The sequence below is a fragment of the Panthera pardus genome, unplaced genomic scaffold (genome assembly GCF_024362965.1).
Source record: "Panthera pardus isolate Hobbes unplaced genomic scaffold, ASM2436296v1 HiC_scaffold_8, whole genome shotgun sequence".
Classification (NCBI taxonomy): Eukaryota; Metazoa; Chordata; class Mammalia; order Carnivora; family Felidae; genus Panthera; species Panthera pardus.
In genome coordinates this window covers 37,463,258-37,534,566 of record NW_026527013.1, presented here as the reverse complement: position 1 = coordinate 37,534,566, position 71,309 = coordinate 37,463,258, and the positions used below count along the sequence as shown (strand labels likewise).

The 71,309-nt window shown below is 42.9% G+C and overlaps 2 protein-coding genes and 1 long non-coding RNA gene across 3 annotated transcripts; 2 read left to right on the top strand and 1 right to left on the bottom strand.

Annotated features, from left to right (window-relative positions):
* Positions 1-4,307: 4,307 nt before the first annotated feature.
* LOC128772504 (transport and Golgi organization protein 1 homolog) lies at positions 4,308-8,545 on the bottom strand. The gene is made up of 6 exons (XM_053896713.1): positions 7,834-8,545; positions 5,740-5,840; positions 4,861-4,896; positions 4,712-4,779; positions 4,490-4,583; positions 4,308-4,331 (listed from the first exon to the last, which is right to left on the bottom strand). The coding sequence occupies exons 2-6, from the start codon at positions 5,818-5,820 to the stop codon at positions 4,308-4,310; spliced, it is 303 nt and encodes a 100-aa protein (XP_053752688.1). The 5' UTR covers positions 5,821-5,840; positions 7,834-8,545.
* Positions 8,546-33,258: 24,713 nt separating this feature from the next.
* On the top strand, positions 33,259-41,870 carry LOC128775648 (uncharacterized). Its single transcript, XR_008420550.1, has 3 exons — positions 33,259-33,728; positions 36,415-36,546; positions 40,146-41,870. It is a non-coding gene; the product is annotated as an uncharacterized LOC128775648 (long non-coding RNA).
* A 375-nt stretch (positions 41,871-42,245) lies between these two features.
* On the top strand, positions 42,246-57,948 carry LOC128775457 (transport and Golgi organization protein 1 homolog). The gene is made up of 15 exons (XM_053896712.1): positions 42,246-42,345; positions 42,530-42,668; positions 44,424-44,525; positions 45,212-45,272; positions 45,379-45,414; positions 45,497-45,564; positions 45,689-45,783; positions 46,792-46,868; positions 48,321-48,462; positions 49,344-49,420; positions 50,878-51,019; positions 51,901-51,977; positions 56,066-56,204; positions 57,178-57,280; positions 57,775-57,948. The coding sequence occupies exons 1-15, from the start codon at positions 42,246-42,248 to the stop codon at positions 57,782-57,784; spliced, it is 1,368 nt and encodes a 455-aa protein (XP_053752687.1). The 3' UTR covers positions 57,785-57,948.
* The last annotated feature ends 13,361 nt before the right edge of the window (positions 57,949-71,309 follow it).

Here is a 71,309-nt window from a genome sequence, read left to right as displayed (position 1 = left end):
TTTCACAACTTAACTTTCAGTGCGTGTTTTCTACAACAAGTATGTCACCTCTTATAGTTCAGAATGTTCATACCCAGGGCACACCTGAAGGGATTCTGGACAGCATGTTTACCACAAAAAGATCGAATGCTGATGGATATGAAAGTTATGCTGTCTAAGACCACTCTAAATGACACATACAAAAATATAAGTTGCAGTGAAGGCAGTTCGCATTTTCAAATTGTAGAGATATCCACAGATTTTCTGAACACATTAAAACCCTTGACAGAAACAGGAGAGGAAGAAACAGCAAGAGCAGTGATGCCACATTGAGGAGATCCAAGAAAAATGAGGCAAGCCAGGAGACTTCCAAGTGGAGTGTGGGATCATCCACCTTGGCTTATTTCCAGGAACACACTGGAAAAGCCCTAAGGTCCTCACCCCTAAGCACACTTAACTTGTAAACTTAGCACAAAGAGATGCCAGGTGGACAGTAGAGAAGCCCGTAGACTATTCGGTAAAGGTTGTGCGTTTGGAAAATAAAAACACAAGCAGACATATCATACGACCCAGAAACCAGAGACATTGGCAGGAGAGTGTGCTGTACAGAAAGATGTGGGTGTCAGGAGAGACTTAGAACTGAAAATGGCCAGAGCATTTCCCTCGTACTTCTCGCACTTTTGGTAGAGTCAGTATTGGTATCACTCACGGGAGTGACACCAGCTTCTGGATCTGCTAAAGGCCCTGGATGGGATGGACATTTATTCTGATTTGAGTAGACTGTTGGGGGATTCAAAACAAAACATAACAAAACAAAACAAAACAAAACAAAAAAAAACCCTCCCCACATTCCTCAAACAACTTAAACTCTTTGCTCCAGTCAGATCACAAATCACATGCAGAGGGTGTACCTCATCCCTCAGGTGATCCCCAAGAAGTGGAAGACCCATCCTGTAAACCCTGACAAAGACCTGTAAAAGCCTTGATTCAGATGTTTTCATCACTCATCAAACAATGATGGATGGCTGGGGCTCGAGTAGATGGATATATGTGAGGCTGTGCCTCATGCCTCACAGAGCCCAGCACACGGGCAGGGCATTTCTGCTGAACCGCTATGTCTGCTTTTCTGCATACAGCCCCATTCCTTCTCCACGAGAGACACCTGTACCAACACAGAGTGGAGGAAATGACAGAAAGATGATATGTCGATCATGAAACACGAGGAATGTGGTAATGGCGGCAGACACATTCCTCTTGCATCATAATGGTCTGTGGTACCACCTCTGCACCTTGGCCAAAGACCTAACACCAACAAAAATGAGTGTGCTTTACAAGTCAACTCATACCGCTCAGATCATCTTACCAAGTGTTGCTGGTGGAGGGGTCGGGGTGGCCGAATCTGCAGAATCTTGTCTGCAGAATCTTCCAGTTAATGGAGGAGGTCCCCATGGATCCACACTGTCCCGCAGAACAGAAGTGACAGCTATGTGCATATGCCAGACAAGAGAACCAATACCAAAAGCAGCTGTAACCCAGAGGAGAATGTGTCAGCACCTGCCACCTTCTCTGCCACCAGGATCCAAGAGAGTAGCATCAGTACCTGAAAACTCTGTCCCTGCCACTGGATACCACCTGCAGCTTGGGGTAGTAGATGCAAGAGGTGGAACTGCTGTCACCACACATCACTGCCCATGTCTGCGGAAGTAAAATGGCAAGGGTCCTGTCCTAGAGGGTTAACAGAAGTAATTACATAGTAATGAAGTAGCATTCTCCAGACAGGCAGGCATCTATGTCCCAGTTCACCCTGCATCCCTCCTCTGCAGTGACTCCTGATGCTCTGTTTTTGGTATATTAAGAACACAACAAATTGAGTGCAGATAAATGGCTCATATTCTGCTCGTGGAATCACAGCCTCTCCTGGCGAAAAGTTCTGCAGCCAGACCCTCGCTTAGTCTCCTCTGCTCCTCTCCCTGAAAAGAGTCTTCCCTCTTGAAGTGTTGTCAAAGGCCTCTGAGACCTCTGGGGAGTGGAGGATGCCTGGGATCTTGCAGGGGAATGAGAGTCTTCTGTGAGGAACAAGTGACTTGTGGTGAATGTCTCCAAAGCTCCGATGTGTTCATCTTAATTCATAGGGAATTTTGATTTTAAGCATACTACAGGACACAGAGTAATTAAGTCCTACAGAAAACAAGAGGTCAAAATTCACATGACAGAATTAATTCAAGTGTGCTTTGATTTCTGGTATAAAACTCCTGGGATGTGTCACGAGACTGTATCAGCTCTAACAGTGACTGGGGACACAACCAGAAACTGCTCATATGAACACAATCGAAGGACACAATGTTCAGATTATTTTTACCTAAGGTATAGCTGGAAGGATTCCAGACAACTCATTTACCAACAAAGACGGGAAGGTGATGAGTGATGATGATGACTTTGTCTAAGACCACTCTAAATTGCACAGGGCACAGGGACGCCTGGGTGGCTCAGTCGGTTGAGTGACCGACTTCAGCTCAGGTCATGATCTCACGGTTTGTGAGTTCAAGCCCCGCGTCGGGCTCTGTGCTGATAGGTTAGAGCCTGGAGCCTGCTTCTGATTCTGTGTCTCCCAATCTCTCTGCACCTTGCCCACTCATGCTCTGTCTCTCTCTGTCTCAGAAATAAATAAACATTAAAAAAAGTTTTAAATTGCACAGGGCACAAAATAAAAAGTTGGAGTAGTGGTGGGGTTTTGCATTTTTCAATTTTAAACAATATGGTAGACTTTCTAGCAGGTTAATCTCCTAGCCAGAGTCAAGAAAGGAAGACACAGCAGCCACACTGTTCCCACAGAGTTGAGGTCTGGAAGGGGTGACCCAGGCCAGGCGACGTCTGTTTGGAATATGGGGTCATCCTCCTCTCGTTATTTCCAGAAACACATGGTAAAGTCTTAAGGTACTCAGCCTCTAAGCCCTTTGGGTTTCTAAACTTACCACAAAAAGATGACAGGCTGAAGCTTGTAGAGAAGCTTGTAGGCTCCTAGATTAAGAGTGTGCATTTGGAACACAAATAACAAGCAGACATATCACACAACACACAAAACGAGACTAGGCCAGGGGAGCGTGCTGTAGAGACAGATGAGGGTTTCCCGAAAGTGTTACGACTGAGAATGGTCCCAGGATTTACCTTGTCCTTGTCTGCATTCTTTGTACAGTCAGAGCTGCTGTAACTCACAGAGGTTGCATCAGTTTCTGGATCTGCTAAGGACCCCAGAAGGGATAGAGGTTTATTCTATTTTAGTGGACCGTGTGAAATTAAAAGAAACCCTCACCTCATTCCTCCAATATCTTAAACTGTTCCCTACACAGGTCCTTGGCCAGAGGCAGAGGGTATCCCACATGCCTCAGGTAACCCCCAAGGATAAGGGGGACAATCCCATCACCTTGATAAAGACCTCACCGTGCCCTAGTTCATGTTTTTCGCAAATAATCAAATAACTGTGGACAGGTCAGGCTCAACTAGCAATCTCGAAGTCATCACTTAAACAGAGCTTTCTCAGTATACATTATGGGAAATCACCATTTCATTACAGATTCAGAATAAAAAGGAGGATGCCTGGGTGGCTCAGTCAGTTAATCATCTGACTCTTGATTTTGGCTCAGGTCATGATCTCACAGCTTGTGAGTTCGAGCCCTGCATCAGGCTCCACCCTGACAGTGTTGGGATTCTCTCTCCTCACCTCTCTCTGGTCCTCCCAGATGCGCGCACACACACACACACTCTCTCACTCTCTCTCTCTCTCTCTCTCTCTGTCTCTGTCTCTGTCTCTCAAAATAAATGAGCTTAAAAAAAGGGTAAATGGAGAATACTGATTGGGGTATATCGTCAGGGAATGCTTAACCTGGGTATGTTTCTTCAGGCTCCAGGTGGATTGTTCAGTCTTTTTGCTTATCTATAAGCTGCCTTCTGCATGGAAAGTTATTATATAACTATACCTGAATAGAAATGTACTTACACTAATATACAAACGAGAAAAGGAAAACGATGGGTATTTAGCAGTGAAGCCACAGACTTGCCCTGATAACATCAGAGGACGAAGCTATATGGAGCCTGAATTATGAACGTAGGGCTATGGTTCAAGAAGAAATAAAATAAAAATGACAACATTAAAAATAGTAATGAAATGAACTCCTGAAATAAAATTAAAATAAAGTCTTCACATTGTGTCAAGGTGGGAAGAAAGCTAAGGCCCATGTCCCGTCATCCCCTCCAGGATCCTCTCTTTAGCTAGGGGATGCTGGAGGAGGTGGGAGGGTCCACAGTCAGGGGAGGGGCCTGAGCTCCACCAGTCACAGGGACAGGTGCTCCGCTGCCTGGGGCACCAGAGGAGAATGCCATCCTGTCACCCCTTCAGACCACCTGCTGTCCTTAGGTAGTAATTGTGGTTCTGTCCAGGACACACGATGATCACCCACAGATAAAGGCTTTGCCGCAGAAATTAGGCTGCTGCACATCATCACGTGCCCCTTACCTCTCCTCCAGGGTTCTGCGTCTCTGGACTTCCAGGCATTGGTCCCTGCCTCCTGTATCCCTCAAGCAGCCTCTTTCCTTCCATCCCATCCAGTCTTGGATACAGAAAAAGAATGGACTTCTGTAAGAGTTGCAATGCCACGTCCTCTGACTAGACACTAAACAGCACAGCTGTCATCCCTCAAAACACCCATAAAAACTCATGTCACGTTCCCTCCCACACCTGTGTTTCAAGCGGGCGACCTCCCGGCTCTGCTCTGCCATTTCCCTCTCCCAGATCCGAGGCTTGATCTGGGAGAGAAAAACACATCCACCTTCAGTCGTGCCAGACTGTGCACCAAAGAGGGAAGGGAGGAGAAAGGAAACACTTACCCAGTTGTCCTGAGCATTATTCTCATGAACTGCGATCTGAAAAAGCAACAATGAAAAGTCCGTGTTTAGGAATTCCAAGGACCACTACACTCACCCACATGAGGTACTAAGGGTTCAATATGTCAGGCAGAGCTCAGGGTCCCTGGTATCTGAAGGTGAGTTCTGTCTGCTGCAGCTGTTCTTGTCTTTGTCCATTTTGTTGCCTGTGAGTTATAGTTGCTTTTGTCAGATAAGGCCCAATATTGGGTATGATTTTCAATAATCTGCCCATGTTGTCATCATCCTCCTATCTGTCCCCTAATACAATTTTACACATGAAACCCTTTCCACATGATTGTAAATGTACAATAGGATCAGAACTATTATTCCATCCTTTCCTAACTCATTCTGTGACCGTAGGGTTCAGAGTTCACATAATTCCTTCCCACTGTCAATTGTGCCCTAATTCATCATGTGACAAGTGTCTTTCATCATAAAGCTCTTTCCTCCTTTCACTTAGATCTTCACCACGTTTCCTAGGGTTGCAAAGACCAGGGCCATGAAATGGCACTATCATGTTGATGGTACGATTCATTCTAAGACAGGCTGTTTCCGACAGATTATGAGACTTGACACCACCCCCCAGGAACGTTGGCATGGATGAAGTTTCCACACAGTCTGGCCATTGCTTGAAATCTGGAAATGTTGATGAAGTTAATTGTTTTGTTCTTTCTAAATCTTACCTTTTTATCTGTTAATACTCTATGCATATGTCCTCTGAATTTTTGTTTACATTACTATGTTGAGTCTAAACATAGACTTTTAACCTTGTAAAAAGGTTAAAAACGAAAAGATGAAGAGAGGTTTCATGAGCTGCTGGTAATTAGTAGCTGAACTCACTTGTACTTGTTTATTTCTTTCATAGCTATTTTCACATTTTCCCTGCAGCTGCCAGCTGATTCTTCTTTGCCGCCAGTTCATACTGTGTCATTTTCAGCTTCCTAAGATGGGAAAGACATATACACAGTCCAGGAGCCAAGGTCCACAAATTCTGCCTTTGTACCTCCCAGCACTCTTGAAGGCCTAGATGCAAATATCCCTTCCCCCACCTTGCCCATAAATGCACAGACTGACAACACAGTCAGAGATATGAACTGAACACCCCATTTAAGTTAAAGGAAATTCAACCTCTGTCTGCTGCCATGTCTCTGCTCTCAGACCTGTTTCCTCTCCTTCATCGTAAAGTCATCAAATAACATTGCACTTTGTGCCTTCCCAGAGCTGGACTTTGGTTTGAGATGGTGAAGGCGCATTTCAGTTCAGTGTCAAAAACCTTGTGTGACCACCCATACCCATTAGGATGAAGCAAGAGATCATCACTAGTCTCACACCTCCGTGGGGAGCCCTGATTCTCAGTCCAGAAGTTGTACCCTGACACAGACAATCACCCTGAAAGACGACCTTCCAGGATATGGCTTCCCCACCATTGCAGCTCACTCCCAGACATCGCTAGCGTCAGGAGTACAACCCCTGCGTCCACCTTCACATATCCTGGTGGAGGAAAAGGCCAATCTTAGAGCAGCAACATCACCTGAGGTAGAACCTGATATGAACTGTCACACAGTCTGGGTTTATCTCCAGGAAACAGATTTCAGATGGAAAACTATCAACTTCATGGAGCCAATCTACTTGAACAAGACTCAGTTCATTGACAGTGAAGGCAGCAAAGGGAAATGCTTAGAAAGGCTGGTTTGCTGTGTTGCCCTCAGACTATTTTGTTCATGGTGTTGCTTTAAAGGGTTTCAACTTGGCACTGGGTGTATTCAAGAGTCACATGCAAAATTGAAAGACTCCTAGAAACTGACACAAAACCTCTAGACCGAGAAAGGCGCATGCATTGCCTTCCGGCATCTCAGGCAGTCCTTCAACAAATGCTTTCTGGAGTGGCTGGAATGTAGTGGTTCTGTTGTAAGGGATTGAAAATAGGAAGGTGGCCAGGGTGCTGTACGTGCTCCCCAAAAGAGCTTAGAAATGATAAAAACAAGATGCCAGTGAGACAGAGCAGGCTCCACCCCAGGTGTGGGAAGGACTAACAGAAGCTGAGTCTCCAGGGAAGAGAAGGAAGTATTTCCTTTTCAATGTGAATGAGGGACTCTAAAGGCCCTGATCTCCTGGTGAGAACAAAAGCAAATACTGTACAAAGGAGGAAACATGTGAGCGAATGCACCGAATTTCTAATGACCCCATGAAGACACATGTGACCAAGATGGAGAAGAAGGAAGCCCAGGACAAAGCCAGCCTGGCAGTGGGAACCAATCTCCCCAGGACTCATCAATGAACTTGGGGACAGACAACTGAACTGCAAAATAGCTGAACAACTTTATGGGCACAGACTTAGAAGGAAACGTGTTTAGTTCAGAGGCGGCCAGCAAAGATGAGCCCTAGTGAAGCTGCGGGCTTTGGTCAAGACTCAGAGGAGTTGCACTTAAAAAATCGGGGGACAGGAAATAACTCAGCTTCCTTAGGGATTGGCCTGCTGTGAACAATCTCACTAGCAGAACTGATGCAGGGATCCAGTACTACTGGCGCCCCTACCCACTTTCCAGAAATAAATTTCTGTGGTTTCTGCAGCAAGATCATTGATTTTTTCCCTACACATTCTTGACCCATGTGTGGTCCTGAACAAAAATGACCTAATTCGTGGATGAAAAGACAACGTGATGGGACTGAAACCCATGCGCCAATGTAAATGGATCCCAAGCAGATCCAGACATCACTGTTATTATTGCTGATACCTTCCCTCTTCCACCCCAAATACATGACACAATGTGTGACAAGCACTTAGGACAGAAAGGAAAAGGTGGGTGACAGAAAGCAAGGTAAGAAGGACAGGCACAATTCTGAATGCATTTGGCAAAAAATTCGCAAAGAATTTTAATTATCTCTACTGGCCGTCACATTCATTCATACAACAGTACTTGTGATAGTTCTCACATGAACATTTTACTCTTCTATAGCCACTTTTCTTTCTTCATAGAATTCTTCAAGGATGCCTGCTTTGTCCTTCAGCTGTTTGACTTTTGCTTCTTTGGTTGCTTTCACAGACCTCAATGCATTACACTTGTCTTCCAGGGCCTTTTTATTTTCTGTACAAACATGGATTTGCTTTCTAAGTGTGCACATGACCTGAGACTTGTTTTTGGTGAGATAGGAAAAGGGCAAGAACCGTGAAGGCAGGAAGGCACTCTTTCCCTTCCCAATGCAAAGTCCTTGTCGCCAATACGGGGATTTCTCCCCAACAGACAGCATACTTTCCAGTTGACAGTTATTGGACCTCAAGACTCTCAACTCTACATGCTCGAATTCACCATTTTCATCTTGCGTTTTTAAGTAAGACAGATATGAGAAAAACACTTTCCATAAGTAATGATCGCACACAAATTTGAGTGCACCTAACACAACAGGATTGTGCATTGCAATAAACAAAGACCTTGAGGCATAAATATAACTAGGAGAAGATAAAGATGGTGGGAAATAGTTCATGTGAGATAGCTTATAAATGGTTTTCTTGTTGGAATATATATATATTTATATACATCTATATATGTGTGTGTGTGCATACACACACACAAACACATACTTTTTCCCCATTCATGTTGAAAATTCAATGTTCAGCATTACAAGAGGAAGAGATTATGAGGCACCTGAGTGGTTCAGTCAGTTGAGTGTCAGACTCTTGATTTCGGGGCAGGTCATGATTCCAGGATCATGGGATCTAGCCCTGTGTTGGGCTCCACACTGAGTGTGGATCCATCTTAAGATTCTCTGTCTTTCCCTCTGCCTCTCTCCCCCACTTGCATGCCCTCTCTCACTAAAATAATAATAATAATCATAATAATCATAATAATAATAATAATAATAATAAAGAATAATTTAAAAATAACTTTTTTAAAAAAGGAAGGGACTATACACTTTAGATTTTCCCCATTATCTCTCAACTGTCTTTGAGAATTTTCTATATATCTTGGAGGGCAGGGCTGAATGATGTGATAATTAGTTGTGAACATAAAAGATAAACCCTAGTCCTGGAAATGGCAAAATCATCATGGTGGTCATAGTGAAATTCCAGGTCCCTGGGCAGGAGGTTGGTCTCCCAGAGGCCCGCTCTCTACTGTGGTAAATGGCAAGCTAATATGCTGTGCTTACCTCACCCAATGCCAATGAACAAAAACTCTCCAAAGCCAAATTACAGTAAAACTCAGCAGCCAAGTCTTAGCACTTCCTGATTCTTCACATTCCTCTCTCTCTCTCTGAGATAGCAAGGCAGCATGTGCACTTTGAAGGATGTCTTTTAAAATTTCATTAAAGTGCTCAACTTTCTTGATGTTCTCCTTTAACAAACCATGTTGAATGAGTAATACTAATTCATTATTTTACCTGTGTTTTTAGAATGCAATCTAGGCAAAGAAGGGATTCTTACCTTCCATTTAAGAGCTCCATCAGAGAGAAACTTCCGTTCTCCCTTAGTTTCCTGAAGACATTTCTTTAATTCATTGTTTTATAAAACATGAAAAAGGAATCAGAATTCAAAAAAAAAAAAAGCATAATGCTAGATAAACCTGTCTTCTAATGTGTGACTCCTTTCACAAATAGAGAGGTAGCTCTTTACACTTGTGAAGCTTGTCTTCATTTGGGACTGTTTATAGAACACATGAAATAAGTCAGTAGGATGCTCTCCCAGAGTGGAAGTAACCAAAATGAAATCACACAAAATATTTGAAAGGGCAGTGCTACCTTCTGTTCCCAAGTGGATATTTCTTCATCAAGTTCTTTGTTTTCTTTCTTAAAATTATTGATCTTCGTGGTCGTTTGCTGTAAACTACCTAAAAGGAGATAAAAACAATTTGTGAGGTTGTTACCAAACCGGTTATATCGAATAATCCCAGTGTTTTAGCGGCACAGACACATGATCTGACAGGTGGGTGTACCTAACAGTTTAGCTTTCCCGTGTGTCTGAAGAAATCAAGTTTCAGCAGCATTTTAAACCGAAGAAAGCCTATTTCAATGAGATTCCTATTTAAAATATTGTCCGAAATGGAGAAATGCAATAAAATATCTCCTGCTAATTTCTCTCTCATCTGGAAGCACCCTTCTTGGAAAATTCAGTCCCTTTAAATAGTCCCCACCAGAGATGAAACAGAAAAATCAAATCCTATCAACTTACATTTCTCTCCTCCAATTCTTAAGGTACATAGATAGGTCCCAGCAAATAAAGGAACAAACAAAAACAAAAAAACATCATTTAGTCTCGATTTGAGCCTCTCATACCCCCAGGTGCTGGTTGGAATTCCACACAAAGAAAGCTCAAACTGCTGCTGACTGATTGACTGCTCAAAGGCCTTGGATGACTTCCTGCTGCTCACAGATTGCCTTTCGTGAACCCTAGGCCAGGGGCCCTGGAGGACAAGGTCTTTGGAATCAAACATACGGGTACCATCTCAGCTTTACACTTAGTGGCTGGAGGATCTGGTTAATGGCAATTCCTAGAAGACAAACTTTTTTCATCCCGACATGCGAATATTACCCTCCAACCTTAAAGGAATATTATTCAACACACACGAAGCACCCAATAATTACAGGTGGATAGCACACGTAAGCTCTAGAACAGACTCCTCTAACAGGGATTAATTCTCTCATCTGACCACAGAGTGCAAACTTCTATTGGCCGGCCCACTGTGAGAGCTCTCATGCCCTGAGATCACTCTTCTCCCCACCACCACCACCACTGCATTCAAAGGGATGAACACCAGCCTTTGCGGGCTCGCTAAGTGTCAGGCAGCCACCCTGGCTCTCAACAGACAGCGCCACAGCATCACCACAGTCTATGGAGCCCATGCAGAGTACATTTCCCCCATTTGTGTCACATTCACTTCTCGTTCTCCCCTGGCATGGACGGCTCCCTGCACCTCAGACTCAAAACCTTGGTTTAAACCTCTCTTGTGACACACACCCTGCCTGGCAACATCTGGCTTCTTCTCTAAGCTCAGGCTTCTTGATAGACTCAGAAAGGGTTTTCTTATCTTCACATTTCAGCAAGAGCCGGCTCATGGCAAAGTGCTCACTCCACACCTCAGGCTCATGTCATCACTTGTTTCCTAACCATTTCTATGTAAAATTACACTCATTTCATTCCCTCTACTTTGGTGATGTGTTCCTCCTCGTGATCTCGTATCTTAAGGGATGGCAACTCCCCTCCACATTGTCACTTAGGCCCAAACAGGGAAGAGAAAGATTTTCAAGAGTTAACATGCCAATTAGACATCAGAAACCACCATATGTATCCCTAGTTGAATTAAAATGCACATCAAGGAGTGCCTGGGTGGCTCAGTTGGTTGAGTGTCCAGCTCTGGGTCAGGCCATGATCCCATGTTTTGTGGGTTCTACCCTCACATCGGGCTCTGTGGTGACAGCTGGGAGCCTGGAGCCCACCTCGGAGTCTGTGTCTCCCTCTTTCTGTCCCTCCCCCACTCGCACTTTGTCTCTCTTGCTCAAAAAGAAACAAACATTAAAAAAACCCACATCAAACACCAGTACTGAGAAAATATTCCAAAGAAAACTAAAGCTTAAATTCTTACCTTGATATTCTCGAGGTTCTAAGAGAGGAAGAAACAAAATTAAGTTTGCTGTCAAAACATATTGTTAGTAAAAAACCCAGTGTTTAAAAACCCAGTGTTTAAAAAACCCAGTGTTTAAAAAACCCAGTGTTTAAATACTAAAATAATAATCCAATGAAATTACAATAATCATTTAATTTTGCATAAGGAATTCACAGGATTAAAAAATAGGAAAAAATTAGAATTTCCTATTTAAGTCATGATACTTCACAAACATTTCCGTTAAAACGCACAATGTGTATAGCTTATTTTTGACCCCCAAATCGAATTACATATTCCTAAATGAACATTCAACCTATGCAATTTTGAAAATTGATAATGCAGACATTTTTTTTAAATGCACTAAATCGTCATTTCCCTGACTTTTTCATTTTAAACCCAGGTTCCACATTGAAGTTTAGAACTGGGATTATTTTTAAATCCTGAAATAAAGAAAAAAGGAAGGAGGAAGGAAGGAAGGAAGGTAGGAAGGTAGGCAGGCAGGCACATTCTAATATTTTTCAAGTAGTTAACATAACTTAAGAATTTATAAGCCAGGTTAAAATAGAAAAATCAATAATATTAGGCATAAGAAGTCAATGACTTCTGTTGTACATTCGTAAAGTATCTAAAGAAACTCCTTTGGAATATCTCCAAAAATATGCCCAAAATTTATGGAAGAATGGGAGAAAGTAACAATAAAAAATGTACTAGAGATACAACTGATAATGTTATATGGATAGATGTTTACAGATAGGGACTTAGAGAGAGGAGTAGTTACTATCATAAACATGGGATTGTTATTCCCCCCAAAATATACTTCTAGTTCACTTTCTAAAAACATTGGGGTTTTCTTTCAAGGTTTACTTTGATTCTGAATCACAGCTCAAAGTGTCAGATTTCTGAAGTAAATAAAGATTTGCCTAATCAGGTGTCTTCTCTATGCTGATGACATCTAAGAGATTTTAAGTTCCTTGAATACACAGCTCCAAGTAGCCAATGAAAGGAATTCACATTCCTATTTCACAGTATTGCACCTAAATCAATCAATAAGAACTATGAAAATTATTTCTAAAAGAATGCTAAAGTCCTGGATATGGTCCCCAAAAGAACACATGTCATTTTACAAAAACTAGACTAACCAGCACTGTAGGAGCCAATACACCCACAGTGCAATTCACACGAATTCACATAGGAAGCTTTAATTTTGTGCAAATGAACCTCTCTAGAGAGTAGCCTCCAAAATGTGTAACATTTGTTTCTTCAGCTCTCAGAAGCGAGGTCACTAAAATGCATGCTGGTGGGAAATGTACATGTCTTTGAGTGGCCACTGTCTGAAAGAGAGCAGGGTCTGTCAGCACAATGATCATGGGTATCGGACACACAAAAGACAAGCCATACTGGCATGAGTGTAAACATCCTCCCTCGTGGGTATTCTTGAAACATCTGGCAACTGTCTGGCTGCTGATATTCATAGTTGACTCTTTTTTTTTTTTTTGAAATTATTGTCAAGTTAGCGAACATACAGTGTATATAGTGTGCTCTTTGTTTGGGGGCAGATTCCGTGATTCATCGTTTATATACAACACCCAGTGCTCATCCCAACAAGTGCCCTCCTCGATGCCCATCACTCATTTCCCCCCACCCCCGCATCAACCCTCAGTTCTCTGCATTCAAGAGTCTCTTATACTTTGCCTTCCCTTCTATTCGAAACTACTTTTTCCCCTTCCCTCCCCCCATGGTCCTCCATTAAGTTTCTCAAGTTGCACATATGAGTGAAAACGTTTGATATCTGTCTTTTTCTGACTGACTTATTTCACTTGGCATAATACACTCCAGTTCCATCCACATTGTGACACATGGCAGGATTTTATTCTTTGTCATTGCCAACTAGTATTCCATTGTATATATATACCACATCTTCTTTATTCATCAGTTGATGGACATTTAGGCTCTTTCCATAATTTGTTGAAATTATTATTGAAAGTGCTGCTCTACAGGTGCCCCTATGAATCAGCACAGGGCGGAGAGCATTTCAAGAGAAATAGTTCATTAGCTTCTCTCCCGGGAGCCCTGGGACAACACCCAGATGGTTGACGGCCCCAGGTGTTCTGGGCAGGGAGGGCCTAGCAGGTGGCCAGGGTCACGCCAGTTATAAGTGGAGCAGAGAGCAGGGAAAGACGCAGCCTTGAACAGAGTTGGGGGCCTTGAAAAGGTGAGATGATTCATGGAGGCGAGGTAGTGTCCCCAAAGCCAGTGTCAGCTTCCCATGTGGGGAGCCCTTTGTGGCTCCTAGGGGCAGGACCAGGAGCCTAGAGTTTGAGATCCAGCTGTGCTGCTTACCAGCTGTGTGACCTAGACTGGTTTGCTTCAGTAAAATGGTGTCCTTCCATGTACATGCCTGTGTCCATAACTGTGGTGAGGACAAGAGAAAGCCATGTACTGAGTACCTGTGGGCATTAACATCACCAACTACGGGGGATGCAGGATCATCAAGCCCAATGGTCAAGAATGAATTCTTGTTACGTTTTATGGTGCGAAGAGGTGTTTTCATTTCAGCATGGGGACAGGACCGGTTGGAAGGAAGAGCTGCACTGGGAAAGTGAGGAGCAATTAACTGTATACTTTTCAGTTTGGGAGTGGAGAGGCTAGAGGTAACCTATCTCTAAAGGGATTTGTGCATGTTAAAGAAGACTCGTGGGATCCTGGAGGTCTGGCTGTTGTGAAGACAGGGTTGCTTTCAGTCTCTAGCAAATCATCAATATTTAGTGCCATTAGTGCCTTGGGCAGGGTCTCACTCCGCATGTCTCAGGGATTTTTCAGTGGGCTGCAGATTGTGAGAGAATTTAATCTTGACTATGATTCTCTTGCCTTTGTGCTCCTCCTCATTTCCCCCATGAATATTTTTTTAAGTTTCTTTACTTTGAGAGAAATATAGAGTGAGCAGGGGAGGGGCAGAGAGGGAGGGAGAGAGAGAATCCCAAGCAGCATCCACTCTCATATTGCTGAGCCCGATGTGGGGTTGAACTCACAAGCCATGAGATCATGACCTCAGCTGAGATCAAGTGTCAGAGTCTTAACTGACTGAGAGACCCAGGCACCTCGCCCCCTGCCGCCCCCTGAACAATTCTGAACCTTAAATCTTTAAGGTTGTTGAAGGCAGGGGTAAGGCCTCACCTTCTGTAACTTCTTCTTGCCGAATAGAGATGGAGAGATGTCCCTACGTCATGGGTCAACATTGATTAGTCAGGAATGTATAGGGGATTTAGGAAAAGTGGAGGCAGCTGAGTCCAATGTGGATCCCAAAGAAGTATGTGTGTGGTGGTAAGGACCATTTGTCAACCTGAAGTTATTATAGTGATGGAGTCTTGGCACCAAGCAGAGAAACTTTGGAAAAGGCAACGTATGAGTATTAATATGGCTATAAGAATGAGAAGTCCAACAAAGAGACCCTTTATAGTTGACCACAGTCGTCCTGAGCAGCAGGGCTTACCCAGTCTTTTAAAGAGAGGGAAGTATTTTTGTATAGCCTTAATTTGAGTACACATGTCAGTTGGTAACCCTGCCATAATCTGGAGTAATATTTCCAGATAACCTGGCGTGCATACATAGCACTCTGCTTTAATGAAACATAGGTGCCTCCTTGGGCTGCAGTTAAGATATCAAGGGCCATTCGGTTTTGGAGGGCCACTTTTTAAACTGAGCTGGGTCTGTTTAAAGATGACTAGTTTATGCTTGGCTAAAGCCTCTATTTGTAATTTTATATCAATAGAGCTGGCCCCTGGGGGAAATATGGCTAAGGGATCAAACCATCAAGAAGTCCTCTTTGTTTGATGTCTAACTTCAACAATATCCTAATTATGAGGAATCACGGGCAAGTGGGAGAAAACTTGTGCGAGCCAGGCCAGAAGCCAAGCCAAATACTTGCCATCAGACATGCCTCCAATACCTGTAGGTGTGGGTGAATTCCTCTTCTCAAGGTTCCCCAAATATCCTGAGGTCCCTGTACCTTCCGGGAAGTGATATTCCTGACTCTCTGGTTAAGGCTGCTGGGAAACCTGTAAGCAAGGTATCAGGCCAACTGTTCCAAAGGGCTTTCCTGGCTTACTTTTCATTTCTTTAAATGTGTGTTTATTTTGGAGAGAGAAAGAGAGAGGGGGATGAGTGGGGGAGGGTCAGAGAGAGGGTGACAAAGGATCTTAGCAGGCTTTGTGCTATCAGTGCAGAGTCTGATATGGGGCTCCAACTCACGAACTATGAGGTCAGGACCTGAGCTGAAGTCAGATGCTTAACTGACTGTGCCTTCCAGGCGTCCCCTGGCTTTATGTTTCATAAAAGAAACCTCAGTTCCTTAAAGCTGTATGGTCATATCTGAGTCTATGTATGTCCCTCTGAAATATGACATTCCAGTCAAAGCTTTGGTAAAATAACCAATACTTTCAATAGTGTCCTGTTACAAGGAGAACAGATTCTTAGTGAACTTAGGAAAACAACTGTAATTACCTTGTAAGAAAGCACTTTTGAATTTCAGAGGGTTGAGGTAGGAAAGTTAGATGCATCAATTTGTACACAAATGAATGTTTTACCATGTTTCTGTAAGTCATAGAGAGTCATGTTAAGAGAGTTTCCTTAATCTGGCAGAGCAAACATCAGAGAACAAGTATCATTTCAAACAAGAGTCACGAAAATTATAATCATTTTCTTTAGTTCATTTACTTCCATGTTACTAATTCTTGCTCAGTTTGAATGTAGCTTTCGTTCTGGAAATGCTTACCCATTGCAGCTTTATGAATTTTTAAGGTTTATTTATTTGTTTGAGAGAGACAGAGGCAGCATGAGTGGGGAAGGGACAAGGAGAAGGAGACTCCCAAGCAGGCTCCACACTGTCAGTGTAGAGCCCGACAAGGGGCTCAGTCTCATAAACCATGAGATGGTGACCTGAGCCAAAATCAAGAGTCTGATGCTTAACTGACTGAGTCACTCAGGTACCCCAGTTTTATGATTTTAAAGATATCAAAAACCTGCATTTGTTTAAAAAGAAGTCCTTTGTATGAATTTGCTTGAAGATGAAACACATTTTGCAAATGACAAAAGACCATAATACAGCTGACAAGAAAATTCAGTTATTTCTGTGACACAGAACACTTCGATAATCAGAATATCAAGGGATATTAAAACTTCAGGGATTTCATATCTATATCTGTCTCTATCTATCTTTCTCCCTATATGAACCGTTATAGCATTGATCCAAGCAATACAAGCTTAAGTTTATCATTATTTGTTTGTGCATTCCAAGCATCTTAACATACCAAATAAACAACCTAGTTGGTCAAAAAAGACTTCATTTACTATTTAAATCTTGGGAAAGTTTTAAAGTTCATGCCTAAATGGGATTATGGATCATAATAAAACTTAAAACTTATTTATTTAACTAAGGTGACAAGAGATTCCAAAGGCCAATAGATAGGGTACTATCCTTGTTAGTAAAACTTAGCTCCTTTAACATTGTGAAGTTTTAACTTTCTTAACATACCAAAGACCTGCTAAAGGCAAAACAGGGAACCTTTGGTTTTCTGGGCAAGCAAAACAAAAGAGAAAACAAGATTTATGTTTTCTTACCAAGTGCAAACTAACAATCCAAGAAAACGTTGTTTTTTTTTAGCAGAGAGAAAGCAGAATTGTAATCTTCTAACAGTGTACCTCTAGAATCCGTTCATTTTGGGGTGCCTGCGGAGTGCAGTTGCTTGAGCATCCCACTCTTGATTTTGGCTCAGGTCACGGGATCAATCCCCGAGTCAGGCTATGCACTAAGCGTGGAGCCTCCTTGAGATTCTCTCTCTCTGCCCCTCCCCCATGTGTGCACATACTGTCTCTCTCAAATACGAAATAAAGAAAGTCCATTCATTTCAATGTTAGTCTGTGCTTATGACATATAAAATTATTGTCCAAAGACTACCCTTCACAAACTTTCTACAACTTTCTTTCACACTCAGATTTTGTCCCAAGCCATTTCTTTCCAAACAACCAATCTCATTTTAGGAGAAAATTACTTTCTTTTACCTCAACAAAAATGTATTCCCATTCATCACGTCTTCCTTACACATCTCTTCATTTTTTTACATGCAGAGTTACTTTCCTTATTTCCATCAGTCTTATTTACATTTAGCAGAAGAATTTTAACTCTTAGAAACCTTAGTCTCCAGTGAAAACTAAGAAGTAACCAATTGTGAACTCTTAGACCAGAATTCTTCTAGATCTAAAATTCATAAAACTACATTTTATAATTAAAAAACATATTTTTCCATAGTACAGTCTTTTAATACAGCACAAAGCATATTTGCAACAGACCCAAATATCCTCAGCTTCTCTGTAATGAGAAGCCAAAAGTACAAATCTACATTCCATAATCAGTGCTACAGCACTCAGTCCTATTTGGAAAAGGCCTAGATGGCCAGTGGATTCAGTTCTATTTATCATTTAACCAAAACTTTCAAGTTAAAGACTTTGAAAGCTATCTTAACAATTATCCAAGAAAACTGAGACGGACAAAATTCAGAATCATTTTAAGTCCTCTTTTTGCTAACAAATTGCCACAGAAATAACACAAGCTTATTTGACTTTCTGCACACCTTGGTAGAATAAAAGTTTTATATTTGATGCTGACAACTCCAAAGACACGTCCATTTTCATTAAGCCAACAAATGTAGTTTAAATACCATGTATATTTCACCTGGGGCCACTAAAGTGTCAATCACTTTGTTCCCCATTGTCAATTTTTACCTGGGGCTGTGGCTGGAACTCTGAAGTGGGAGGTGTTAAGTCCAAGGGGGTACTCTTTGCTCCTTGACAGCAAGGGTAGGAGAAGGCGTCAGAGGTACTGAGGATGTATAGGAGTCTTTAGGGGTCTATCGAGTACCACCGCACCCCAGGTGGTACAGAAACAGGTGGAAGGGTCCTGGGGAGGCTCACCTGTCTCCCTCACTTGACCTGACCCCATGTAGCACCCCCACACTAAGTGTATCCTGTCCGTACTCTGTGCTCCTGTCCCCATGGCCACACTACCCTGGCCACTCCCTGGAATCCAGGCCTGGACACAGCCTTCCATAAGCCACTGACGCAGGGTGCCCAGCACCAGGTTGGAACTAGGAAAACACCCCCTTCCATGACAACTTAGATGGGATAGGTCATGCCAGGGTCTGTGTATTCTGTCTGCCTGTGCTGGCCTCCAGTGGAGTGCCAGAGTTATGTGGAGTGTGCTTGTGTGTGCGTGTGTGTGTCTAAATTTACGTTCTGCACCTGTTCGTGTGAGTTCTGTTTCTGTGTCTATTGACTGTGGACATGAGTTTCTTGTTATTTGGTTGTTTTCACGTTTTTCACTTGGGTTTATTTGTATGTATGTGTATCTGTGTCTGTCTCTGAATGAGTATGTATCTGCTGTGCAGACCTCTGTGTCTGTGACTGTATCATCTTTATCTTCCAGGGACACGGGTCCCTGTGGTGGGAGTGTCTGTGTGTATCTGTGTTTCATGTCTGTGCATGTATTGGTTGTGCATGTGATTCTGAGGCCCCTTTGGGTGTTCTTGATCATACGTGTGTGTGTGTGTTTTCTGTGTGTGTGTGTGTTTTCTGTGTGTGTGTGTTTGGCGTGTGTAGAGTTTGCTTTATGGGGCTGTTACACATGGCCCTGCATGTGTGTGTCTGTGTGGGTGAGTGTGCTCCCCTCAGGGTGTCACTGACTATGTCTGCAGCGTGGGTCTGTGTGTGAGCCTGTCCATGAGTCTCATACCCGAGTACCCAGATGAGGCTGCGGGTGATTCCATGCCTGTGTGTCTTTGCTTATGGTGTCTGTTTCTTTCTGTGAGTGTGTATTGGTGTACCCCTAGGAATGAGCGGCTGCAGAGGAGACCTTCAAGGATGAGTCCTGGGGTGGGTGAGCAGGAGACAATCTGTGCTGCCCTCAACCTCAGGCTCAGCTCCCTCTGTCCATTTTTCTCCTGTCCTCCAGTGTCCCCGCCTTGTGTTGCCATCTCACTCCCCAAGGATGCATGGAGTGAAAGGTCAACTCACAGGACCACAGGCCAGCGGCTGGGAGGGCTCCAGGTGGAAGGAGGGCTTATTAAGTATGGGGAGGGCTCCTAGACCCTGGTGAGGATCAGGGCTTCCTGGGCCCTGGGAGAGGTGAGTGAGCAGGGGGCCCCTAGGGAGGCCCGGGGAAACAGAGCTCTTGGGCCCCATGGAAGGAATGCAGGATTGGGCACCCCAGGAAAGAGCTGGAGGAGTCCTACAGGACTCGTGAGTCCCCAAAGGGCAGATCCCTCACTCACCTGTGCTGGTACAGGCTGGGGCCGGGAAGCAGCAGCAGCAGCATCCAGAGGCAGCAGGGGCAGCAGATTCCTGGGATGGTGGATGGAGCAGTGAGCCATGGTTTTGCAAGCAAGGAGAATCACCACGCTGGGCTGCCCTCGGCCCTTACCCCCTGCCCCAGCCACCTCACTGTCTCTTGCCCTGGCATCACCCTCCAGCAGGGCATGGGCAAGCCAGGCAGGGATGGGTACCTGGGGCCACAGGAGTGTCTCCCATGACCTCTGTGTCCTAGCTGTTGAATGGGCATAAGGAGTCACCCAGGGCCCCTGGAACCAGGAGGGAGAACCCAGCCCTGGAATCTTCTCTGATGGGACTTGGGGAGAATTATGGAGGGACAGCATTTAGGGCCAGTTCATTCACAGGATAAAAGCATAACACGAGTTCACCTTGGAGGCCGATGTCAGTGTTTTCTTACGCAGGCCACATTCACAGCGCTCACCCAGGGATTTTGAGGAAGGAGAATAACTGATATTAATTTAAAAGAACAAAAATGCTGGACCGTGGGCACTCCTGAAAGTGGGCTCTTACAAAACAAAGCCCAACCTCCGTCCTCATCCTCTCCATAGTGGGGAAACTGAGGCAGTCAGGGATTTGGTCAAGATCACAGAGTGTTTTCTGGGTGTTTGGCTGATTACATGTGACCAAACTCCTTTTTCCAAAGTTCACTACTTTAATCTTGCCAGTGATGTGTTTGGGCAACTCTGGGACAAATTTCACCTGGTTGAGGAAGAACCAAACCCATCCTGAATGAGTCCTGTTGTCATTTCCTACCAGTGACCCGTGCGTCGCCTTTGTCCCTGGCCAGTCCCCCAGACAGGTTGGTAGCATGTGGTGGCCTCACTAGGCTCCACAAAGAATGTCACATTGTCCTGTGACCCGGTAAGCTGGATGCAGCCCTGTGATGTGCTCTGACCAGTGAAACGTGAGCGGGAGCGAAGACTGCCACCTCGAACACAACAGTTGGGAACAACTGTGTCTGGCCACCTCTCTGTCCATCTCTTATGGCACCTGGTAGTTACCTATGGTGGGTGCTCTTTTATCCTGGTCCCAGGAGGACCATGGTGGACATGTGGCTTGAGCAAGGAAGAGACTTCCGTTATTATAAGCCATTATGACTTCGGGGCCATTTGTTACCCACAATAACATCTAGCCCATCCTAACTGGTATGCATCCTCCGTTCTCCTCTCTATGAGGCAGGCAGCACAGCCTAACATTGGAAGCATGATGTCTGTTGTCAGATACACGTGAATTTGAGTTCCAGCTCCATCCTTTTATTAACCCCTACCGCAGGCAATTGCTTGGAGTCTCGGAGCCTCCATTTCTGCTCCGTAAGATGGATGGTTACATGATCTGAGGTTTGAAGGGGATTAAATGAAATAATAAAACATGTAAATCTTTGAGTCCAGGGCCTGGCAATCACAGTGAATGCTCAGATCTTCTTTATCCATTCATCAGTCAGTGGATATTTGGGATCTTTTCATTCTTTGCCTATTGTTGGTAATGCTGCTATGAACATTGAGGTGCTGGTGACCCTTCGAATCACAGTCCTGTAGCCTTTGGATAAATACCTAGGAGTACAATTGCTGCGTCGTAGGGTGGTTCTGTTTTTAATTAATTTATTTTTTTAGTATCCTTCATACTGTTTTCCAGAGTGGGTGCACCAGTTTGCATCTCCACCAGCAATGCAAAAGGGTTCCTTTTCTATGCATGCTCAGCAACATCATGTGTTGCCTGAGTTGTTAATTTTAGCCGTTCTGACAGGTGTGAGGTGGTATCTCCTTGTGGTTTGGATTTGTATTTCTCTGATGATGAGTAATGTTGAGCATCTTTTTTTCTTTCTGTTAGCCATCTGGATATCTTTTTTACAAAAGCATCTATTCCTGTCTTTTGCCTATTTCTTCATTGCATTGTTTGTTTGTTAGGTGTTGCCCTTTATAAGTTTTTTATAGGTGTTGGATACTCACCTTTTTATCTGATATGTCTTTTGTAAGTATCTTTTACCATTCTGTCAGTTGCCTTTTAGTTTCGCTGATTGTTTCCCTCATAGCTCTTATCTGATACCAAGAGATTGGTCTTCAAGGGGGCATAGTTGGACACAACAAGGTCCACAAGTGGGGCCATAGCCTCCCTGACTACCATGCACTGGGACTTAGATGTGTATGATTGATAGAAAATGTCCTTGACAGTCAGCTGAAGGGTTCCAGGCATAAAGGTGATTCCTGAAAATGGCAAACGAGAAGGCTTCAATCATATCTTTAAAGGAGATACCATTACCGGAACCATCCTGGCAGGCACATGAGATCTCTTTCAATACTAGCCTTCTAGGCTATCACCTCTCCGTTGGGCCAGCAACCAAATAGCAGCTTTGGTGGAAATGGACTCTGAGCCCTCTGAGCATTGTTGCCATTACCTTTTCCTCTCAAGCAGTCAATAATTTACATGGGTAAATGGCCCAAATGGCCATTGAACAATGAATGGATAATGAAGAATCGGTGTATATGTATATAATGGAATATTACTCAGACTACAGAAAGAATGAAATCTTGCCATTTGCACAGACATGGATGGACCTAGTTTATGAACTAGTTCATAAGTGAAATAAGTAAAATAAGTCAGTCAGAGAAAGGCAAATATATGATTTCACTCACATGTGGAATATAAGAAATGAAACAGATGAACGTAGGGGAAGGGAAGGAAAACTAAGATAAAAACAGCGAGGGAGGCAAACCCTGAGAGACTTCTAACTATAGAGAACAAACTGAGTATTGGTGGATGGGAAGTGGTTGGGGGGATGGGCTAAATGGCTGATGGGCATTAAGGAGCCCACTTGTGATGACCGCTGGGTGTTATGTGTAAGTGATGAATCACTAAATTCTACTCCTGCAAGCAGTCGTACACTACATGTTAACTAAGTTGGATTTAAATAAAATCTTGGAAGGAGGGGCGCCTGGTGGCTCAATCGGTTGAGCGTCCGACTTTGGCTCAGGTCACGAACTCGCGGTCTGTGAGTTCGAGCCCCGCGTCAGGCTCTGTGCTGACAGCTCAGAGCCTGGAGCCTGCTTGGGATTCTGTGTCTCCCTCTCTCTCTGCCCCTCCCCCGCTCATGCTCTGTCTCTCTCTTCTCTCTCTCTCTCTCTCTCTCTCTCTCTCTCTCTCTCTCTCTGTATCAAAAATAAATAAACATTAAACGAATTTTAAATAAAATCTTGGAAGGAAAAAAATCAACGTTGGCAAAGATGTAGAGAAATCAGAACTTTCAAACACTGCTTGTGGAAATGTGAAATGGTACAGCTACTCTGGAAAACAGTTTGGCAATTTCGTAATAAGTTAAAAATGGAGTTGCCATATGGCACAGCAATTTCATTCCAAGGTATAAACCCAAGAGAATTGAAGACATATATTCCCACAAAAACCTGTACATAAATGTTCATAGGAGCACTATTCACAATTCCTGAAATGTGGAAACAACCCAGTTGTTCATCAACTGGTGACCAGATACATCAAAGGTGGTAAAACTGTACAAGGGGATATTGTCTAGTCATCAAAAGGCATGCAGTACTGTCACATGTGTAGATGAACTTCAAGAACATTGTGCTAAGTGAAAGAAGCAAAAGTCCATGTCTTGTATAATTGCATTTATATGAAATCTCCAGAACAGGCAGAACCAAGAGACATAAGTAGACTAGTGGTTGCCAGGGAATTGGCGTGGCAGGAATTGAGATATGGGATTTCTTCTCAGAATGATAATAATATTTTAGACTTAGTGGTAATAGTTGTGCAACATCAGGACTATAGTAAAAGCCACTGGATTGTCCATTTTCAAATGGTCAGAATGACGGCTTTTAAGTGTTGTCAATTTCACCTTTTTTTAATATTTTTTTTCATTTTTTAGTATGTTTTAAATATGAAATTTATTGTCAAATTGGTTTCCCTACAACACCCAGTGCTCATCTCAACAGGTGCCCTCCTCAATGCCCACCACCCTCTTTCCCCTCCCTCCCTTGCCCCATTGACCCTCAGTTTTTTCTCAGTTTTTAAGAGTCTCTTACGGTTTGGCTCCCTCCTTCTCTAACATTTTTTTTAAAAAATAAAAAATTGAAAGCTTCAAAAAATAAAAATAAAAATAACCAAAAAGGAGCATTTCAAACATAAAGAACAAGAAAAACATGTCCCTGGTTTCCATAAGATTAAAGTCATACAGTCTTGCAGATCCTAAAACATGAGATAAAGTCTATAACTTTCTGGAATGTCATTGGCCATGATGATTTATGATGCTTCGTGTGAAAAAAACATATGTAATCCTGCACTGACTGTTCCTTCCTCAGAGAAGTCTCTTCTTTGTGAAGATTTTGTATCCTGGGTGGCTATCTTAACTTGGGCTTAAATGAAAGTCTTCTCCCTTCTGTCTAAAATTAAAACAAACAAACAAACAACTTTTATTCACTTTGAATCAACATAGTTGTTTTGCAGTGTTGTTCAACTCTCCTATTTCCTTGTTGATCTTTTGTGTAGTTGTTCTATCCACGATTAAAAGTGGGATATTGAAATCTCATTCTGGGAAGTATACTTTTGAATATAAAAGGAAAGTTTAGAGTAATGACGCTGCTTTCCTTGGTGACCCTTTCCCAAAGTATAGTCCTAAACTGTTTTTAAGCAGAAGCAATACCATGAAAACAAAGGTATAGTCCCCCAGCATGGCTTCTTTGCAGTGGGAATATGCATGTTGTGCTACCTCCTTGCAGCATCCTTTCTTGATTTTCTAGCTGAAGGGAGTTTCTTTTCCTTCTGAACTCCTTGTCAATTTACCTAGGACCTTCCTGATTGCATGAAATTGCTCCTTCATCGATCTCATCTCCCCTAGGAGTGTTTCAGCCCTCTGAGGGTAGAACTTTGTCTCATTTGTCTTTAGCTCCAGCTTCTAGCTCAGTGATTTTCATTCTATAGACTTTTGATAGCATTTCAGAATACACGTTAAGAAGAAACGTCTCATTGCTCTTTGTCCAAAGAGTGGTTTTAAAAATGTATTATTTCACATGTGGGTTAGCGTATGGACTGTGGAGCTGGGTCAAGATGGCAGCATGGGAGGATCCTGAACTCACCTCCTCCCATGAACACAAGAATTCAACAGCTGCTTATGGAACAATTCCCTCTGAAAAGGATCTGAAAGATAGCTTAACAGTGTCTGTAAAATAACGGATAAAAGGACAAAATATATGGAAACAGGAGAGGCAGAGACACAGTCTCACAAGAAACCCCACTCCAGGTGTGGTGACCCACAGTCAGGAGGATCTCATAATACAGAAGTTGTCCCAGAGGACTGAGGGGTTTGTGAGCTACCTCAGGCACCCCAACTCTTGGGAACTACATGGCAAAGATGAGCCTCCAAGCGTAGGGCCTTCAAAAAATAGGACTTACTTCCTGAAGTACTCAAGGGCTTCTTTTCAGCCATGGTGTGGCTCACTCCTGTCTTGTCTTCTTTGTGCCTCCCACACCTGGCATTCTCAAGGATACCTGCTCTTTGAATGCTCTTTTGGGTGTTTTGTTTTTTAACTACAAGCCTATTATCAGGCAAAAGCGATAGGCTGAGCCATTTGTGGTAACTTATAATGGCAAACACTTCATGGGAAATCTCCAGGGAACATGTCCTTTGAGTTTCCTAGGAACCTCCTAATTCCAAAAAATATTTATATTTTGGAGCCTCTCAGAGGCTAAGATTTCCTTGAGGTGATAAATGGCCTACAAGGTAGTTAAGTACTCTCTATGGATAATTTGTGTTTCATTCTCACAAAAACACATACGTCTGACTCTATTACTGTGCCCATTTCACAAATAAGGAAACTGAGGCTCAGAGAGGGATGATATTACAAAAGTGGCAGTTCGTGGAGCTGAGATGAAACCTTAGCCTGTTTATAGACCCCCCACACAATGGGAAGAATTCAGGCATCAGATGGACATCTTTTTACCATCTCTCCATTCTGTGAATGACTGAGACGGGAATCCCATAGGAGCCTCTGTCCCAGGGGCCCCTCTCCCATGTCTTCCCCAATCGCACCCAGGCCAGGCAGCTCCAGTAGGTTTCTGGTGCTGGGGGCAGGAATATCATCAGTTGGTCCCCATGGCTGAGGGCCCATGTATCAGAGAGGATGCTAGCCACTTTCTGGGAGAGATTAATCATTCTTCCAGAGCTCCATTTGTCTTCTTCTCCTTTGGCGTCATTGATTATCTCATTTAATCTCTGCAACAACACTAAGAAATGGGTACCATTAACATCTCCATTTGACTGATAAAAAACTAAGGTTTTAGCTAAGCAGTTTCCTCAAGGACATTTGGTTTTAGTGACAAGGCCAGGATTTAAATACAAACCTGTTTGGCTGCCAAGCCTGTGTTTTTAGTCACTTGCTAGAACACCTCTCCTGGGAATTTGTACTTTCTAGGGCCAGGCATGGATGGGGTTTGAATCTCATGATCTTTGGTTATGAAACAGACACCTTACCAGGGGGTCTTTGCCAACATTTCAAAGTTGAAAAACTTTTTTGGTTTTACCTTTTCAAGTTGGGACCTTTGGTTTAGCACATCCTTTATCAAATTAAAGTGTGGAGAATTGTTTTGCCTCGGGTCTTGGAGTCAGAAAATTTGAAGGTCCAAGTAGCAGTTTTTCTCCTTGGTCCTCATCAGGCACACCAAGTCACAGAGAAGATTTGAAACCAGCTCCACATTTGTCTCAGGGAACCACCTAGGCAAGTTGGAGAAAAGGCAGTGTGTCGGTACGTGTCTCAGAGAGATCTTTGAGGTCATAGTGCTGCGAATGAATCCATAAGGTCAACAATTTCTTCATGAATACAAACAAGAGTCAGACTACTGGCGAGAAAGAAAATGAACACAAATACCTACCAACTTCAACAACAGACTCTATTAAGGGACTTGAGATATTGGGAGGATGGGGGAGCTGTTGTCTCTGTCTCCTCTGAGAACTGCTTACCTTTTGCAATTTCGATGCCTCTGAGAACTGCTTACCTTTTGCAATTTCGATGCCAGCTCTGGGGCAGGAGGAACTTTCCCAGACTTGGAACAAACCAAGTACTGGATCACTTTCATTGGCTCCTAGGCCTAAAAGACCATCTCCTTTGCCTGTGGAAGGTGGGGCTTGGGGGCCGTGAGGGAAAATGAAACAATGAATATATCTTGACTTTTAATAGTATGTCAAGAGAAATAGGTCACAGACTATAGTGCCAGGTGTAGTAGATTTTAAGATAACAGACACAGAAGTCGAGAAAGATTTTATCACAAAGTCTTGCACTGATGAAAGGAAAGAGGTTGCTCATCAGTCACAAGTACTCTGAGCCCTGAACACTGAACCCACAAAAATGTCAGGGTTTCTTTTAAAAACTGTCACATTTAAAGTCCTCTAGATATTGTCCCATAAGACTGTCTCATAACAAAGTTTGTAGCATTTAGATCGGGAGAGGAGACCTTGTGATACTCAGCAGAAGAGGGAAAGGTAGACCTTAGAGTCTCGAGTTCGCAAAATCTAAGAAGGTTATTTAAAAGGAGGTATTGATAGTATACATTTCAAAGCAGTCCCAGTATTTCACAAAATATTGAACATGTATCCTTTGTTGGAATTTTACCTTCATTTTTCTAACTGTGTGATGTGTAAATTTATCTGTTTCAGGTGGTTGGCCTTCTTCCCAATTCCCATCCACGTTTGCAAACATAGAAAAGAGGAAACAATGACTGCTTTGGGTTATTGATAGATTTATTCAAGTTCTAGAAACTCAGGATTAGTGATTTTCATTTGGTGATACTGGCATATCATCAATTTACTCAACACTAGAACAAAAATACTTGTAACAAATCATGAGAGTTCAAATGCTGTTATTAGCTTCCTACTGTCTACAATATGAACAAATCCTTTAGAGTAATGTCTGGTTAGATATAGGTTCGGTTGCTTCAACAAGCACACACAGTAATTTATTCCTTCCTTCCTGAATAGTCTGGGCATATGCAGTCCATAGCTGGCTTAGCAGCTCCACCCTCTCAGGGACTCAGGTTCCTTCTGTGAAGGTGCTCCACCACCTCTAGGGTAGAACTGAGACGACTCAGCATCATGTCCACATTCAGGAAGTGGGAAGTGAACGTGGGAAAGGGGAGGACATGCCTCTAGCCTCAGAGAATAACCAGAAAGTTTTCCATATCACTTCTGCTCACATTTAATTGGTCTGAACTTAGTCGCCTGGCTGTACGTAGCTTTGTGAGAGGCTGGGAAATGTGGTCTTTCTTTTTGAGTGGTTATATGTTCAGCCAGAAATAGGGCATTCCATGTCTATGAGGGAACTGAGGGCATGACTATTGAGTGACCACTAACAGTTTCTGTCAGGGTCTACCCCTTTGATTAAACAACTGTCCGCAAATACACACAGAGCATCATCCCCACGCATAGAACATTGTCATATTCAAGAAATATAACCTCCAGGTCTCATAGAATGACTACATCTGGGTCAAAATTTAGTATCTCTTGTTACTCCTTGGTTCTCTCCATTCAGGAGGGATAGAGTTCCTATCTGACAAACTATAAACTAAAGCATGAGTTATGTCTAGTCTCCAAACCAACCAATATATATCCCTGGAGTAGGTATTGCTCTAAAAACTCCAATACTGGAAAGAGAAGAGTGAATAATGAGGTAACATAGGTGCCTAGCAATGATCCAACTCCCCTGGGCATGAATTATGGCAGAACCCTGTCCTGGCACTCTTTGGGGTCTCAGTTCATTCAGTAGGTCCTGATTCTGCTGTCTGGGAGGAGTTGCTTCCTCTACTGTCATCTTTAGCTTTTGTCTTTCCCTCTGGAACATTCTTTCATGTTCATCATCCTCTGTGGACAAATCTGAAGTGGATGTTTGGAAGAATATACCCTTCTTGAGGATAGGATGGCTTTTGCAGCCCACTTCCTGTGGCGCAGAAAGGGGATCGTAAGGATTGTATTAGAGGTCAAACTAGTCTATGCCTTGTTGTCAATGGCGTTAAAAGAAAGGATATGCTCTCTCCTCCCCATTTTCCTAGGCTATGGTTTCTTTTGCAAGAAAATTCCCTCAAAAATTTAGGCTTCTGGTCTACTTTTATGTCTGTCAAATTCCATATGTAAATAATCATACTGAAATATTTTGTTCAGGCATAGTTTTGGGGCCTGAAAACTCTGGTCTTCTGTGTAGCTTGTTCTGGGATTTACCAAGTCTCCCTACTAAATCAATGACAGCTATTTTACACTTAGCCAATTTATCTTGAGTCAGCCATATTGGGGAGGTGACTGAGAAAGGCTTGGGTGTCCTGTCCTGCTTAGGCTACCTATTGAAAGCCACTTGTAATTCCTTGAGTTTGGGGTGCAGAAGTTTTTGCCTCTCTCAGGCTTTGGAGGCACTAGTAGTCACTCTCGTTGCCGCCAAGTTGGATTGTCATCTACAGGCAGGAAGAGCTTCCTTAGAAGAGCTGTATACCCTTGAATCAGTGCTGGCAGACTGGCTGACCCTAGCCTGAGATCTGCTTGTGGCAGGTTCCTGGTGAAAGTGGCAAAATGCATCCCACAGACACCAACATTCCAAATATTTCTATTAATTTCTTCTTGAGTTTCAGGTTCTGATGGCATGTGATCCGCCATGAGAATGATCATAGACAACAGCTTAGTGTTTTGTCACAACATAAAAACTGTCACCAGACCTGCAGCCTGTAATACCTGTGCTTTCCCACCTACTGCCTGCCCACCAAACATATGCCACTTATGTTGGGTTCTAAACTATCAGCCACTCTCTTCTTGTATCAAATTCTGTAATAGTTTGGATATAGATCGGGTTGCTCTAACAGGAGCTATAAATAACCATGGCTTCAACAAAATATGTATTTCTCTTTCATGTAACAGTCTAGGTATATGTTCAAACCCAGAATTTTTACCCTATCGTGTCAGATACCCAGGATTCTGTATTGTTGCTCTCTGGTTCCTTACTGACAAGGTCAAAGATGACTCAGCACATCAGATCTGCTTGCAGCCAGCAGGCAAGGAAAATGGGGAGGGGAGAGCATATCCTTTCTTTTAACGCCATTGCCCATAGCACACCTCACTTCCATTTGCATTCTGTTGCCCATAACTTAACACTTCATGGTAATGTAAAGTCTTAGTCTACAAAGCCATGTACCCAACTAAATATCAGGAATTCTCTCAATATGAGAGAAGGTGGGAATGGATGTTAGGTGGCAACAAGCAGTACTGTTGACAAGTCAATAATCTTGACTCCACTCTTCACTTCCCCGCCTCTCCTCAACATATGGTCATCTGGGTTCTGGCCTTCACCTCCCAGTTGTATCATTGCCACCAAGGTCATCCTGTCGTAGCTCAATGCAAGTTGTCTCTTGCCCTTCTCGATCCCACTGTAGCAACTGACCCATTAGACCTCTCCCTCTCTCCCAACCCCAATAGCTAATCATCAAGACCTCTCACTTGTATATCTTGAAACAATTGCCTCATCTTCCCACTACTTCCAGTCTTGCGCAACTAACATAGGCCAGGCCACCATCATCTCATGTGCAGCCTTAAAATTGGCCTGTGTACTTTTCCTGCCACCCACTTCCATTTCACGTCAACCCATTCTCCATCTCCAATCAGAATGACCTTTTAACAATGAAAGCTCAGCAATCAGTCAGTGAACGATTGAAAGTCTTCAATGGCTTCTCAGTACTTTCTGGAAAAGGCACAAAATTCTTTACTGGTTTGCAAGGTCCTGCAGAAACAGGCTTTGGTTACTTCTCCAGCTTCATCTCTTAAAAGAAGCCTGTATTCTCTCCTCACCTTTTTGCTCCAGGTATACTGAAGTACCGCGTATGTATCTATTTCCCAGGTCCTCTTGTATCTCTGGTGGCTGTTACTGTGTTTCAGGCATTATCCAAAGTCATTTTCACACATTGGAATTTTGTTCATTTATCTCTTTATTTTGGTCTTTATTTACTTACTTATTTATTATTTTTGGTGAATAAAAATTTTATGTATTTGAGACTTACAATGGGATATGTTGATATATGCATACACTGTGAAGTGATAACCACAATGAAACTAGTTAACATATCCATCACCACCCATAGCTACTTTGTTTTTGTGGTGTGGTTATAACGCTTGAGATCTGCTCTCTTAGTAAATTTCAAGTATACGATATGGTATTGTTAACTGTAGTCACCGTACTGTACGTTAGGTCGCTAGAACTTGTGCATCTTACCATGGAAAGTTTGTACGTTTTGATCAGTATCTCCCCCTTTGCCCACCCTCCAGCCTCTGGTAACTACCCTTCAACTCTCTGTCTCTACAAGTTTAACTTTTCTTTAGACGAAGATTTCACATGTGCATGAGATTGTACGATATCTGTCTGTTTGTGTCTGACAAATTTCACTTAGAATCATGTCCTCTGGGTTCACCCACGTTGTCAGAAATGGTAGAACTTCCTTCTTTCTTCTGGCCAGATAATATTCCACTGAATGCACAGGCCATTTTTCTTTATTTTGATGGGCACTTAAAGTTGTTTCCATATCTTGGCTACTGAATAATATGGCAATGAACATGGGAGTACAGATGTCTCATTGAGATAGTGATCTACACCCAGAAGTGGGATTGCTGGATCATATGGTATTTCTAGTTTTAACTTTTTGAGAACCTCCAAACTGTTTCCCACAATGGCTGTACCAATTTACATTCCTGGAAATAGTGCTTAAGGGTTCACTTTTTGTCCACATCCTTGCCCACGGTTGTTATCTTTTAACTTTTGGAGAATAGCCATCCTAACCAACAGGTGTGAAGTAATAGCTCATTGTGGTTTTGGTTTGCATTTCCCTGACAATTAGTGATGTTGAGCATCTTTTCTTATACCGGTTAGCCTTTTGTATGTCTTCTTTGGAAAAAGTCTATTTGGGTCCTTGCCCACTTTTTCACCCTGTTATATGGTTTCTTTGCTGTTGACTTTGGGAAAATTGTAAGAGGAAACTTTATTTAAAATGGAAGTGTTGAATTACTCTATTGTATACCTGAAACGAATGCAACACTGTATGCTGATGACCTGGAAAGAAAATAAAACCTTAAAGAAAAGGGAGTCAGGGGGCCAGAAGGGGGAAGCTCACAGGCTCTACCACGTGTCATTTCCTGCAGACCCACTGGAAGGAGACATATCTTGTAAGCTGATACCTCTTCAGCTATGCTATACTATCTCAGCAAGAGAAAGAAAGGTCTTTCTTCTTCCCTCATGATGGCACAGCTGATGACGGTCACAACTGAAGCAATGAAAAGCCACTATACTTGGATCTCCCAGTTTACTCTAATGGACTTTTACTATATCATAGCCCTCCCAATTTCTTCCTTTCCTCTATAAAAGTGTTCCTCTCCTTTGTTCTCCAGACTTGCTATAGCTTCCTTCTCCCAAGTGGCAGTTCTCTGCTATTCCGAAATAAGCCATTTTCTTTTTCCTGGTAACATAACTGGTAGTTTTATTTTGAAGGTTAACTATTCATATGAACTCCTTATTTGTTTTGTATATTAACTCTTTCTTGGAGATGGTCTGCAAATGTATTCTCCAATTCTGTAGGTTGCTTTTTCATTTTGTTGATGGTTTCCTTCCCTTTCCTTCCCTGTGCTTTTTAGTTTGATGTGGGCCCAATTGTTTATTTTTACTTTTACTTCGTATGCTTTTGGTGCCAATCCCAAAATCTCATTGCCTAGAACATAGTCAAGGAGCTTTCCTCTTTGATTTTTTCTACAAGTATGATGGTTTCAGGTGTTACATTTAAGTCTTTAAGCCATTTTAAGTAGATGTTTGTGTATCATGTAAGGGAAGAGTTCACTTTCATTCTTTTGCATGTGGATATACACTTTTCCCAACAGAATCTAATGAAGAGATGGATTGTCTCATATTCACCCATCGCTGGGGGTCACCTTTGGGGAGTCCGCTTTGTGGCAGCTCATTTCTTAGGTTCACAGACACCCATACTCACAGAGAAATAAACAGACACCACAAGCACAGAATCACACCCAGCCTCACCTGGGAACACAGGTATGGGGCTTATGGACAGATTCACACACAGACCCACACTGCAGACACGGCCACTGACACCCCGAGGAGAACACACACACACACACAAACACACACACACACACAAACACACACACACACCACACACACACACACACACACCACACACGGTAAGACCCAAAGGGGCAGCAAATTCACACACATAACCAATATATACACGTACAAAACCCAGACATACATAGACACTCCCATAAGGACACACATGCCCCCAGATATGTACATAATGCAAGGGGCTTTTGAAAAGCCATGGTCACGCGGGGTGTCCTTTGTGAGCTAACAGGGGCGAAGGCAGCTGATTGGTGGAGAGAGAGCATAAAGCGTCTGAACTGCTACGGCATTGCTCAAACAGGTGAAGACTTGGATGAAGAGAGATCTTCGTCTGCTCCGCCTGCTACTGACAGTCTGCTTAAGTGGCTAGTTGTGGCCTACTCATCTAGTGATTTACTGACCTGCTGAGCTACTAACTTGTCTGAGCCCTCCTCCCTCCCTTCTTGTACTTGATCTGATCCGGGTATTCTCCCTGACCCCCTTCTTCTCCTGCCACACCCCCTCCCCAATCCCATCCCTATTTAAACCCCGCCCCCACACCTCACCCCCTTTCCCACCCCGTCCCTTCCCCTCCCACCCCCACCACCTCCTCACCCCCATCTGCACCTCCTCTCTGGTGCCCAGGCGCCCCCTGAAAGACCAGAATATGAAGGTTCAGAAGCTACTTTTCTATATCCTCTTACTCGGGTATCCCGGTTACCCCAACACAAATGTGAGTACACATCCGACATCAGTGATTTCTTCCTTTTGTATTTATTTATCTTTTTCAGACTGTGGTTAAAAAACAGCTTTTTCATGGAGTCCTTGATGAGAACTCAGTTCTTTTTGAAAACCCATTAACTCAGGGCAAGGTTTCTCAACCAGCATGTAGGGCTTCTGGCCACACCTGTCCACATGAAGTTGTGGATCCTGTCTGGGCCACTTGGTCCAGAAGGAGTAGTGTTGACAGGATGGAAACCTGAGCTTCATAATGTCAAGAAAGAAGGACATGGGAAGATACTAAAAGCCACTGAGATCTTTGTCTTAAATAAGGGGCTTGTATGATGTTTGAATTATACTTCCTTAGGATCATTTTTAAAAATGTCAGAACCTCTATTGAATAAGAGCCATTTAATAGTATTAATAGTATTTTATACTATTAGATGGCTCCTGGAAGGCCTGTCAAGATTCTTCTTCAAGCTTTGCAAGTTTAGAGTCCCTCTTATACGTAGTTAGTTTTCCTATCAGCACGTTGTTCATATTTGTGAAGTTTGGTAGCCCTGGGAACCGTGGTGTCCGAAGTGTTGGTGTTGGAAAGTGAAATGTCGTTTGTGCTCTGTGCTTCCTGGTTTGTTCGCTTTTAGGAACTTGTGCATCAGCCCTCTCCCTCTGGTCTTAGAGGCTGCCCCCAAGGACTCTGTGTCCAACCAGCTAGATGACAAGCTCAGCATACATGAAGTGGCCTCAGCCTGCTTGGACATTTATAATAAGAAAATCACTAGGAGTGATGTGATGAGGAAGTGAATGCATTCTTGTCCTTTCTTTAGCCAACTATGTACAGAGTGTTGATTTACCCAAAGCAAAAAGGGTCTTGAATGTCCTTAGGATTGTCCAACTATAAAGAAATACCTGGTTGCCAGTGTGAATGTTTCATTCTATCATTAAAAATCAAAACCTGTACTCCCAAGAGCCTGAGACAGAGACACAGGGGACACCCATAGAGAAAAGTAGATTTCTTGAGATTGGCATGCACCAGATTCTTAGAGAGGGATCTGCAACGTCCCAAGGCAGGAACAACCTAAATTGAGGCAGAATCCTCCCACATGATACCTCCAGGCACAACAGAATCTATTCTGTTTCTTTTGAGTCTACGAAGGAGGAAATTTCTTGGTTCTGTTTATTGCAATTTCCCCCTTCTACCTAGGCTGCATCTCATAGATCAGTTCAGCTCTCTCTCCCTCCCTCATTTCTGAATTCTTGCACAAACTAACTTGTCTTGCATTTCCTACCTCCACCTGGTCATGACCATTGTCTGTGGGAACCAAGTGTTACTGGCTCCCTTGGATCTAAACTAGTTAACGGTAACTAATGGTATCAGCATACAGATAGCTGGCAGAGGTATCAAGAGTGCCCAGGACTTAGGATGTTTGCCATTCATGTCAAGATGGCCTCTGTCTTTGCCGCATTTGATCCCCATGATCACTGTGCTGACAGCCCCTGCTCTCTTGCAGACAGTGGCCACTCAAAGACAGTGTACATTTCCCAGCAGGACGCAATTTAGTGACCTCAGTTCTAAGAGCTGAAGATACAAATGGTACACATTTTGGAGGCTAGTGTATTGGCACAAAATTAAAGTTTGGTATGTGAATTAGTATGAATTGCATTTGTGAGTGTATTTTCTCCTAAAGGACTGGTAAGTCTAGTTTTAGTAAAATGATATGTGTTCTGTTGTTTTGGTGACCATACCCAGGACTTTTGTGTTATTTAGAAAGTAATTTCCATAGTTGTTATTGATTGATTTAGGTGCAACACTATGAAATAGGAACTTGAATTTATTGTATTGGCTATTTGGAGATGTGTGTTCAAGTAACTTAAAACCTCATAGATTTCATCAAAATACACAAGATCACCTGATTATGCAAACCTGTATTTACTTCAGAAATCTGACAATTTGGGCTGTGATTCAGATTCAAAGTAAACCTTGAACGTAAAACCTTCTGGGGAGCCTGGGTGGTTCAGTCAGTTAAGCATCTGACTCTCGATTTTGGCTCAGGTTTGTGAGTTTGAGCCCAGCATCAGGCTGTGTGCTAACAGCGTGGAGCCTGCTTTGGATTCTCTGTCTCCCTCTCTCTCATTCCTCCCCGCTCTCTCTACTTTCAAAAATAAATCAACATTAGAAAAAAGAAAACCTCAGTGTTTTTAGAAACTAAACAATAATGTAGAATTTATTTTTGCTGGAATAAACCCATATTATTATAAGAGCAGCTGCACATCTCTCAGTTATATCCATATCTGTAAACATCTGTCTCTATAACAATCTCATTTGAATCGCTAGTACATTTTTATTGTTACTTTCTCCCATCCTTCTGTAAATTTTGGTGTATTTTTGGAAATGTTCCAAAGGATTTTATCCAGGTACTTCATGAATGTACAACAGAAGTCATTTACTTCTTGTCTACTGAAAGGGTAAGGAACAATGAAGCCATCACCACAGTAAGATCGTAAACACAGTCATCACTCCTACAGGTTTGCCCCTGCTCCTTTGTAAGCATTGTGTCCTCCCTCTCCTTCAGGAGGAGGCATTTGAGAGGTGTGCTTATAACCTCCTGGAGGCTGGTTGAAGGTTTATAAAAATGATTCTTTGTGACAGATATTATAAATGTCTTTGCTATTCCTCATTATCTCAAATATTATTTCAGCTTGTGCCTATTTTGGCTGACCATTTCCCTCGTGGCTCTCGTGTCTTCGGAACTCTGTGGAAGCTTGCCGTTATTCCTGCCACCGTTGCAATTTGTGCATGTCTTATTTACCTCTGGAGAGTTGTCCTTGCTGTGAGTATACTACAATAACTTACAGATAGGCTTTTAAGCATAAGTAAGCAGAAGTTTTTTGGTAAGCACACATTTTTTACTAGACCATTTGTATGCACTCAGTACTTCAAATATCCCTTTAAGCACGGCATTCATTGCATCCCACAAATGGTAGTAATTCCAACATTCATTATCATTTAGATGGAACTATTTTTGTAATTCTGTGAAATGTCTCTTTGACCCTCTTCTTTTCGAATTTCTCTATTCTATCTCTATTCTCTATCTTCTATTAGAATATCTCTCATATATTTTGTAGTTTTTCAGTTGTCTTTCTATTATTGATGTCTAGCTTACATATGTGTTCTGAGAACGTATTTTCTATGATTTTGTTGACTTCAAGTTAAGGTGTATTTTATGACCCCGAACATGGTCTGTGTCAGTGAATGTTCTATATGAGCTTGAGAAGAATGTGTATTTTTCTATTGTAGAAAGTGTTCTACAGATGGTCATGGATCTAGGTGATTGGTGATGCAGTTCAGTCCAACTGTGTTCTTAAATTTGAATACCTTTATGCTCAATCTGTCAATGACTGATAGAGGGTGTTGAATTCTTTCAGCTATAAAAATGTATATGTCTATTTCTCCTATCAGTTGTATCAGTTTTTGCCTCATGTATTTTGGCACTCTGTTGTTAATGCATGTACATTAAGGATTATGTTTTCTTGGAGAATTAAGCGTTTATTATTGACCTCAGTATCTCCAATAATTTCCCTTACTTTGTACATGTTTTGAAGGACAATTTATGTGCACAGAATTCTAGGTGGATGGGTTCTTTTCTTTTAACAGTATAAACATTTCATTCTTCTTGATTGCATGGTTTCTGAATTCTGAGTATTTTTTGTCCTGGTTCCTCTTGGGTAAGGTGTTATTTCTTCCATCTCCCTGCAACTCCAGCCCCCAACACTACCCCTTAGCTTCTTCCAAAATTGTTTGTTTTCAAGTTTCTCTTGATTGAATAGTATATGTCTAGGGATAGTCTTGTGTTTTTTGTGTTTTTTTGTTTTGTTTTGTTTTGATTTGTTTTTGGTTTGGTTTGGTTTTTTTGGAGGGGGGTATTTATCCTGCTTGAAATTCTTTGAGTTTCCTGAATCTGTGGTTTATGACTATCATTAATTTTGGAAAATTCTCAGTCATATTCACTTCAAACGTATAAGTAGGTATTCCCACTTTGTGTATGTTACACCTTTTGTCATTGTCACACTGGTCTTGGATTTTCTCCGTTGTATTTTTAATTTTTGTGTGTTTCTGTTTTGGGTGTTTCTACTTGACATTTCCTTCTGCTTGTTGAGTCTTTCCTCAGCTGTGTTGTGTGTGTTAGTAAGTCCAACAAAGGCATTCCTTATTTCTGTTATGATGTTTTGGATTTCTAGAAGTCCTTTTGGATCCTAGAGTTATCGTTTCTGTGCTCACATTCACCACCTCTTCTTGCATACTGACTACTTCTTCCATTAGAGTCATTATCCTATTAATCAGAGTGGTTTTACATTGCCAGCCTGATTATCCCACCATCTCTGCCATAGGAAGTGTGATTCTAATGCTTGCATTCTGTGTTCAAAATATGTGGTTTTTCCTTTTAGGGTACCTTGTTAAGTTTTTTGGGAAGCTTGGGGTCACGTCCTTGTTTAGAAAAACTGAGGTGAAGGCTTTTAGTGTAAAGTTTTGTCTTTACCTGGCTAGGTTTTAGGCTGAGTTTACTCCCCTATGAGACAGGAAGGAGGAAGAGCATTGTCGTTGAGTATTACCCTTCATCTGTATTGCTTATCTTCAGGAAAACCCCATTAGGCTTTGGAGAAATAGTTTCTGTGGAGGGCAGGCCTTCTAAACAAGAACAGAACAGCATGAGTTTATTTATAAGTGGCTGTTTTTTCCTCTTTTCCTGCCAATTTAGAAATCTTTCCCTTCAAAAAGAAAATATGCATATTAAGTATTTGTAGGGCCATCTCTCTTTCCATTTCCCCTGCTTCGGAAAGGAAACGTGACATTAAAGGACTATCCATGGTTTCCTGTTTGCCCTCCGTAGATAGACTTTCCTATAACAACATTTTTATGACTCACTTTTTGATACCATGATGATATTCCAATATCCTGGCAAGATGTTGGGGCTCGCTTCAGCATCATATCATCATTTAAAACTTTCAAATAGGGATATACGTCCTACGGATCAAGAAAATGTGTCTTCACCTTTTGTTAAAGGAGAGTCTTGCCTAGATTTTATTGAGCTATAATTCATCAGGGGATGACTTGGGTGTGGGTGTTACTGGACCACCAAGACCAGGTTCTCCAGTCTCAGTGTCTTAGTAATGAACACTGATCGAAAGGGAAACAAAGCAGGTGGCGTTTATTAGAGATAGGTTGTATACAGTGGAGCCAGCAAGAAAGAGGAATATCGCTCCCCCAAAAGGGTGGTGTGCCAGGCTTATAAAGGCACTTTTCCAAAGGGTGAGGGGCTGGGAGTGGGGAAGCATCCTTCAGTCCCACAGTCACTATCTTATGGTTGTTACTTTTCAGTGGACACAAGACAATCACAGGATGTCTTTTTCCATGGTTGACGTCCTTTTAGAAATACTAGTGCAGTCAGGCTTTAATTGTTATTTCTACTTTTGCCCAGACAACCATTACTCCTTAATAGCTGTTCTCTCTTTTGTTCACTTTTCCAGAAGTTTCCAGTATGGAAACTGTTAACCCTTGCCTTAGACCAGTGCCTTTACAGGAATTAAGATCCTCTTGCTTTTCTTATACCTTCTCAATGGGAGCCCTTTCTGCTTTGTTTTTGAAATGTTAGTCATCATTTCTTTTGGTGCCTGTGCTTTTTCTCTAGCCATGTTCCACTCTCTTTCTCATTTGATGATGTGTTTTTGGAAGACCCTCTGTTTTTAGTGATCTAGGAAAATCATAGCACCTGACATGTTGTAATTGTTTATTGATTCGGAAAGCAGCCAACCCTGTGTAACATTTCAGAAAGCTTTCTAGAAAATGAAAGAAGCGTATGTTAGTACAAAGGTTTTCCTTTTCTTTCCTTGCCGCTTCCTTCCTCCTTCCCATCCCTTCCCTTTCCTTCTCGCCCCCTACCGTCCCCCTCCATCTCTCTCTCTGTCTCTGTCTGTCTCTTTCTTCCTCTCTCCCTTTCTCTCTCTCTCTTTCTTTTTTTCTTTTTTTGGCATTTCAAATGATCCTGGGTTCTGGACTTCAGTGTGGATGTTGGGTTTGACTACAAGAGGAAAACAATCAGACAAATATTTTATTTATGTATTTTTAAAACTGTCTGCATTATGCACTGACAGAATTGAATATTTTGATATTTATTTAATATAATGTAAATCTATCTTTTGGTCAAAATAAGCTGTGAATCTTTATGCTTTTATCAGAAACGGTTTATAAAGAATCATGAACTAAATATGAAATTCTACTTTTTTCTTATATTAATGTTGTGAATTCATTATGCTGAACAAAATGATCATTGTAATTTCATTGGATGGCATGTCAGTATTTTATCAGTAAGGAAAAGTTTTTACTATTAACATGTTTTGACCTCAAACTTAATTTTGTTTCTTCCTCTCTCAGACACAGCCTCCAGTACATCAAGGTAAGATTTTAGGTTTTAGTAGTCTTTGTAATTTTTTTTCATTACTCGTGTTTGGTGTGGGTTTAAATTTTTTAACTAGGGATAAATATGGTGACTTCTGATGTCTAATTGACTTGTGAACTCTTGAAAACCTTTCTCTTCCCTGTTAGAGGCTAAGTGACAATGTGGAGGGATTTTCCTCTCTTAAGACAAGAGACCAGGGGAGGAAAACATCACAGGAGGAAGGAGAACAGAATGAGTGTGATTTTGCATAGAAATGATTAGGAAAGAAGTGATGATATGAGCCTGAGGTGTGGAGTGAGTACTTTGCCATGACCTGGCTTTTGGTGAAATGTGAAGATGAGAAAACCCTCTTTGAGTCTGTCAAGAAGCCTAAGCATAGAGAAGAAACCAGGTATTGCCAGGCAGGGTGTGTGTCACAGGAGAGGGTTAAACCAAGGTTTTGAGTCTGAGGTGGAGGGAGCCATTCATGCCAGGGGAAAAGTGAACTTGTTGCAAATGGCGGGTAATCTATTCTGCACGGACCCCATGGACTGTGGTGATTCTGTGGTGCTGTCTGTTGAGAGGCAAGGTGGCTACCTGACGCTTAACAAGCCCTCAAAGACTGGTTGGTGTTGATCACTGTAAATGCAGCGGTGGTGGTGATGAGAAGAGTGACCTCAGGGCATGAGAGCTCTCGCATTGGGCCAATGTAAGAGGAGTTTGCACTTTGTGTCTGTTAGAGGAGTCAGTGTTCTAGAGCTTACACGTATAGGAATGTCAGTGAAATGAGGTTTCTTGGGTTTAAAATGCTGCTGAAACTTGCTTTCTTCAGGCACAATGAGAAAGCTAAAAAGTTAGTTACACCCATGTGTCAGATCATGTGTCTGTGCTGCTAATACAGTGGGATTATTCGATGTCACTGGTTTGGTAACAACCTTAAAAATTGTTTTATCTCCTTTTAGTTAATTTACAGCAAAAAACTGCAAAGATCAACCCGTTGGAGAAAGAAAACCCAGAGCTGGCTGAAGCAATATCCATGTGGGAAGAGAAGGTAGCATTGCCCTTTCAAATATTTCTTGTGACTTCATTTTGATTAATTTTATCTCTTGGAGTTCATCCTACTGACCTATTTCATGTGTTCTATAAATACTTCCCATTCAAGACAAGCTTCACAAATGGAATAAAAAACTACCTTTTTATTTGTGAAAGGAGTCACACATTAGACATAGGCTTATCTACCACGATGCTATTTTTGAATTCTGATTCCTTTTTCATATGTTTTGTATCTACATCAATGAATTAAAGATACATCTTCAAGAAGCTAAGAGAGAAAGTAACATTCACTCTGCTGAAGCTCTTAAGTTGAAAGTAAGAATCCTTTCTTTGCCTGGATTGCGTTCTAAAAACACAAGTAAAATTAATGAATTGTTACGACTCATTCAACATGTTTTGTTGAAGGAGAACATCAGAAAAGTTGAGCACTTCGATAAAATTTTAAATGACACCCTTCAAAGTGCACATGTTACTTTGCAATCAGAGAGAGAGAGAGAGAGAGAGAGAGAGAGAGGGGAATGTCAAGAATCAGGAAGTGCTAAGAGTTGGCTGCTTTTACTGTAATTTGACTTTGGAGACTTTTTGTTCATTGGGTGAGGTGAGCATAGCATATTCGCTTGCTGTTTACCACAGTAGAGAGTGGGCCTCTGGGAGACAAACCTCCATCTGCACAGCTGGAATTTCACTAGGACCACCATGAGGAGTTTGCTGTTTCAAGGACTAGGAAGTATGTTTTATTTTCACAACTAGGTCATTACCACATCATTCAGACCTGCCCTCCAAGATATGGAGAAAATCCCCCAAGATAGTTGAGAGATGAAGGGCAATAGCAAGTTGTATACTGCCTTCTTCTCTTAATGCTCAGCAATGTTCAGTGTGAATAGAGGAATATTCTCCTAAGAAAGCCATTTGTGAGCCCTTTGACTTGAACTATTTTCCATGTTCTTTGCCTTCTCCTTGTTGTATTTATGCCCCAGGATCTTTCTTTGTTGCCATGCACAGTCCTGTTGCACTCACATTGTTGTGCGATCATTATTTCTTGAATGTATTTTCTCCTATCTGTCCTAAAGTCAGAAGATGCAAACGGTCAATTTGAGGATCCAGAACTGAGAGCCTTGAAGTCCAATAAATGTGAACTGGAAGGTATGTTGTCTGTTGGGGAGAAATCCCCATGTGGTGGCAATGACTTTGCATTGGGAAGGGAAAGAATGCCTTCTTGCCTTCACACTAGTTGCCCTTTCCTGTCACCCCCAAACCAAGTCTCAGGTCATATGCACATGCACAAAATAATCCTTTTTTTTTTTTTTTTTTTTTTTTTTTTTTACAGAAAGGAAAAAGGCCCTGGAAGACGTTTATAATTCTTTGAGTTCTCTTACAGCAATCAGGGAAGAAAAAGCCAAAAGGCTGAAGGAGAGAGCAGACATCCTTGATAAATCCTCTGAAGAAAGAAAAATGGCTACAGCAAAGTAAGACGTTCATGTGATAATGGTCCCGAGTACTGTTGTATGAATGAATGTGGTGGCCGCTATAGATAAATATATTTCTTCTAGAATTGGATCCAAGAGTATTTTTGCCAAATGCATTCAGGAGAATTGTGCCTGCCCTTCCTACCTGGCTTCCTATAACCTGCATTTTCCTTTCTGTCCTTAGTGCTTGTCACACATTCTTGTGTCATGTACTTGGGGTAGAAGAGGGAAGATACTGGCATTAAGCACACTGATAACAGGATCCCCTCCGGATCCATTTACATTGTCCTATGGGTTTCAATCCCATCCCATGGTCTTATCAGCCAGGAATTAGGTCATCTTTGTTCAGCACCAGACTTGGGTCAAAAATATTTAGGGAAAACATTGAATTATCTTGCTGCAGAAACCATGGGAGTTTCTTTCTAGACTGTGGGTTGGGATGGCATCAGTACTGCATCTCTTCATCCAGTCTGCAAGTGAGACTCGTACGAAGTGTGTCTTCATGGGTTCATTAGAAATTTGGTGCCCCAGGCGCATGTTTCTTCTTTTGTCCAGTATTTCCTTTTGTTCTCAGGAGGGGGGCCTTTAGAGCCCCTTATTCACATTGAAAAGGAAATGCTTCCTTGTCTTCCCTGGAGACTCAGCTTCTGTTAGTCCTTTCCACACCCGGGGTGGAGCCTGCTCTGTCTCACTGGCATCTTGTTTTTGTTAATGTGTAAGCTCTTTGTGGGAGCAGGTAGAGCACCCTGACCACCTTCTATCTTCACCCCCTTACAACAGAGCCTCTACATTACAGCCACCCCAGAAAACACTTGCTGAAGGACTACCTGAGAGGCCAGAAGGAAATGCATGTACCTTTCTCTGTCTAGTGCTTTTGTGTCCACTACTAACAGTCTTTCAGTTTTGCATGTGATTCTTGACTACATCCAGTGCCAAGTTGAAACCCTTTAAAGCAACACCATGCACAAAATAGTCTGAGGGCAACACAGCAAACCAGCCTTTCTAAGCATTTCCCTTTGCTGCCTTCACTGTCAATGAACTGAGTCTTGTTCAAGTAGACTGACTCCATGAAGTTGATAGTTTTCCATCTGAAATCTGTTTCCTGAAGATAAGAGCCTGACTGTGGGACAGTTCACATCATGTTATATTTCAGCATATATTGCCACTCTAAGATTGGCCTTTCCCTCCACCAGGATCTTTGAAAGAGGGGGCAGGGGTTGCACTCCTGAACCTTAGTGATGTGTGGGAGTGATTTGCAATGCTGGTGAAGCCATATCCTGGAAGGCTGTCTTTCATACTCAGTGTCTGTGTCAGGGTACAACTTTTGGACTGAGATTCAGTGCACTGCCCCGTGGAGGTGCAAGGCAATGATGATCCCCTGCCTCATCCTAATGGGTACAGTTGGTCAGGCACAGGTTTTCACACTGACCTGGAATAGGCCTTCTCCATCTCAAACAAAAGACCAACTCTGGGAAGGCACAAGGTGCAATGTTATTTGATGACTTGACGATGAAGGAGTAGAAGCAGAGAACTAGACAGGCGGCTCTGATTGTAGGCGACTTGGCAGCAGACGGAGGTTGAATGTTCTTTAACATTAAATGGGGTCTTCATTTCTCTGACTGTGTTGTCAGTCTGTGCATCGTTGGGGGAGGGGATAGGGATATTGGAATCTAGGCGTTAAGAGAGCTGAGAAGGAAAAAGGCAGAATTTCTGGACCTTGGCTACTGGACTATGTATATATCTTTCCCATCTTAGGAATCTGGATATGACAAACTGTGAACTAGTGGCAATGAAGAATCAGATGGCAACTGCAGAGGAAGATCTGAAAATAGCTACAAGGGACATACACAAGTGCAAGTGAGTTCAGATACTAATTAGCAGTGGCTCATGAAACCCCTGTTCGTTTCTTAGTTCTAACCTTTGTACAATGGGTAAACTCCATGAATATAGTAATATAAACACAAATTCAGAGGACATATCCGTAGAGAATTAACAGACAGGAAAAGATAAGTATTAGGAAGAATAAAACAATTAAGTTACTAAACATTTCTGGGTCTCCAGCATTGACCTGCCCATGTAGAAACTTCATCCGTGCCAACGTTCCTGAGGGGTGGTGTCAGTTGTCATAATCTATAGGAAAGCAGTGTGTCATAGGATGAAATCCTATCCATCAAGAAGGTAGTACCACCTGATGGTCCTGGTCTTTGCAACCCTAGGAAACCTGGTGAGTACACAAGTTAAAGGAGAATAGAGCTTTATGTTGGCTTTATGATGAAAGTCACTTGTCACCTGATGAATTAGGGCAAGATTGAAAATGGAAAAGAATTCTATGACCTCTGAACCCTACGGGCTTGGAATGATGAGTAAGGAGAGGATGGAACAATAGCTTTGGTTCTGTACATTTATAATTGTGTGAAAAGTGTTTCATGTGAAAGGATAAATTGTATTGGGGGAAGATATGAGGATGATGGGAACATGAGCAGATTATTTATAATCCTACCTAATATTAGACCTTATTTGATGAAACCAATTGTATCTCACAGACAGCAAATTGAACAAACACGAGAACAGCTGCAGAAGGCAGAACTCACCTTCACACACCAGGTAACGTGAGTTCTGCCTGACATATTGAACCCTTAGTACCTCATGTGGTTGAGTGTAGTGGCCCTTGGAATTCCTAAACACGGACTTTTCATTGTTGCTTTTTCAGGTCGCAGTTTATGAGCATAATACTCAGGACACCTGGGTAAGTGTTTTCTTTTTTCCTCCTCTCTCTCTTTGGTGCACAGTCTGGCATGACTGAAGGTGGATGTGTTTTTCTCCCCTAGATCAAGGCTCGGATCTGGGAGAGGAAAATGGCGGAACAGAGCCGAGAGGTTGCCCGCTTGAAACACAGGTGTGCGAGCGTGACATGAGTTTTTATGGGTGTTTTGAGGGATGACAGCTGTGCTGTTTAGTGTCTAGTCAGAGGACGTGGCGTTGCAACTCTTACAGAAGTCCATTCTTTTTCTGTATCTAAGACTGGATGTGATGGAAGGAAAGAGGCTGCTTGAGAGATACAGGAGACAGAGACCAATGCCTGGAAGTCCAGAGATGCAGAACTCTGCGAGGAGAGGTAAGGGGCACGTGGTGATGTGCAGGAGCCTCATTTCTGCGGCAAAGCCTTTTCCTGTGGGTGATCATCGTGTGTCCTGGACAGAACCGCAAACACTAAGGACAGCAGGTGGTCTGAAGGGGTGACAGAAGGGTCTTCTCCGCTGGTACTGCAAGCAGTGAGGCACTTCTCCCTGTGAATGGTGGAGCTCATGCCCCTCCTCTGACTGTGACCCTCCCACCTCCTCTAGCATCCCCCTGTCTGAAGAGCCTGGAAAGGATGACAGGACAGGGGTCTCATCCTTCTTCCCACCCGGACTCAATGTGAAGACTTTAGTTTATTTGAGGAGAAACTCATTTATTTACTATTTTCATTGCTCCTTTATTTTTATTTTTGTGAACTATAGACCTACATTCCTGAATCCAAGCTCCAAATAGCTTCGTCCTCTGATGTTATCAGTGCAACTCTGCAGCTTCACGGCTAAACACCCATAGTTTTCCTTTTCTCCTTAATATAATATCAGTCAAGTTCAGTTCCATTCAGAAATAGTTACATAATACCGGCTCCCATGTGGAAGGCAGCTTATAGATGAGCTGAAAGAATGAACAATTTGCCTGGAGTCAGAAGAAACACACCCATGCTCTTCTGTGGAGGGTTTTTTGATGTTATCCACCAACTGACGCTCTCATTTTAATTTTTATCTGAAATGAGATGCTGAGTTATTACCCCTAATGTGTATTGAGAAATGGCTGTTTTGGTGACGATTTCCTGATTTCTCTTTGAGCTGCCCTGTTGAAAGTTATTTGACTAATTATGAAGAACATGAGCCAGGACCCTATGGTTTCTTCATTAAGATATGATGGGATGGATCTCCCCCTTATCACTGGGGTCAACTGAGGCTTGTGGGTTACTCTCTGCCTCTCCTCCTTGTCCTGAGTGTGGGCAAGAGTTTAACACGTCACAAAATGTGGTGTTTGTGTGAATTCTGCAGAGTCTACTAAAATCAGAGTAAACCTCTATCCCTTTTAGAGCCTTCAGCCGAAGCTGGTGTCACTCCCATGAGTCACAACAACAAGCAGTCTACCAACAATGCCGAGAAGGACAAGGTAAATGCTGGGGCCATTTTCAGTTGTAAGTCTGTCAGGAAACCCTCCTTTGCGGAACAGCATGCTCTGCGGCCTTATCCCTGTTTTGTGTGTTGTGTGATATGTCTGCCTATTTATATTTTCCAAATTCACAGCCTGAACCTAAGACTCTACAGGCTTCTGTCTTTGCAGCCTGTCATCTTTTTTCTGGTCAGTTTAGTAGCCAAAGGAACTTAGAAGTTGAGCACCTTATGGCTTTTCCCTTGTTGTGTTCAAAATAACAACAACAGGAAGATACACTGCACTCTATAGCAAAGTCTCTAAGCTTGTTGACTCCTAACACACTACCTCTCTGTGGGATCAGTGTTGTTGTTATTTTCCTCTTTCTGGTCACACTATTCATGTGTGAAGACTATCTGTTAATTGTAAACGTGAAAAGACTTCCCTCCATCTTTATATTGTGTGCCTTGTACAATTTATGATGGTTTTAGACAAAGTCATTGTCATAACTCACCACCTTCACGTCTTCATGGGTAAATGAACTGTTTGGAATCCTTTCAAGCAGTATCTTGGGTAAAAGTATTCTGAACACAAGGTCCTTCAGTTTTATTCATATGAGCAGGTTCTCTTGTGTCTCCAGTCAGTGTTAGAGCTGATACCATCGCTCATGACACATCCCTGGAAATGTATACCAAAGTCAAAACACATTTACATTAACTGTTTCACGAATGTCTGCCTCTTTTTTCCCATAGGATGTATTACTCTGTGTCTTGTAGTGTACACAAAATCAGAATTCCTTATGAATTCAGGTAAACACTTGTGGGCCTAGTACTCATTGATATGTAATATGTTCCTCACAGCAAACATTTCCTCAGGTCCCCTACAAGACTCCCGGCATCCCCAACTCCCGAGTGGTTTCTTGGCCTTTGACAGCACTTGCAGAAAGTAGGAAGACCTCTTTCTCAGCGAGGGAAGCAGAGGGGGCCAAGTGTGGGGCCGGCAGGCAGAACTTTTTCCCAAGAGTAGCTGTCATTTCATGTGCAAAGAATGAGCTGTGTATTTGCACCCAATGTTTTTATGTTCGGAATAAGCCAAACACAGAGCTTCTGCCATCATTGTAGTGGAAGGATGCAAGGTGATCCTGGACATGGATGTCTGCCTGTCTGGAATATGCTGCTTCATTAGTTTGGAATTACTTATTTAATCCTGTAAGAGGGGATCATTTTGTTCTAAATTCTCAGACATGGGCAGGGACATGTGGTGACAGTAGTTTAACCGCCTGCGTTTAGTTGCCTAAGCTGTAGGTGGTACCCAGTGGCAGGGACAGAGTTTTCAGGTACTGATGCTACTCTCTTGGATCCTGGTGGCAGAGAAGGGGGCAGGTGCTGGCCCGTACTTCTATGGGTTTCAGCTGCTTTGGGGATTGGTTCTCTTGTGTGGCATCTGCACGTAGCTGTCACTTCCGTTCTGCAGGGCAGTGTGGATCCGTGGCAACCTCCTCCATTAACTGGAAGATTCTGCACACCCTACTCTAGAGGTCACCCTTTGATCTGGGCACATCCACCTCCTGTACCAGGTTCAGGATCACCCCGAACCCCTCCACCTGCACCACTTGGTAAGATGATCTGGGCAGTATGAGTTGGCTTGCTAAGAACCTTCATCTAATTTTTGTTGTTGTTGAGTCTTTTTTAAAGAAATTTGTTAATGTTTATTTATTTTTGAGACAGACAGAGACAGAGCATGAATGAGGGAGGGTCAGAGAGAGGGAGACACAGAATCTGAAGCAGGTTCCAGGCTCTGAGCTGTCAACACAGAGCCCGATGTGGGGCTTGAACTCACGCACTGTGAGATCATGACCTGAGCCGGGGTGGGATGCTTGACCGACTGAGCCACCCAGGCGCCCCGTTGTTGAGTCTTGTACAAGGTGCAGAGGTGGTACCACAGATCATTGCAATGCAAGGAAAATGCCTGCCATCATCACCACATTCCTTGAGTTTCTCATGATTGACTTATCATCCTTGTGTCATTTCCCCCACCTTGTGTTGGTACAGGTGTCTCTTGTGGAGATGGAATGGGGCTGTATGCAGAAAAGCAGGCCTAGCGCTTCAGCAGATGTGTGCCATACACAGTCCATGTGCTGGGCGGTGGGAGGCATGAGGCTCCGCCTAACGTATATCCATCCAGTTGAGCCCCCAGTCATCCACAGTTGTTTGAGGAGTTATGAAAACACCTGAACCAGGGCTTTTATGGGTCTTCATCAGAGTTTAAAGAATGGTTCTCCCTTTACCTTGGGATCACCTGAAGCATGCGGGATACACTGTGCATGTGATTTGGGATCTGACTGGGCCAAAGAGTTTCAGTTGCTTGAGGAATGAGGAGAGTGGTTTTGGTTTTGTGGGGGTTTTTTTTTGTTTGTTTTTGTGTTTTTGTTTTGTTTTTGTTTTTTTAATCTCTGCACAATCTACTCAAATCAGAATAAACCTCCATCCCTTGTAGGGCCTATTGCAGATCCAGATGTTGCTCCTGTGAGTAACAACAACACTGACTCTACTAACAGGACCACGAAGGACAAGGTAAATGCTGTGGACATTTTCAGTTGTAACTCTTTGGCAAAACCCTCCTTTTTCTGTTCAGCGCTCTCTCCTGGCTTTGTGTCTGTTTTGTGTGTTGTATGATATGTCTGCTTGTTTTTCTCATTTTCCAAATGCACAGCCTTCACCCAAGAGTCTACAGGCTTCTGTCTTTTCAGCCTGTCATCTTTTTTCTGGTCAGTTTAGTAGCCAAAGGAACTTTGAAGTTGAGCACCTTATGGCTTTTCCCTTGTTGTGTTCAAAATAACAACAACAGGAAGATACACTGCACTCTATAGCAAAGTCTCTAAGCTTGTTGACTCCTAACACACTACCTCTCTGTGGGATCAGTGTTGTTGTTATTTTCCTCTTTCTGGTCACACTATTCATGTGTGAAGACTATCTGTTAATTGTAAACGTGAAAAGACTTCCCTCCATCTTTATATTGTGTGCCTTGTACAATTTATGATGGTTTTAGACAAAGTCATTGTCATAACTCACCACCTTCACGTCTTCATGGGTAAATGAACTGTTTGGAATCCTTTCAAGCAGTATCTTGGGTAAAAGTATTCTGAACACAAGGTCCTTCAGTTTTATTCATATGAGCAGGTTCTCTTGTGTCTCCAGTCAGTGTTAGAGCTGATACCATCGCTCATGACACATCCCTGGAAATGTATACCAAAGTCAAAACACATTTACATTAACTGTTTCACGAATGTCTGCCTCTTTTTTCCCATAGGGTGTATTACTCTGTGTCTTGTAGTGTACACAAAATCAGAATTCCTTATGAATTCAGGTAAACACTTGTGGGCCTAGTACTCATTGATGTGTAGTATGTTCCTCACAGCAAACATTTCCTCAGGTCCCCTACAAGACTCCCGGCATCCCCAACTCCCGAGTGGTTTCTTGGCCTTTGACAGCACTTGCAGAAAGTAGGAAGACCTCTTTCTCAGCGAGGGAAGCAGAGGGGGCCAAGTGTGGGGCCGGCAGGCAGAACTTTTTCCCAAGAGTAGCTGTCATTTCATGTGCAAAGAATGAGCTGTGTATTTGCACCCAATGTTTTTATGTTCGGAATAAGCCAAACACAGAGCTTCTGCCATCATTGTAGTGGAAGGATGCAAGGTGATCCTGGACATGGATGTCTGCCTGTCTGGAATATGCTGCTTCATTAGTTTGGAATTACTTATTTAATCCTGTAAGAGGGGATCATTTTGTTCTAAATTCTCAGACATGGGCAGGGACATGTGGTGACAGTAGTTTAACCGCCTGCGTTTAGTTGCCTAAGCTGTAGGTGGTACCCAGTGGCAGGGACAGAGTTTTCAGGTACTGATGCTACTCTCTTGGATCCTGGTGGCAGAGAAGGGGGCAGGTGCTGGCCCGTACTTCTATGGGTTTCAGCTGCTTTGGGGATTGGTTCTCTTGTGTGGCATCTGCACGTAGCTGTCACTTCCGTTCTGCAGGGCAGTGTGGATCCGTGGCAACCTCCTCCATTAACTGGAAGATTCTGCACACCCTACTCTAGAGGTCACCCTTTGATCTGGGCACATCCACCTCCTGTACCAGGTTCAGGATCACCCCGAACCCCTCCACCTGCACCACTTGGTAAGATGATCTGGGCAGTATGAGTTGGCTTGCTAAGAACCTTCATCTAATTTTTGTTGTTGTTGAGTCTTTTTTAAAGAAATTTGTTAATGTTTATTTATTTTTGAGACAGACAGAGACAGAGCATGAATGAGGGAGGGTCAGAGAGAGGGAGACACAGAATCTGAAGCAGGTTCCAGGCTCTGAGCTGTCAACACAGAGCCCGATGTGGGGCTTGAACTCACGCACTGTGAGATCATGACCTGAGCCGGGGTGGGATGCTTGACCGACTGAGCCACCCAGGCGCCCCGTTGTTGAGTCTTGTACAAGGTGCAGAGGTGGTACCACAGATCATTGCAATGCAAGGAAAATGCCTGCCATCATCACCACATTCCTTGAGTTTCTCATGATTGACTTATCATCCTTGTGTCATTTCCCCCACCTTGTGTTGGTACAGGTGTCTCTTGTGGAGATGGAATGGGGCTGTATGCAGAAAAGCAGGCCTAGCGCTTCAGCAGATGTGTGCCATACACAGTCCATGTGCTGGGCGGTGGGAGGCATGAGGCTCCGCCTAACGTATATCCATCCAGTTGAGCCCCCAGTCATCCACAGTTGTTTGAGGAGTTATGAAAACACCTGAACCAGGGCTTTTATGGGTCTTCATCAGAGTTTAAAGAATGGTTCTTCCTTTACCTTGGGATCACCTGAAGCATGCGGGATACACTGTGCATGTGATTTGGGATCTGACTGGGCCAAAGAGTTTCAGTTGCTTGAGGAATGAGGAGAGTGGTTTTGGTTTTGTGGGGGTTTTTTTTTGTTTGTTTTTGTGTTTTTGTTTTGTTTTTGTTTTTTTAATCTCTGCACAATCTACTCAAATCAGAATAAACCTCCATCCCTTGTAGGGCCTATTGCAGATCCAGATGTTGCTCCTGTGAGTAACAACAACACTGACTCTACTAACAGGACCACGAAGGACAAGGTAAATGCTGTGGACATTTTCAGTTGTAACTCTTTGGCAAAACCCTCCTTTTTCTGTTCAGCGCTCTCTCCTGGCTTTGTGTCTGTTTTGTGTGTTGTATGATATGTCTGCTTGTTTTTCTCATTTTCCAAATGCACAGCCTTCACCCAAGAGTCTACAGGCTTCTGTCTTTTCAGCCTGTCATCTTTTTTCTGGTCAGTTTAGTAGCCAAAGGAACTTTGAAGTTGAGCACCTTATGGCTTTTCCCTTGTTGTGTTCAAAATAACAACAACAGGAAGATACACTGCACTCTATAGCAAAGTCTCTAAGCTTGTTGACTCCTAACACACTACCTCTCTGTGGGATCAGTGTTGTTGTTATTTTCCTCTTTCTGGTCACACTATTCATGTGTGAAGACTATCTGTTAATTGTAAACGTGAAAAGACTTCCCTCCATCTTTATATTGTGTGCCTTGTACAATTTATGATGGTTTTAGACAAAGTCATTGTCATAACTCACCACCTTCACGTCTTCATGGGTAAATGAACTGTTTGGAATCCTTTCAAGCAGTATCTTGGGTAAAAGTATTCTGAACACAAGGTCCTTCAGTTTTATTCATATGAGCAGGTTCTCTTGTGTCTCCAGTCAGTGTTAGAGCTGATACCATCGCTCATGACACATCCCTGGAAATGTATACCAAAGTCAAAACACATTTACATTAACTGTTTCACGAATGTCTGCCTCTTTTTTCCCATAGGGTGTATTACTCTGTGTCTTGTAGTGTACACAAAATCAGAATTCCTTATGAATTCAGGTAAACACTTGTGGGCCTAGTACTCATTGATGTGTAGTATGTTCCTCACAGCAAACATTTCCTCAGGTCCCCTACAAGACTCCCGGCATCCCCAACTCCCAAGTGGTTTCTTGGCCTTTGACAGCACTTGCAGAAAGTAGGAAGACCTCTTTCTCAGCGAGGGAAGCAGAGGGGGCCAAGTGTGGGGCCGGCAGGCAGAACTTTTTCCCAAGAGTAGCTGTCATTTCATGTGCAAAGAATGAGCTGTGTATTTGCACCCAATGTTTTTATGTTCGGAATAAGGCAAAAACAGAGCTTCTGCCATCACTGTAGTGGAAGGATGCAAGGTGATCCTGGACATGGATGTCTGCCTGTCTGGAATATGCTGCTTCATTAGTTTGGAATTACTTATTTAATCCTGTAAGAGGGGATCATTTTGTTCTAAATTCTCAGACATGGGCAGGGACATGTGGTGACAGTAGTTTAACCGCCTGCGTTTAGTTGCCTAAGCTGTAGGTGGTACCCAGTGGCAGGGACAGAGTTTTCAGGTACTGATGCTACTCTCTTGGATCCTGGTGGCAGAGAAGGGGGCAGGTGCTGGCCCGTACTTCTATGGGTTTCAGCTGCTTTGGGGATTGGTTCTCTTGTGTGGCATCTGCACGTAGCTGTCACTTCCGTTCTGCAGGGCAGTGTGGATCCGTGGCAACCTCCTCCATTAACTGGAAGATTCTGCACACCCTACTCTAGAGGTCACCCTTTGATCTGGGCACATCCACCTCCTGTACCAGGTTCAGGATCACCCCGAACCCCTCCACCTGCACCACTTGGTAAGATGATCTGGGCAGTATGAGTTGGCTTGCTAAGAACCTTCATCTAATTTTTGTTGTTGTTGAGTCTTTTTTAAAGAAATTTGTTAATGTTTATTTATTTTTGAGACAGACAGAGACAGAGCATGAATGAGGGAGGGTCAGAGAGAGGGAGACACAGAATCTGAAGCAGGTTCCAGGCTCTGAGCTGTCAACACAGAGCCCGATGTGGGGCTTGAACTCACGCACTGTGAGATCATGACCTGAGCCGGGGTGGGATGCTTGACCGACTGAGCCACCCAGGCGCCCCGTTGTTGAGTCTTGTACAAGGTGCAGAGGTGGTACCACAGATCATTGCAATGCAAGGAAAATGCCTGCCATCATCACCACATTCCTTGAGTTTCTCATGATTGACTTATCATCCTTGTGTCATTTCCCCCACCTTGTGTTGGTACAGGTGTCTCTTGTGGAGATGGAATGGGGCTGTATGCAGAAAAGCAGGCCTAGCGCTTCAGCAGATGTGTGCCATACACAGTCCATGTGCTGGGCGGTGGGAGGCATGAGGCTCCGCCTAACGTATATCCATCCAGTTGAGCCCCCAGTCATCCACAGTTGTTTGAGGAGTTATGAAAACACCTGAACCAGGGCTTTTATGGGTCTTCATCACAGTTTAAAGAATGGTTCTTCCTTTACCTTGGGATCATCTGAAGCATGCGGGATACACTGTGCATGTGATTTGGGATCTGACTGGGCCAAAGAGTTTCAGTTGCTTGAGGAATGAGGAGAGTGGTTTTTGTTTTTTGGGGTTTTTTTTTGTTTTTGTGTTTTTGTTTTGTTTTTTTTTTTAATCTCTGCACAATCTACTCAAATCAAAATAAACCTGCATCCCTTCTAGGGCCTTTTGTAGATCCACATGTTGCTCGTGTGAGTAACAACAACACTGACTCTACCAAAAGGATCACGGAGAACAAGGTAAATGCTGTGCACATTTTCAGTTGTAACTCTTTGGCAAAACCCTCTTTTTTCTGTTCAGCGCTCTCTCCTGGCTTTGTGTCTGTTTTTTGTGTTGTATATGTCTGCTTGTTTTTCCCATTTTCCAAATGCACAAGCTTAACCCAAGTGTCTATGGGATTCTCTATTTTCTGCCTGTCATCTCCTTGTGGAAGGTGTAGAACCAAAGTGCCTAGGGCTGAGCACCCAAGGGCTTTTCTGGTATATACCTGGAAATAACCAGGGAGGAAGAGACCACCCTCCACCTGGAAGTCTTTTGGCATGACTTATTTTTTCTGGACCTCCTCAGTGTGGAATCATTGCTCTTGCTGTTTCTTCCTGTTCTGTTTCTGTCTAGGGGGTTAATGTGTTCAGAAAATCGGCAGTTATCCTTATGTTTTGAAAATGCAAACTGCCTTCACTCCAACTTATATTTTTGTATGCGTCATTTAGAGTGGTCGTAGACAAAGTAAATTTAATACCCGTCAACATTCAGCCTTTCTGGTTTTTTTTTTTTTTTTTTTTTTTTGTAAACGTGCTGTCTGGAATCCCTTCAGGTGTGCCCTGGGTATACATATTCTGAACTACGAGAGGTGACATATTTGTCCTAGAAAACACGCATTGCAACATGCGTGGTGAAGAGAGACAATCTGCAATTACCTGCATTGTAATTCTCCACTGTGTCGTGTTCACATGAGCACGTTCTCTTGTGTCCTGTGTCACTGTCACAGGTGATACATGGAGATGTACAGCAGAAACAAAAGTGTATTTGTGTTAATTCTGTTATTTAGAATTTCGGCTCATCTTTTAGAGAACAAAAGTACCCTGTGAGTTTTACTGTATTTAACTGAGAAGTACCACTGAATGAAAATAAATTAGCTAAGCCTACCTAACATGTATAGGTAACATGTTTCTCTAAGGACATGCTTTTCGAGGTTCTCTGTATGACCTCAGTATCCCCATGCCCCAACATGTCTCTGTGCCCATGGATAGCACTTGCAGAGAGGAGAAGATTTCATTGTCGGGAGAGAAGCAGATCGGGCACAGGCGGGGGCTTAGAGGCAGAGCTTTGAGCCACGATTGCTGTGATTCCATGTGTGGAGCCTGGGATTGTAATTCCTTCTCAATCTGTAGTTCTTCACATACAAATAAGCAGCCTCTGTGGTGGAGGTGGATGCGGGGTGGAAGGTGATTCTGGACTTAAATGCCTTCCTATCAGGAATATGCTATTTTATTAATTTGGTACTCATTCCATAAATCCTCTAGGACAAGAGCTTGCTGTTCTACATTTGCCCACATGTGGGAACACTGGTTTGTCCCCATAGCATCCGTTCCCCACCCCCAAAGCATAAGTGGAACCCAAAGTATGGGTAGAGATTTTGGCGCTGATGCTGCCCTCTTGGAACCTGGTGGTGGGGAAGCTGGCAGGAGATGAGCACTGCTTCTTTGGTTTGCCACTTTTTGCTGATGTTGGTGCTTTGCTCTGTCCTATGAACATAGCTTTCATTTCTGTTGCGCAGGCCATTATGAATGCAAGAGGGCCTGGTCCTTCCCCAGGATCGCCTTGCAGGCTGTCCCCCATGGACCACCCTTCACCACCAGTCACGGGCTATGGGCCACCTCCGCCTCCTCCACCAGCTCCTCCACGTACTAAATTTGGTAAGATGACCTGAACTGGATGAGTGACTGATAAAGCGTATTCGTCTTCTTCGTGAAAGACTTGGTGGCATTGATGTAGGGATGCTTGTGAGGGCTTGGCCATTCAACTGCAAACCTGCCTGAGGACAGTGTCACATATCTCAAGTTTCTCAGGACATAGTGTACAATGGGCTGTGTCATTTCCCTATAATGAGGTCAGCTGTAGGTCTCTCTTGTCTACAAGAAAGAGGATTTTTATACAAAGGCAGATGTCTCAGGAGTACTGGTGCCTGTCTTAGACACAATGTTTTGAGCTCCGTGAAGGATGAGATGCACCCCTAAGTGTAGGTGCCTCAGGTATCCCGTCTGAAAGGGGGCACATGCATTATATGACACAGACCTTGTGGTCACCATAGTGGAAGTACCAGTGAAGGATCCAGTGCAAAACTGGGGGAAACTTGAATCATGCAAGAATAGAAGGGAAGTTGAGCACAGTAAGCAGAGTTTGAGGAGGTGCAGAGGGGACGGCATTGGGGTCAGTAGGATGGACTTGGAGGCCATCTCTGGCAGGGCCCACAAACTGGGAAGGGAGCATGAGGACAGTGTAAAGTCTGCAAAGGACTGCTGCACGGGTTCAACCACAATGTAGAATGCAGTCATCATCTCTGAAATGTCAACGTTACCAAGTGCAACTAGTTCATAATCTAAATAAAGTTTGTTGTTTCCCTTGGTTTTCTGAAGGGTCTGGACATGTACGAAGAATGTTCTGGGAGACTTGGGATATTAAACTTAGTCTTAGGAATCGCTTGTCTGCCTAAGTTTGTGTGTCTCAGTGAGACTAAATGTGAAGGCACGTTGTAGATCAGCTGTGCCGCTTCCTTGGCCTTCAGCCTGAGTCAGACTCTTGGTGGGAAACTCAGGGGCGAGGAGGAGCCGCCCCTGCTGTACTCTGGTCACCACACCCATGCGTCTGCTGTCACCACCCTGCCTGCAGGTTTGCGCCTCCGAAACTTCCCTCGCAATCTCCTGAGGCTTTGCCTGTGTTCCTGCTGTGTCAGCTCTAACACCAGCTCTCGGCGGTCATCTCAGAGCCTCAGGTTTGTAATCTGAGAAACAGGGACAATGTTGGTTTCTGAGGTCAGTACGATGAAGAGGTGAGAAGCACTTAAGGAATTTGTAAAATGTATGGGAGGAGTGGACACTCACCCTTCTCAGGGTGGAAATGAATGTATCTCCACACAGAAGGTCATCGACAGATGTTCATCCAATTTCATGAAACTAAGAGTGTAATGCCTGAGGCTGAGAGGTTGGCAATCCCTGTTTCAAAAAATACGGCAAAGACCCCTGTGTTTTTTCTTTTAACATTCAGGTCCTACTTTACGAAAAAGAAAAAGATAACTGTGATACTGTGTACATTCAGGGATCTATATCTAAGATTTGAAGACAGTCATAATCCCTTAGAGGTAGACACACAGATGCAGCCACACAATTAAGTGTTCATCCAAGGCCACAGATATATTGTTGAAGACAAAATACATCGAGGAGAACACAAGATCCCATTGCAATAACCCAAAATCTCGTTGCCTTACAGGAGAATGTGAAGTTCGAAGAGGACCCTGAACTGTGACCAATAGGCTGTGGTGATGTGATATATTTAGAAAAGTTGTCTGATATGCGTATTTGACTGAATTCTTTCCCTGACCATTCCTGTCCCCTCTATTTTGTTTTTCCTCGTTTCCCCTAATAAACCCATCACAGTTCTGTATCTCTGTCATTATCTGCTTCCAGGAGGACCTACGGTCATTCTGTGTTGATGTACACAGTGTGACCCCTGTATACACGGTCACAAACAGGTAGAATCTACAGTTATGGGGCAGAAGATAAGTGTTTGAATTGTATTGACTGCCCATGTCCCGCTGGTTCCTTCTGGGGTGGTGGCCACAACCTTCCTCCAGATCTGGTGACAGTTGTGTTCACTCGTCCATAGATCCTCGCCAGCACGTGGCACTTCCTACTCACCGTGGTGTGTGCTGATCAGCAGGGCAGCTATCAGCCCCCAGGACATGGCTGATTCATGATTGCAAGACATGGATGAGGGGTCAGCAGTGTCTCGGGTAGAACAGTGAGGAAACCCTGCATGAATCCACATGTTGTGGATTTGCCCACGTACCAGCTACCTCACGGTAGCACCAATCCAGGTGGGAGCTGAGGTAGACTCATGGTAGTAGTTGTGGGTGTGAGTCTTATAATGGCCCATATTCCTCTCAGTGTTTTCTGTTTTTATCTTTTATTTTGATGCAATGTTTATTTTTGAGTGACAGAGAGAGCACAATTGAGAGAGGGGCAGAGAGAGAGGGAGACACAGAATCCAAAGCAGGCTCCAGGCTCTGAGCTGTCAGCACAGAGCCCGACGCGGGGCTCAAACTCACAAATCCTGAGATCATGACCTGAGCCAAAGTTGGACACTTAAGTGACTGAGCCACCAAGTCGCCCCGCCCCCCACTGTTTCCTTTTTGAGGGCCTGGCAGGGCAGATGTCAATGACATGATACCCATTCCTTCCGCACCACCAAGGAGGAGTTGGGTGTAAGCATGTGACTCTTTCCGGGTCCTCAAAGCCCATGCATTCTGCCCCAGAGCCCCTGACTCCTGCTGGGCCCTCCTTCCTCCCAGGTTATGGAGGCAACCAGCCTCCATCCACGTTGGGGTCATGGCTGGGCCACCAAGGGCTCAAAATCTGGCTGTCCACATGCTTCCCTGCGGTGGCTGGGAACAGCAGTGCTCCAGTAAAGGTCAGCATGAGCAGCTTCTCTAAACAGGATTCTCATCCACTGTGATCAGGGCCTGAGCTAAAACATGACAGGGGAGAGGGGGACACAGGAGATGTGGTGCTGTTTCCTGGACAGGGCTGCACAGAGCAGAAGGCCAAGGGCTGCTAATCTCTGGATTCTGGATGGTAGGTGAGCAGTTTAAAACACCACAGCCTTCTCTTACATCAAAAGAGAAACCTATATCTTCACCCAGCCTTCCTCTGGTATGAAGAGATGACAATTATTATTTGAAGGCACAATTATCTACCTATGAGTCTGATGGAAATGATTTCATCCGTCTTCGTCCATGAAGCACTTTTCATTGAAATTACCCATATAGAGGCAGGAAATTTATACCAGATGTGTAGCTCCCTCTAGATGCGCATTCTGACCTTGTCACATTTGTGTCCTCAAAGACATTATTGACAACTTGAAAAATAAGCTCTCCACATCAAGATGGTGACATTAGAAAATGTGGTATAAATGGAATTTCATGTTCTCAATTAGAAATAATTTTTAATGGTGAAGGAGAAATTAATAATATTGTCATTTTTAATTGAAATATAGTAGACTCACCATGTTGTATTAGTTTCAGGCATATATCATGGTGATTCCGTGTGTATACATTACGCTCTCCAGGTACCTCTACAAGGGTAGCTATATTGCGAAAGCATGCAACGCTTTCTTACAGGATTGACGCTATTCTATGGGCTGTACCTTGGATCCCAATGGCTTATTCATTCCATAGCTGGAAGCCTGTATCTCTTTCTCAGAGGTGTCAACTTTTTTATTTACCCAAGTATTTCGGTGCTAAACACCATGACCTGTAGGTCAGCAGGTGTCATTTTGCAGTCTGTATTTCTGCGAATGCTGCTTAAAGCATTACACATGATATCACTAGGTCAATCAATTCGGTTTCATTCTGCACTCAGTAAAAAGGAGAAGGAAAAGGTTTCTTTGTGTCCCAAGCAAGCCCTTCGCCAAGACCCTTCCGATCAGGAGAACAGGCTTCACTGGACCAGCTGCACTGTCAGTACTTCCAGCTGAGCAGCCATGGCCTTGAGCATTGCAGGAATTCGCACGGCGGCCGGCAGAGGGCGCGCACGCACCACGCCCAGGGAGGGGCCTGGCCTCTGCGTGGCCAGTGATGGCCTGAGAAGGCGCCCACTAGGCTTTTCTGATCCAGGGCGCCCCGGAGCTGGAAAGGCTTCCTTGCTTCTGAGGACCCAGTGCCACTGAGTGTGGGCAAAGAGCCAGAGCTGCGTTTCCAGCAGGTTCCCCCCCCCCCCACCCCCGGGCCTGGGGGAGTCCCTGGAGGCTTCGCAGCCCCTTGGCGTCTCCTAGGTGATGGGGCTGAGTCCTGAGGCGGGGGAGGCAGGGCCTGGGCGGCTTCCCTGGAAGCGCGGGTGGTCGGTTGGCGCACAGTCCCTCGCTTTTTCTGGGCTGTTCCGTGATTTGTTCCTCATTTCCCCTGCCGGTATTTCCCTGGAGGATCCGTGGATTCAGGGGGTCCCGTGACGCCACGTCAGAGAGGCTGGGCTTGGTTTGTTCCAGGTTCAGGCTTGTTTCGGGGGAGAAATCCTGACACAAATTGGGAGGAACAGGAGCCGCATTCAGTTGGGAAGTGAAGCCGCCAAATGTTGACTCTCAGGACCTTCTAGAAGAATGGGCTGGGACCCAGCTCATTTTCATAATTTGAAACTATTAGCCAAGGTGCTTACAGTAAAGTCAAACAGATGTGTAGCTCCCTGGAAGTTGCATGCGACCTTGTCACATATGTGTCCATCAAAGATATTATTAGTGACTTTTCAGAGAAGCTCTCAACATCAAGATGGTTAGAGAATAAATGGAATTTCACAGAGTCTAAATTAGGCATGATTTTTTTTTAATTTTTAATGTTTATTTTTTTTCTTTTTTTGAGAGACCCCCAACTGGGGAGGGGGGAGAGAGAGGGAGATGCCAAATCTGAGGCAGGCTCCGGGCTGTCAGGCAGAGCCTGACGTGGGGCTCAAACTCATGGACTGCAAGATCATGGCCTGAGTCGAGGTCGGACGCTTAACTGACTAAGCCACCCAGGCGCCCCAGGAATGATTTTTTAATGGCAAAGAAGGAGAAATTAAAAATAGTGTAAAGGATGTCGATTATTTATTGAAATATTGTTGACACATTTGTTGTATTAGTTTTAGGCATAAAGTGTAGTCATTCCATATGTCTATAAATTATGTTGTACTTAACCACAAGTGTAGCTATCATGTGAAAGCATGCACCATTATTATTACAGGATTGACTCTATTCTATTGGCTGTACCTTGTAGCCCTAGGACTTATTCATTCCATAGCTGGAAGCTGGTATCTCTCTCTCAAAGGTGTCAGTTCTTTATGTAACCTAAGTATTTTGGTGGTAAACACAATTAGCTCTTGTTCAGCATGTGTAAATAGGTGGGCTATTGTTCTGTGACCCTTGCTGCAAGCGTTACAAATGATGTCATTACATAAATAAATGTGGTTCCATTCTTCACTCACAAGAAAGGAGAAGGAAAAGATTTCTTAGTGTCCCAGGCCCTGTCACTAAGACCCCTCCCAATGTGGAGAACAGGCTTATTTGCCCAGAACACCTTCAGTCCCTCAGCTGAGGGCCATGGCCTTCAACATTGCAGGAATTCCCATGGTGGCCAGCAGAGGGCGTGCGAGCACCACAAACCCTGGGGGCGGGCTCCTCTCTATGCACGGTGATTGCCGGCAGAGGGCGCCCCATCGGCTTTTCTGACCCAGGGCACCTCAGAGCAGGAAGGGCTTCTGTTGCTCCCAGAGCTCTCAGGGCCTCTGCCACTGCCTCAGGACAGAGACCAGAGCTGCGTTTGCAGCAGGTTCTGCCGCCCTCCCCAGGGGAGACCTTGGGAGCCTTGCAGCAACTTGGTGTCTCCTGAGTCGCCAGAGAGAAGCTGCCTTGTTGCACTGAGTGTTGAGGAGAGGGCCCTGGGTGGCTTCCCTGGGCACTGGTCAGTCGGTCAGCAGCACAGGCCCTTGCATTTTGTGGGCTGTTCCCGTGTTTCATTCCTCACTTTCCCGGACAGTATTTGAACAAGACGTATTTTATTAAAGGACCTGGGATCGCGGGGTCTCACGACATCACATCATGGATGCCGTGGATGGGTCGTTCCAGATTCAGGCTGGTTTCCAGGGAGAAATCCTGACAGAAATTCAGAAGACCGGGAGCTGCATTCAGTTAGGATGTGAATACATGAAATATTCGTCTCAGGACCTTCTAGAAGAATGAGCTGGGACCCACTTTCCGAGTCCTGCTGGAACCAAAGACCGAGGTAAGGGCACAAACTGTCCCCCACATTATACATGCTTTTAAAATTTTTCATGGTTATTTTTCCAACGTAGTGAAATGATTGAAAACTACAGAAAATCTGGTAGGTAGGTGTCATTAACCTTATGTAATAGTTTAGTTTAAATTCCAGGTGGTAAAAGTAGAGTGTAATATTAGTTTCAGGTGTACATATAGAGCAACACTTCCACACGTCACTGGGTGCTCATCCCAGGTGCACGTCTTAATCCCCATCACCTGTTTCACCCATTCCACGCCCCCCCCCCATCCCACTGTGGAAACCCTCAGTTTGTTTCCTAGTTAAGAGTCTGTTTGTCACAGTCTCCTTCCCCCAATCCCCCCATCCCCGCCCCCTTTGTTTTGTTTCATTTCCATGTGTTAGTGAAATCATATGGTATTTGTCTTTGTCTGACAGGCTTATTTCACCCAGCATAACATTCTCTCGCTCCATCCACCTCATGGCAAATGACAAGATATCATGTTTTACAGCTAAATAATATTCCATTCCATATACTACATCTCAATTTCTTCATCTGTTGTTGGCAACTTGGGCAGTTTCCGTAATTTGGCTGTTGTAGCAAATGCTGCTGTATCCCTTTGAAGTATTATTTTTGTATTCTCTGTGTAAATATCACTTAGTGAAATTGCTGGATTGTAAGGTAGTTCTGTTTTCAATTTTTTGAGGAATCTCCATGATGTTTTGCAGAGTGGCTGCACCAGTTTGCATTCCTACCAACAGTGCGAGAGGTTTCCTCTTTCCCCACATCCTTTGCAACACATGTGGTTTCGTCATTCACTGATTTTAGTCATTCTGACAGATGTGATGAGTTATCTCATTGTACTTTTGAATTGTATATTCCTGAAGATCAGTATTGTTGAGCACCTTTTCATGTGTCTCTTGGCTATCTGTATGTCTTCTTTGGGAAAATACCTATTCGTGTCCTCTGCCCATTTTCAGTTGGATTTCTCATTTTTTGGGTGTGTATAACTTTATATATTTTGGACACTAACCCTTCATCAGATGTCGTTTGCAAATATGATCATGCTATAGGTTGTGTTTTAGATTTGTTGATTATTTCCTTGGTGACAGAAGCTTTTAATTTTTATGAAGTCCCATTCTTTTTGCTTGTGTTTCCCTTACCTCAGGAGATATATCAACAAAGGCGTGTGCACAGCCGTTGTCAAAGAAGTTACTGCCTGTGTTATCCTCTGGGATTTTTATGGTTTCGCGTTTCACACGTAGGTCTTTATCCATGTTGGATTTATTTTTGTGCATGTTGTAAGAAAGTGGTCTGTTGTTTTGTTTTGCAAGATGCTGTCTAGTTTTCTAAAAACATATTTTGAGACTTTTATTTAAGTGAATTTATTTATGTTTGAGAGAGAGAGAGAGAGCTTGCAGAAGAGGGACAGAGAGACGTGGAGAGAGAGAATCCCATGCAGGCTCTACACTGTCAGTGCAGAGCCTGACACGCGTTTCAAACTGGTGAACACTGACATCATGACCTGAGCTGAATCCACAATTAGTTGCTTCCATGACTGAGCCACCCCTGTGTCCCAAGACTCTCTTTCGTTCATTGGATATTCTTTCCTGCTTTGTTGAGGATTAATTGACCATATAGATGTGAGTTCATCTCTGGGTTTCCATTCTATTAATCTATGTGTCTGTGTGTGTTTTCTTTTTCTTTCTTTCTTTCTTTCTTTCGTTCGGTTTTTTTTTTTTTTTTTTTTTTTTTTTTTTTTTTTTTTTTTTTTTTTTTTTTTGCCAGTACAGTGTTCTCATCACTACAGGTTTGTAATATAACCTAAAGTCTGGAATTGTGAGGTCTCCAGCTTTACTTTTCTTCTTCAAGTTTGTTTTGGCTGTGTGGGGTCTTTTGTCGTTCCATACAAATTTGGGGATTACTTGTTCTAGTTCTGTGACAAATGTTTCATTAGGGTGATAGGGATTGTATTACATGTGTAGATTGTTTTGAGGAGTGTATACATTTAACAGTGTTTGTTCTTCTCATCCATGAACATGAAATGTATTCTCATTTCTTTGTGTCCTCTTCCATTTCTTTCATCAGTGTTTCATAGCCTTTAGAGTATAGGTCTTTCACCTCTTTGGTTGGGTTTATTCCTGGTATGTTGTGGTACTTGGTGCACCTGTCAATGGGATTGATTCCTTACTTTCTGTTAATCCACGATTCATCTATAGAAGCGCAATGGATTTCTGTACATTAATTTCTGTATATTGTGACTTGTGAAACTCATGTATCACTTCCAGCAATTTTTATGGGGGTCTTTCATGTTTTTTATAGAGAGCATCATGTCAGTTACAAATAGCGAGCGTTCCACTTCTTCCTTGCCGATTTGGTGCCTCTTATTGCTTTTTGTTGTCTGATTGCTGTGGCTAGGATTTCCAATACTGTGTAGAGTAACAGTGGTGTGAGGGGTCATCCCTGCCTTGTTGCTGACCTTCGAGGAAAAGCTTTCAGTTTTTCCCCATTGAGGATGAGATTAGCTGTGGGTTTTTCACAGGTGGGCTTTACTATGTGCAGGTAGGTTGAGTCTCAATCTACTTTGCTGAGGGTTTTTGTCATGAATGGATGTGACATTTTGTCAACTGCTTTTCCTGCATCTGTGGAAAGCATCATCTTGTTCTTATCCTTTCTACTATTACTGTGGTGCATCATGTTGTTTGATCTGTGAATGTGGAACCACCCTTGCAGCCCAGGAGTATATCCTACTTGATTATGGTCAATGATTCTATTAATGTATTGCTGACTTTAGTTTGAATGTATTTTCATGAGAATTTCTGCATACATACTCATCAGGCTATTGGTCTGCAGTTTTATTTAAAACAAATTCTAAATATATTTTAAAGGTTTATTCATTTACTTAGAGTACATAAAAGTGAGGGAGGGCAGAGGGATGGGAGAGAGAGAATCCTGAGCACGCTCCACACTGTCAGCGCAGGGTCCAATGTGGGACTTGAACCCAGGAACTGCAAGATAATGACCTAATCTGAGGTTAAGAGTTGGACAGTCAACCAACCGAGTCACCCAGGGGCCCCTGCAGTTTTCTGCTTTAAGGGAGTCTTTATCTGGCTTTGGTATCAGGGTAATGATGGCCTGATGACATGAATTGGTAAGTTCTCCTTTTTTATTTTTTGTAATAATTCGAGAAGAATAGATATCACCCCTTCTTTAAATGTTTGGTAGAATTCATCAGTGAAGCCAGCTGGCCCTGAACTCTTCTTGTGTTGGGGGAGATATTTTTTTTATTACTGATTCAGTTTCTTTCTGGTTTCAGATTTTATGTATCTTCCTGTTTCAGGTTTGGTAGTTTATGTGTTTCGAGGAATTTATCCATATTTCTCAGAGTGTCCAATTTGTTGCCTATAGTTTTCCCTAATATTATCTTCTAACTGTATTTCTGTGTTGTGGACTGTTATTTCTCCTGTCTTATTTGTGATTTTATTGATTTGAGTCCTTCCTCTCTTCTTTGTGAAAAGTCTGCCTAGGAGGTTTTCAAGTTGATTCCTGTTTTTAAAGAACCAGCCCCTGGTTTCACTGATTTGGTCTAGTGTTTTTCTAGTTTCTATTATCACTTCTTTCTGCCTTAATCTTTATTATTTCCTTCTTTCTGCCGTCTTTAGGCTTGCATTGTCCTTTTTCTCATTCCTTTGGTTGTTAAGTTTCCATTGTTTGAGATTTTTCTGGCTCTGTCAGGTAGGCTTGTATTGCTATATATACTTCCATCTTAGACTGCTTTTGCCTCATTCCAAAGGTTTTTACCAGTGCATCTTCATTTTCATTTTCATTTGTTTCAGTGTATTTTCTCATTGATTTCCTGGTTGACCCATTCGTTTCGTAGCATGTTGTTTAACCACCCTTTATTTGTGGCCTTTATTCACTTTTTCTTTCTTTCTTTCTTTCTTTCTTTCTTTCTTTCTTTCTTTCTTTCTTTCTTTCTTTCTTTCTTTCTTCTTTTGTGTGGATGACTTCAAGTTTCCTAGTTTTGTGGTCAGAAAAGATGCTTGGTCTGATCTCTGTCTTTGGGTACCTGTGGAGGCCTGATTTGGTACCTAGAATGTGATCGATTCTGGAGAATGTCCCATGTGCACTTGAAAAAAATGTGCATTCTGCCATTTTAGTATGGAGTGTTCTGAATATATCTGTTAAACCCATCTGGTCCAGTGTGTCATTCAAAGCCATTGTTTCCTTACTGATTTTCTGCTCAGAGGTTTTGTCTGTTGATGTGAGTGATATGTTAAAGTCCTCTACTCTCCTTGCATTATTATAAATGAGTTTCTTTACATTTGTTGTTAATTGTTTTATATATTCAGTGATTGTATGTTGGGTGCATAAAAATTTACAATCGTTGGATCTTCTTGTTTGGTTGTCCCCTTTATTATGAGACAGTGTCCGTCTTCATCTCTTGTTACAGCTTTATTTTTTTAAATTTAAGCTTTAGTTGACGTAGAGTGCATGATTGGTTTCGGGAGTAGAAATTAGTGATTCATCAGTTACATACAACGCCCAGTGCTCATCACAACAAGTGCCCTCCTTAAAACCCATCCCCCACCCATCTCCCTCCATCAACCCTCAGTTTTTGCTCTATCATTAAGAGACTCATATGGTTTGTTACCACTCTTCTCTTTTACTGCCCTCTTCCCATGTTGTCATCTGTTTTGTTTCTTAAATTCCACACGAGTGAAATCACATATTTGTCTTTCTCTGATTGACATATTTCACTTAGCACAATACATTCTGGCTCTATTCACATCATTGCAATTGGCAACATTTCATTCTTTTTGATGGCTGAGTAATATTCCATTTTATGTATGGCTGCATTATATATACGTATGTATATACATATATATGTACGTATGTGTATACATATATATACACACACACACACCTACCCCACACCTCCTTTATACCTTCATCGGTTGATGGACATTTGGGCTTTCTCCATAGTTTGGCTATTGTTGGTAATGCTGGTATAAATATTTCGCTATTTCACTATTAGGTATTTACCCAATTTCACTATTAGGTATCTACCCAAAGGGTACGAAAATACAGTCTTGGTTTTAGAGTTTATTTTGCCTGATATAAGTATTGCTAATGGCTTTCTTTTGACATTATTGGCATGAGAAATATTTCTTCATTCCCTCCCTTTCAGTCTGCAGGTGAGTTTAGGTCCAAATAAGGCTTTGTAGGCATCATCTAGATAGGTCTTGTGTCGCGACCGGCGTGACAAACCCCGAGGTCAGGGTCCTGAGGGTAGGGGAATGCAAGAAAAAAAGAGAGAAGAGAAAGTTTGGGAACAGGAGGGTCCCCTGGGCTGATGGCCCAAGTGACGGCTTTATTGTTGCTGTACACAATCTTTTATAATATAAGGCTCTCGTGGATCAGGTCATTCTAAGAATAAACAGGTTTCACATGATCACTGCCAGCCAAGATATTTAGTTCTGTGTACCTTGTGAACTTTCTGAACGGGTCACAAGACCTTGTTGATAGATTGCTAGCAAAACACAGTTCCCATGTTTGTTTCTATCTGACTCGGGGTAGAAAAAGGGAGGTAGCATTACTGCTAACACCTGCAGACCACAGGCTTCAGGAATTAACTTTCTCAGCCTTGACCAGGCTTTCGTATGCCCTTGAAAGTGGGGGAATGGGAAGGGGAACCACCGGGTTGGCTAAGTCAACAGGGAACGTTGCTCGACCTGGTCTCAGCCTGGCGCCGGGGCCTGGCCTCCCACATGAATGGGAGGGGGAACCACCGGGTTGGCTTGAGTCAACAGGGAACATTGCTCGACTCGGTCTCAGCCTGGCACCGGGGCCCGGCCCCCCACAGTCTTGTTGTGTGTTTATTTGTTCACTTGCTTTTTTCCTTTTGTCTTTTCTGACACCCTACCCAATGTCTTTTGATTGGAGCATTTAGTCCATTTACATTCAGAGGAATTATTGATAGATCTATATTTAGTGCCATTTTATTAGTTGTTTTGCCATTGTTTCTTGATGTTTTCTCTGATCCTTTGTTGTCTGTATCACTTTTGGTCTTTCATTTCCACTGAAAGAGTCTGATTTAAATATTCTTTTCTTTTGACTGGTATTACATTTATTTATTTATTTTTAATATTTATTTATTTAGTTTTAAGTTCAAGCCCAAGTTAGTTATCGTATAGTGGAATACAGTTTCAGGAGTAGAATTTAGTGATCCATCAAGTACAAAAAATACCCAGTCCTCATCCCAAGTGCCCCCCCTCATGCCCATCACGCATTTAGCCCATTCCCCAATTCACTAACCCTCCAGGAACCCTGCGTTTGTTCTCTATATTTAAGAGTCTCTTATCGTTTGACTCCCTCTCTGTGTGTATCTTATATCTGCTTTCCTCTCACTATGTTTATCAGTTTTATTTCTTAAATTCCACAGACGAGAGAAATCATATGATGTGTGTCTTTCTCTGACATATTATGCTTAGCATAATAGAGTCCGGTACCATCCATGTTGTTGCGAATAGCAGTTTTCATTCTTTTTGATCGCCGAGTAATATTCCTTTATATCAATATACCACATCTTCTTCATCCATTCATCAGTCAATGGTCATTTGGGCTCTTTGCATGATTTAGCTAATTTTGATAATGCTTCTGTAAACATTGGAATGCATGTGCCACTCCGAGTCAGCGTTTGTGTATCCTTTGGATAAATACCTAGTAGTGCAATTGCTGGGTCATTGTGTAGTTCTATTTTTAGTTTTTGTGATAAATCTCCAAACTGTTGTCCAGAGTAGCTACACCAGTTTGCATTCCCACCAGCATTGCAAAAGGGTTCCCTTTCCCTGCATCCTTGCCAGCACGTGTCGTTTCCTGAGGTGTTAATTTTAGCCATTCTGATAGGTGTGAGGGGATATCTCCTTGTGGTTTTGATTTGTATTTCAGTGATGACGAGTGAGGTTGAGCAACTTTTCATGTGTGACCAATCTGGATGTCTTCTTTGTTAAAGTGTCTCTTCATGTCTTTTGCCCATGTCTTCATTGGATTATTTGTTTTTTGGGTGTTGAGTTTGATAATTCTTTATAGATTTTGGATATTAACCCCTTCTGTGATATGTCACTTGTAAATATCTCCTCCCATTCCATTCAGCTGCCTTTTAGATTTGCTGATTGTGTCCTCTGCTGTGCAGAAGCTTTTTATCTTGAGGTCCCAATAGTTCATTTTTGTTTTTGTTTCCCTTGCTTCTGGAGACACAACAAGCAAGAAGTTGCTGTGGCCAGGATCAAAGAGGTAGGTTGCCTGTTTTCTCGTCTAGGATTTGGATGGTTTCCTGTCTTACATTTAGATCTTTCATCCATTTTGAGGTTGTGTGTGTGTATGGTTTCAGAACGTGGTCCAGGTTCATTCTTCTCACTCTCCACTTTTCCCACTACCATTTGCTGAAGAGACTCTTTTTGTCCATTGGATATTCTTCCCTGCTTTGTCAAAGATGAGTCGGCCATATGTTTGAGGGTCCACTTCTGGGTTCCCTGTTCTGTTCCATTGATCTATGTGTCTGTTTTTGTGCCCATACCATACTGTCTTGATGATTATAGCTTTGTAATACACGATAAAGTCCAGAATTGTGACGTCTCCCGCTTTGGTCTTCTTCTTCAAGATCACTTTGGCTATTCGGGGTCTTTTGTGGTTCCATACAAATTTTAGGATTGCTTGTTCTAGCTTCGAGAAGAATGCTGGTGCAATTTTGATTGGGATTGCATTGAATGTGTAGATACTTTGGGTAGTATTGACATTTTATCAATATTTGTTCTTCTAATCCATGAGCATGGAATGTTTTTCCCGTTCTTTCCATTTTCTTTTTCTGTCTTCAATTTCTTTCATAGACGTTCTGTTGTTTTTTCTTTTAATTTTGTTAATGTTTATTTATTTTTGAGAGAGAGAGCAAGGGGGAGAGAGAGAGAGAGCGCGTCCATGAGCAGGGAATGGGCAGAGAGAAGAGGGAGACACAGAATCTGAAACAGGCTCCAGGCTCCAAGCTGCCAGCACAGAGCCCTATGTGGGGCTCGAACCCACAAACTGGGGAATCATGACCTGAGCTGAGGTCGGTGCTTAACCAACTGAGCCACCCAGGCACCCCTCTATTGTTTTCAGTGTACTGGTCTTTTACCTCTTTGGTTAGGTTGATCCCTAGGTATTTTATGGTTTTCAGTGCAATTGTACATGAGATCAATTCCTTGATTTGTCTTTCTGCTGCTTCATTATTGGCGTGTAGAGATACAATCAAACTCTGTATATTGATTTTATATCCTGAGGCTTTCCTGCATTCCTGTACGAGTCCTAGCAATTTTTTGGTGGAGTCTTTGGGATTTTCCACGGAGAATATCATGTCTGCAAAGAGGGAAAGTTTGACTCCTCCTTGCCAGTTTGGACACCTTTATTTATTTTTGTTGTGTGATTGCTGAGGCTAGGACTTCCAACAGTATGTCGAATAACAGTGGCCAGAGTGGACATCCCTGTCATGTTCCTAACCTTAGGAGAAAAGCTCTCAGTTTTTCCCCATTGAAGGTGATATTGGTTGTGGGACTTGCGTATCTGGACATTATGATGTTGAGGCACGATCCTTCTATCCCTCCTTTCATGAGGGATTTTTGTTTTCCCATCAAGAGAGGATTCTGGATTTTGTCAAATGCTTTTTCTGCATCTGTTGAAAGGATCATGTGGTTCTCATCCTTTCTTTTATCAATGTGATGTATCCCATCAGTTGATTAGCAGACATTGAATCAGTTGTGCATCCCAGGAATAAATCCCACCTCATTGTGGGGATTAATTCTTTTTATGTATTGTTGGATCCGGTATGCTAATTTTTGTTGAGAATTTTTGCATCCAGGTTCATCAGGGAAATTGGTCTGTAGTTTTCCTTTTTAGTGGGTTCTGTGTGCAGTTTGGACTCAAGGCCATGCTGGCCTCATAGAATGAGTTTGGAAGTGTTCCTTCCATTTC

What these genes read in the sequence shown, in the direction of transcription:
- LOC128772504 (XM_053896713.1), bottom strand. Translation starts at nt 5,820, where the DNA reads ATGAACTGGCGGCAAAGAAGAATCAGCTGGCAGCTGCAGGGAAAATGT. An exon ending in AAAGAAATAAACAAGTACAA is followed by an intron (nt 4,897 to 5,739) that starts GTGAGTTCAGCT and finishes TTGCTTTTTCAG; the next exon opens with ATCGCAGTTCATGAGAATAA. An exon ending in CGCAGAACCCTGGAGGAGAG is followed by an intron (nt 4,332 to 4,489) that starts GTAAGGGGCACG and finishes CTGGTGCCCCAG; the next exon opens with GCAGCGGAGCACCTGTCCCT.
- LOC128775457 (XM_053896712.1), top strand. Translation starts at nt 42,246, where the DNA reads ATGTATTTTCTCCTATCTGTCCTAAAGTCAGAAGATGCAAACGGTCAA. An exon ending in AGGGACATACACAAGTGCAA is followed by an intron (nt 44,526 to 45,211) that starts GTGAGTTCAGAT and finishes TGTATCTCACAG; the next exon opens with ACAGCAAATTGAACAAACAC. An exon ending in CCCTCCACCTGCACCACTTG is followed by an intron (nt 51,020 to 51,900) that starts GTAAGATGATCT and finishes CATCCCTTGTAG; the next exon opens with GGCCTATTGCAGATCCAGAT.